General features: G+C 36.6%; 1 protein-coding gene across 1 annotated transcript; it reads right to left on the bottom strand.

Moving 5' to 3' along the window:
• Nucleotides 1-51,511: 51,511 nt before the first annotated feature.
• Nucleotides 51,512-52,458, bottom strand: LOC118546325 (olfactory receptor 14A16-like). The gene is given in 2 exon segments (XM_036109028.2): nucleotides 51,512-51,549; nucleotides 51,552-52,458. Coding segments are annotated over 2 exon segments (945 nt in total).
• Between the last annotated feature and the right edge of the window lie 19,631 nt (nucleotides 52,459-72,089).

Genomic DNA, 72,089 nt, shown 5'->3' with positions numbered 1-72,089 from the left:
ACCAAAACCAGATTAAGACTCCACTAAAAAGGGGTGCCTGGGTGGCTCAGTCATTAAGCGTCTGCCTTCGACTCAGGTCATGATCCCTGGGGTCATGGGTCCTGGGATCGAGCCCCGCATCAGGCTCCCTACTCCATGGGAAGCCTGCTTCTCCCTCTCCCACTCCCCCTGCTTGTATTTCCTCTCTCGCTGTGTCTCTCTGTCAAATAAGTAAATAAAATCTTTTGAAAATGACTCCACTAAAAAGCCAATATCCCCAATGAACGTGGGTGCAAAGATTCTTAATAAAATACTAGCAGGGGCGCCTGGGTGGCTCAGTTGGTTAAGCGACTGCCTTCGGCTCAGGTCATGATCCTGGAGTCCCTGGATCGAGTCCTGCATCGGGCTCCCTGCTCGGCAGGGAGTCTGCTTCTCCCTCTGACCCTCCCCCCTCTCATGTACTCGCTCTCTCTCAAATAAATAAATAAAATCTTTAAAAAAATAAAAAAAAAATAAAATAAAATACTAGCAAAGAGGATTCAATAGTACATTAAAAAATCATCCACCATGATCAAATGGGATTGATTTCTGGGTTGCAAGCATGGTTCAATATTCACGAATCAATGAATGTGATGCACCACATTAATAAAAGGAAGGATAAAAATGATAGATCATTTCAATTGATGCAGAAAAAGCATTTAAAGAAGTACAACACCAATTAATGATAAAAACCTTCAACAAACTAGGGTTGAGAACATATCTCAGTATCATAATAACCATATATGAAAACACCACAGGTAACATTCTCAAAAGGGAAAAACAGAGAGATTTTCCTCTATGGTCAGGAATAACACAGGGATGTCTACTCTCACCACTCTCACTAGTACTGGAAGACCTAGCCACAGCAATCAAACAACAACAACAACAAAAATAAAAGGCATCTAAATCATTAAGGAAGAAGTCAAACTTTCACTATTTGCAAATGAAATAATACTCTATATAGAAAAGCTGAAAGACTCGACCAAAAAATGGCTAGAACTGATACGTGATTTCAGCAAAGTCACAGAATAAATAAATCTGTTCTATTTCTTTTTTGTTTTGTTCCATTTCTATACACCAATAATGAAGCAGCAGAACTAGCAATTAAGGAATCAATTCCATTTACAATTGCAACAAAAAAATAAGATATCTAGGAGTAACCTAACCAGAGAGGTGAAAGAACTGTATTCTGAAAATTTTTAAATTTAATGAAAGTAATTGAAGAAGACACAAAGAAATAGAAAGACAGTCCATGCTCTTTGATTGGAAAAGCAAATATTTGTAAAATGTCTATACTACCCAAAGCAATTGGCACATTTTAAATAATTCCTATCAAAATACCAACAGGATTATTCACAGAGCTAGAAAAAACAATCTTAAAATTTGTATGGAACCACAAAACATCCCGAGTAGCTATGGCAACCTTGAAAAAGAAAAGCAAACCTAGAGGTGTCTCAATCCCAGACATCAACTTATATTACACATCTGTAGTGATCAAAACAGTATGGTACTGGCACAAATACAGACATACATCAATGGAACAGGATAGAAAACCCAGAAATGGACCCTCATCTATATGGTCAAATAATCTTTGACAAAGCAGAAAAGAATATTTAATGGAAAGAAAGTCTCTTCAAAAAATGGTGTTGGAAAAAGTGGACAGCAACATGCAAAAGAATGAAAGTGGGCCATTTTCTTACACCATACACAAAAATAGATTCAAGATGGATGAGACTTAAATATGAGACAGGAAACCATGAAAATCCTAGAGGAGAACACATGTAGGAACCTCTTGATATAGGCCATATCAATTTTTACTAGATACTTCTCCAGAGGCAAGTGAAACAAAAGGAAAAATAAACTATGGGGACTTCATCAAGATAAAATCCTTCTCCACCATGAAGGAAACAATCAACAAAACTAAAAGGCAACCTATGGAATGGGAGAAGATATTCACAAATGAAATATCTGATAATGGGTTAGTATACAAAATGTACAAAGAACTTATAAAACTGAACACTCAGAAATGAATAATTCAATTATAGATGGGCAGAAGATATGAATAGACAATTTTTGCCAATGAAGACATCCTGTTGGCTTACAGACACATGAAAAGATGCTTAACATCATTTATCATCAGAGAAATACAAAACAAAACTACAATGAAATATCACCTCACACCTGTCAGAATGGCTAAAATCAACAACACAAAAAACAAATGCTGGCAAAGATGTGGGTAAATAGAAACCACCCCCTACATTGTTGGTGGGAATGCAAACTAGTGCATCCACAGTGGAAAAGAGTATGGACATTCCTCAAATGTTAAAAGTAGAATTACTCTAGGATTCAGCAATTGCACTACTAGGTATTTACCCAAGGAATACAAGCACATTAATTCAAAGTGATAAATGCACTCTGATGTTCATAGTAGCATTACCTAGAAGTGTCAAACTATAGAAACAGCGCAAGTGTCCATCAACTGATGAATGGATAAAGATGTGATAGACAGATGATAGATAGATGATAGATAGATAGATAGATGATAGATGATGATAGATAGATGATAGATAGATATATGATAGAGAGTTGATAGACGATAGATAGATATAGATATACAGCAGAATATTGCTCAGCCATAAAAAAGAATGAAACCTTGTTTTTGCAACAATGCGGATGGTACTAGAGAATATTATGCTAAATGAAATAAGTCAGAGAAAGACAAATACCATATGATTTCACTCATATGTGAAATTTAAGAAACAAAACAAATGAATATTGCAGAAAAAAGGAGAGAGGCAAACCCTAAAACAGACTCTTAAATACAGAGAACAAACTGAAGGTTGATGGAGGGAGGTGGGCAAGAGAATGGGCTAAATGGGTGATGGATATTAGGGAGGGCACTTGTGATGAGCACTGGGTGTTTTATGTAAGTGACAAAACACTAAATTCCACTACTGAAACTAATATTGCTGTATATGTTAACTAACTTGATTTAAATAAAAACTTGAAATTAATTTGATTAATAATAAATAGACAAACTACAATGTCTTACACAAACAAACAAACAAACAAAAAAACAAATGAAAAAAATGCATAGTGTGACTAAATGGATTTTTGAAAGGTCCCATCTATATGCTGCCTTCAAGAGATTCACTTCAGATATAAAGACATTTACAAACTGAAAATAAAGGTATTGAAAAAAGATATTCCATGAAAATGGACACCAAAATAAAATTGGAATAACAATACTAATATCAAAAACATAGACTTTAAAACAAAGATTGTAACAAGACAAAAAGACATATAATGATAAAGGGAACAATCCAACAAGAAAATGCAACACTTGTAAATATCTATGCATCCAACATAGGGACACATAAATATATACAGCAAATATTAACAGGCTTAAGGGTTGCAAAATTGATGGTAATAAAATAATGGTAGGGGACTTCAACAACCCACTTACATCAATGGATAGGTCATCCAGAGTGAAAATCAACAAGGAAATATTGGCTTTAAATGACACATTAGACCAGATGGACTTAATAGGTACATACAGAGATCCCATAAAAACAAAACAAAACAACAACAACAAAAAAAGAAAAACAACATAAAATATATCTGTTTCAAGGGCACACAGAACATTCACCAGGATATATCCCATGTTAGACCACAAAACAAATCTAAATAAATGTAAGAAGAGTGAAATCATATCAAGCATCTATTCTTACCACAACGGTATAAAACTAGAAATCAAGTAAAAAAGGGAAACTGGAAAGAACACACACACACACACACACACACACACACACACACACAAATGTGCAGGCCTAACAACATGCTACAAAACAACCAAAGGGTAAATGAAGAAATCAAAGAGAAACTAAAATATATATCTTGAGACAAATTAAAACAGAAACATAACACTCTAAAATTTATGGGGGAGCAGCAGAACTGCTATAAGGAAGAAGTTTATAGCAATACAGGCCCATTTCAAGAAACAAACAGACAAAAATCTCAAATAATCTAAACTCAGAAAGGATGAATACCCAACTTTTAAATCAGCATGGATGGGACTGGAGGAGATTATGCTAAGTGAAATAAGTCAAGCAGAGAAAGTCAATTATCATATGGTTTCACTTATTTGTGGAACATAAGGAATAGCATGGAGGACATTAGGAGAAGGAAGGGAAAAATGAAGGGAAGGAAATCAGAGGGGGAGAGGAACCATGAGAGACTCTGGACTCTGGGAAACAAACTGAGGGTTCTAGAAGGGAGGGGGGTGGGGGGAAAGGTTAGCACAGTGATGGGTACTAAGGAGGGCACATATTGCATGGAGCACTGGGTGTTATATGAAAACAATGGATCGTGGATCACCACATCAAAAGCTAATGATGTATTGTATGGTGACTAACATAACATAATATAATAAAATAAAATAAAAAAAAAACCTTACAACAAAAGAACAAAAAAGAAAGGAAAGAAAAACAAACACCCAAGTTTATTAGGAGGAAATAAATAAACATCCAAGTGCGAATAAATGAAATAGCAACTAAAAAATGGAAAGGTCAATGAAACAGAAAGCTAGATCTTTAAAAAGGTAACAAAACTGATAAACATTTAGGTAGAGTTATCAAGAGAAAAAAAAAAAAAAAAAAGAAAGCCCAGATAAAGAAAATGAAGAATGAAAGAGAAGTTACAACTGATACCACAGGAACATATATGATATATATATATCATATATATATCATAACAGATTACTATATTACATACCAAACAAATGGGACAACTGAGAAGAAATAGATAAATTCTTCGAAATACATGCCCTTCTAAGACTGCATCAGGAAGAAGTAGAAAATCTTAACAGACCAATTACTATTAATGAACTTGAATCAGTAATCAAAAAAACTCCAAACAAAGAAAAGCCCAGGACCAGAGAGCTTCACAGGTGAATTCTAACAAATATTCAAAGAAGAGTTAATTCCTAGGCTTCTCAAACTATTGCAAAATTTGGAAAGGTAGGAAGCCTTCAAAACTCATTCTATGAGACCAAAATTACCTTGGCATTAAAACCAGACAGAGATACCACAAGAAAAAAAAAAATACAGGTCAATATCCCTGATTATTATACAAGCAAAATTTCTCAACAAAGTATTAAGGAACCAAATTCAACAATACAACAAAAGGATTATACACCTTTTATTATGGCTTGTACACCTGATAAAGTAGAATTTATTCCAGGATACAAGGTTGGTTCAATTTCCAAAATTCAATTAATGTGATACAGCAAATTAACAAAAAGAAAGATAAAAAATATATGATCATCTCAACAGTTGAAGAAAAAAAAGCACTTGACAAAACTCAAAACCTATTGATAAAAATAGCCAACAAAATGGATATAGAGAAAACATATTTCAAGATAATAAATTTCATATATGAGAAACCTACAGCTAACATCATACTTAATGGTGGAAAGTTGAAAGATTTTCTTCTGATGCAACAATACAACAATTCAACAATGAACACTCTTGCCACCTTTATTCAACATAGTATTGGATTTTATAGCTATAGAAGTTGAACAAGAAAATAAAATCCAAATTAGTAAGAAAGAAGTAAAACTGTCATTGTTTGAAGATGAAATGATATTATACATGGAAAACCCTTAAAACTCCATAAAAAAAAAAAACTATTAGAACTAATAAATGAATTCAGTAAAGTTGCAGGATACAAAATTGATATACAGAAATCTGTGGCATTTCCATATACTTAAACTATCAGAAATTAAGAAAACAGTACCACTCACAAGTGCATCAAAAACAATAAAATTCCTAGAAATAAATTTAACCAAGGATGTGAAAGACTTGTACTCTCAAAACTGTGATGAGGGGTGCCTGGGTGGCTCAGTAGGTTAAGCGTTTGCCTTTGGCTCAGGTCATGATCCCAGGGTCCTGGGGTCAAGTCCCGCATCGGGCTCCCTGCTCAGTGGGAAGCCTGCTTCTCACTCCACTTCTTGTTCCCCCTGCTTCTTCTCTCTCTCTGACAAATAAATACATAAATAAAATCTTAAAAAAAAACTGTAATGAAACTGAAGAAGGCAGAAGTAAATGGAAAGATATAACATGCTCATGAATTGGAAAAATTAATATTGTTAAAATATTCATACTGCGCATAGTAATCTTAAAATTCAGTGATGTCCCTATCAAAATACAAACAGCATTTTTTCACAGAACTAGAGCAAATAATCCTATAATCAAGAAAATTAACATTTTTTACAGTATTGAACCAAAAGCAAAAGAAATATTGAGAAAGAATAACAAAACTGGAGGTATCATGCACCCTGACTTCAAACTATACTACAAAGCTATATTAATCAAAACAGTATGGTACTCAGAGGCAGAGGGAATGCGGCACCCTGATGCATGGAGCCTGAACCTTCCACCGCTGCCGCCTTTGCAGGAGAGAGAGAAAAGATGGCGGGGGAGTAGGGACCCTATTCCAACTGGTCCCCAGAATTGAGCTGGATATCTACCAGACCACTCTGAGCACCCACGAAATCAACCTAAGAGGTAAGAAAATAGATCTGGATCTCTACAAACAGAATATCACGGGCGGTTGGTTTAGAGGTATGAAGCGGGAAGCCGTGATTCCCCGGGGAAGATATCAGAGGAAAAATGGCAGGGGGAGGGAGCGTGGCCATGGTGATCCTACACCGACAGTGAGCGATAGCCTCCCTCCCTGGGGAGGAGGCACAGGGTCACAGACCTACCAGTAGCGGCGGGGAAAGGACTTTAGCCAGCCCCCGGGTCTGGAAACCCGGAGGGGTGGGGTCGTGCATGCAAACTGGGAGAGGCTGGAGGTTTTAGAAGCACAAAGGGCAGAGACATGCCCCCATTCCCCGACCTGGAGGTGAGGACTGGGGACCCTGCTGAGGGGCGCACAACCCAGGACGCTGCAGTTTATAGCAGCACACAAAGAAATGGAGAAACTGTGGCCTGGAGAGCTCACTGAAGAACAGACTGCAATCTCTTTGCTCTGAGGCAGAGGGTGGGAAACGGTTTCTTCTGCTCTGACTCTCTGAGGAGAGGCAGAAAGCCACCAGGGAAAGCCACCAGAGAAAAAAGCCCCTAAAAGCTGGTTCCCACTGAGCCCATCCCCCACCACGGGGGGGGGGGCAGGGCACTCTGCCCAAACAAGGTTGCCTGAATAATAGCGTGGCAGGCCCCTCCCCCAGAACAGGCTGGGAAAACAAGAGGCCAGCAACCCTAATGTCCCTAGAAAACAGGTGCATCTTGCTTGGGTTCTGGTCAATAATTTGGACTCTATAGATTCCCTCAACCACCCATTTACGGAATGACTAGGAGGAGGAACCCAAAAATAGGAAAGACTCAGAGACTATGACTTATGCCACAGATTTACAAATGGATGCAGATATAACCAAGATGTAGGAGATGGAATTCAGGCTAGCAATTATGAAGACAATTAGTAGAATGGAGAAATCAATTAATGGCAACATAGAGTCACTAAAGGCAGAAATGAAAGCTGAATTGGCAGAACTTAAAAATACTATCAATGAGATCCAATCCAATCTAGATAATCTAACAGCTAGGGTAAGTGAGGCAGAAGAACGAATCACTGACCTGGAAGACAATTTAATAAATAAAAAGGGAAAAGAGGAGGCCAGGGAAAAACAACTCAGAATCCATGAAAATAGAATCAGAGAAATAAGTGACACCATGAAGCGTTCCAATGTCAGAATTATTGGAATCCCGGAGGGAGTGGAGAGAGAGAGAGGACTAGAAGATGTATTTGAGCAAATCGTAGCTGAGAACTTCCCTAATCTGGGGAATGAAACAAACATCCGTGTCCTAGAGGCAGAGAGGACCCCTCCCAAGATCAAGGAAAACAGTCCAACACCCCGCATGTAATAGTAAAACTCGCAAATCTTAGAACCAGGGAAACTATCTTAAGGGCAGTTAGGGGAAGAGATTCCTTACGTACAGAGGGAAGAACATCAGAATAACGTCAGACCTATCCACAGGGACCTGGCAAGCCAGAAAGGCCTGGCAAGACATATTCAGGGTACTAAACGAGAAGAACATGCAGCAAAGAATACTTTATCTGGCAAGGCTGACATTTAGAATGGATGGAGAGATGCAGAGCTTCCAAGACTGGCAGAAACTGAAAGATTATGTGATCACTAAGCCGGCCCTGCAAGAAATATTAAGAGGGGTTCTATAAAAGGAGAAAGACCCCAAGAGTAATATAAACAACAGAAATTTCCAGGAACAATGTATAAAAACAACGTCTTCACAAGCAACATGGTGACAATTAATTCATATCTTTCAATAATCACTCTCAATGTGAATGGCCTAAATGCTCCCATAAAATGGCACAGATTTGCAGATTGGATAAAAAGACAGGACCCATCCATATGCTGTCTACAAGAGACTCATTTTGAACCTAAAGATACATCCAGACTGAAAGTGAAGGGATGGAGATCCATATTCCATGCCAGCAGACCTCAAAAGAAAGCTGGGATAGCAATTCTTATATCAGACAAATTAGATTTCAAACTAAAGTCTATAGTTAGAGACACAGAAGGACACTATATTGTTCTTAAAGGCTCTATCCAACAAGAAGATCTAACAATTGTAAATATCTATGCCCCCAACATGGGAGCAGCCATCTACATAAGCCAACTGTTAACCAAAATAAAGAGTCATATTGATAACAATATGTTAATTGTAGGAGACCTCAACACTCCACTCTCAGCAATGGACAGATCATCTAAGCAGAAAATCAACAAGGAAACAAGAGCTTTGAATGATACACTGGACCAGATGGGCCTCATAGATATTTACAGAACATTCCACCCTAAAACAACAGCATACTCATTCTTCTTGAGTACACATGGAACTTGCTCCAGAATACACCACATTCTGGATCACAAATCAGGTCTCAACCGATATCAAAAGACTGAGATTATTCCCTGCATATTCTTAGACCACAATGCTTTAAAATTGGAACTCAATCACAAGAAAAAAATGGCAGAAATTCAAACACTTGGAAGCTAAAGACCACTCTGCTCAAGAATGTTTGGGTCAACCAGGAAATCAAAGAAGAACTTAAACAATTCATGGAAATCAATAAGAACGAAAACACATCGGTCCAAAACCTATGGGATACTGCAAAGGTGGTCCCTAAGGGGGAAGTACATAGCCATCCAAGCCTCACTCAAAAAAACAGAAAAATCCCGAATTCACCAACTAACTCTACAGCTTAACTAACTGGAGAAAAAGCAACAAACGATACCTAAGCCACACATTAGAAAAGAAATAATTAAGATTAGAGCAGCGATCAATGAATTAGAAACCAGAAACACAGTGATCAGGTCAATGAAACTAAAAGTTGGTTCTTTAAAATAATTAATAAGATCAATAAACCACTGGCCAGACTTATCCAAAAGAAAAGAGAAAGGACCCAAATTAATAAAATGATGAATGAAAGGGGAGAGATCATGACTAACACCAAGTAAATAGAAACAATTATTAGAAATTATTATCAACAATATATGCCTATGAACTGAGCAATCTGGATGAAATGGATGCCTTCCTGGAAACCTATAAGCTGCCAAGAATGAAACAGGAAGAAATTGACAACCTGAATAGGCCAATAACCAGTAATGAGATTGAAGCAGTGATCCAACACCTCCCAAAAGACAAGAGTCCAGGGCCTGATGGATTCCCTGGGGAATTCTAACAAACATACAAAGAAGAAATAATACACATTCTACCTGAGCTGTTTCAAAAAATAGACACAGAAGGAAAACGTCCCAACTCATTCTATGAGGACAGCATTACCTTAATCTCCAAACCAGACAAAGACCCCATCAAAAAGGAGAATTTCAGACCAATATCCCTGATGAATATGGATTCCAAAATCCTCAACAAAATCCTAGTTGATAGGATCCAACCATACATTAAAAGGTTCATCCACTACGACCAAGTGGGACTTATCCCCAGGATTCAAGGGTGGTTCAACATTCGCAAATGAACCAATGTGATAGACACATTAATAAGAGGGGGGAGAAGAAAGATATGGTCCTATCAATTGATGCAGAAAAAGCATTTGACAAAATACAACATCCTTTCCTGATTAAAACTCTTCAGACTATAGGGATAGAAGGAACATTCCTCAAGTTCATAAAATCCATCTATGAAAAACCCACAGCAAATATCATCCTCAATGGGGAAAAGCTGAGAGCCTTTCCCTTAAGATCAGGAACATGTCAAGGATGCCCACTCTCACCACTATTGTTCAACATAGTACTAGAAGTCCTAGCAACAGCAATCAGAGAACAAAAAGAAATAAAAGGTTTTCAAATTGGCAAAGAAGAAGTCAAACTCTCTTTTCGCAGATGACATGATACTTTATGTGGAAAACCCAAAAGACTCCACCCCCAAATTACTAGAACTCATCCAGCAATTCAGTAATGTGGCAGGATACAAAATCAATGCACAGAAATCAGTTGTTTTCTTATACACTAACAATGCAACTGTAGAAAGAGAAATTAGAGAAATGATTCCATTTACAATAGCACCAAAAACCATAAGATATCTCAGAATAAACCTAACCAAAGAGGTAAAGATTCTATACTCTAGGAACTACAGAACACTCATGAACCAAATTGAAGAACACACAAAAAGATGGAAAAATATCCCATGCTCATGGATTGGAAGAATACACATTGTTTAAATGTCTATGCTACCCAGAGCAATCTATACCTTCAATGCCATCCCCATCAAAATTCCAATGACATTTTTCAAAGTGCTGGAACAAACAATCCTAAAATTTGTATGGAATCAGAAAAGATCCTGAATAGCCATGGAAATGTTGAAAAAGAAAAACAAAGCTGGGGCATCACGTTGCCTGATTTCAAGCTATATTACAAAGCTATGATCACCAAGACAGCATGGTACTGGCACAAAAACAGACATATAGACCAATGGAACAAAATAGAGAACCCAGATATGGACCCTCAACTCTCTGGTCAAGTAATCTTCGACAAAGCAGGAAAAAAACATGCAATGGAAAAAAGAGTCTCTTCAATAAATGGTGCTGGGAAAATTGGACAGCCACATGCAGAAGAATGAAACTTGACCACTCTCTAACACCATACACAAAGATAAATTCAAAATGGATTAAAGACCTCAATGTGAGACAGGAATCCACCAAAATCCTAGAGGAGAACCTGGGCAGTAACCTCTTTGACATCGGCCACAGCAACTTCTTTCAAGATACATCTCCAAAAGCTAGTGAAAGAAAAGCAAACATGAACTTCTGGGATTTCATCAAGATAAAAAGCTTCTGCACAGCAAAGGAAACAGTCAACAAAACAAAGAGGCAACCCACAGAATGGGAGAAGATATTTGCAAATGACACTACAGATAAAAGGCTGGTATCCAAGATGTATAAAGAACTTCTCAAATTCAACACCGAAAAAACAAATAATCATGTTAAAAAATGGGCAGAAGATATGAAAAGACACTTCTCTGAAAAAGACATACAAATGGTTAACAGACACATGAAAAAATGTTCATCATCATTAGCCATCAGGGAAATTCAAATCAAAACCACATTGAGATACCACCTTATACCAGTTAGAATGGCAAAAATGGACAGGGAAAGAAACAACAAAATTTGGAGAAGTGTGGAGAAAGGGGAACCCTCTTACACTGTTGGTGAGAATGCAAGTTGGTACAGCCACTTTGGAAAACAGTGTGGAGGTGCCTCAAAAAATTAAAAGTAGAGCTACCCCATGACCCAGCAATTGCACTCCTGGGTATTTACCCCAAAGACACAGATGTAGTGAAAAGAAGGGCCATATGCACCCCAATGTTCACAGCAGCAATGTCCGCAATAGCCAAACTGTGGAAAGAGCTGAGATGCCCTTCAACAGATGAATGGATAAAGAAGATGTGGTCCATATATACAATGGAATATTACTCAGGCATCAGAAAGGATGAATTCCCAACTTTTACATCAATATGGATGGGACTGGATGAGATTATGCTAAGTGAAATAAGTCAAGCAGAGAAAATCAATTATCATATGGTTTCACTTATTTGTGGAACATTAGGAATAGCATGGAGGACATTAAGAGAAGGAAGGAAGAAATGAAGTGGGGGGAATTGGAGGGAGAGATGAACCATGAGAGACTATGGACTCTGAGAGACAAACAAGGTTTTAGAGGGGAGGAGAGTGGGGGGATTGGTTAGCCCGGTGATGGGTATTAAGGAGGGCACGTACTGCATGGAGCACTGGGTGTTATAGGAAAACAATGGATCGTGGATCACCACATCAAAAACTAATTATGTAATGTATGGTGATTAACATAAGAGTAAAAAAATTTAAAAAAACCTAATGATTTTTTGTAAGGTGAATAACATAACATAATAAAATTAAAAAAGAAAAACAGTATGGTACTGACACAAAAACAGACACATAGGTCAGTGAAACAGAATAAAGAATCCAGAAATAAACGCACACTTAAAAGTCCAATTAATCTTTAACAAAGGACTAAAAAACATACAATAGGGAAAACATAATCTCTTAAATAAATGGTGTTTTGAAAGCTGGACAACAAAATGCCAAAAATGAAATGAGGCCAATTTCTCATACCATAAAAAAATAAATAAACTCAAAATGTGTGATATACAGGAGCGCCTGGGTGGCTCAGTTGGTTAAGTGACTCTCTTTGGCTCAGGTCATGATTCCAGTGTTCTCGGATTGAGCCCAGCATCAGGCTCCTTACTCAGTGGGGAGCCTGCTTCTCCCTCTCCCTCTGCCTGCTACTCCGCCTGTTTGTGCTTTCTCTCTATCAAATAAATAAAACTTTTTTTTTTAAAGTATGAAATACATCAATTTAAGACTAAGGAAAGAAATTATAGGCAGAAAACCTGTGGGCATAGGTCTGAGCAATATTTTTTGGATCTGTCTCTTCAGGCAAGGACAGCAAAAGCAGAAAACAATCAATAAAATGAAATCACAACCCACTAAGTGGGAGAAGATATTTTCAAATAACATACCAATAACGAGTTAATATTCAAAATCTAGAAAGAACTCCCACAACTCAATATCAAATACAAACAAGCTAATTAAAAAATTGGCAGAGGATTTAAATAGACATTTCTTCAAATAGGACATACAGATGGTCAACAAATACATGAAAAGATGCTCAAAATTACTAATACCATAATGGAAATACAAATCAAAACCACAGGAGACATCATCTCATACTTGTTCAAATAGCTAGTATCAAAAAGACAAGAAATAATAAGGGCTGGTGAAGATGTGGAGAAAAGGGAGCCCTCATACCCTCTTGGATGCGTATGCAAAACTGTGCAGCCACTATGAAAAACTGTAGAAAGTCCTCAAATAATGAAAAATAGAACTAGCATAAAATCCAGCAATTCCATTCCTTGGTATTTGTTTGAAGAATATTAGAACACTAATTCAAAAAGATATATGCACCCCTATGTTCACTACTGCATTATTTACAATAGTCAAAATATGGAAATGTGGAAGCAACGTAAGTGTTCATTGGTAGGTGAATGGATAAGAAAGATGTGATATATATCCAAACATTACTCATCTAGAGTACTATATCTAGAGGATATAAAGATAAATGAAATAAGTCAGACATAAAAAAGAAGAAATAAGTCAGAAAAAGTCAAATACCTTATGATTTCACTTATATGTGGAATCTTAAAAAAAAAAGATAAATAAAACAAAACAGAAGCAGACTTAGATACAGAGATCAATCTGGTGATTGCCAAAGAGGAAGGGGTTGAGGGATGAACAAAATAAGTGAAAGGTATTATAAGGGACAAACTTTCAGCTATAAAATAATTGGGAATACAAAGTACTGCTTTGGGAATATAATTAATAATATGAAACAATGTTGTTTAGTGACATATGGCAATTAGATTTATCCTGGTGATCACTTTGCAATGTATATAAATGTTGAATCACAGTGAGGTACACCTGAACATAATATGATAACATATGTCAACTACACTGCAATAAAAATTAAAATAATAATCATAAGTTTTCTATGAACCATGAAAGAAAACCACAGTGACCACAATATAGTATATATCAATATAATTATATATGCCATATTAATAATACATTATGTATAGAACAATTAAAGACAATGCTAACTTTTCTATAAGAATGGGAGATAATTTACACACACATATATTATAAATATATAATATATATATATTATATGTATATAAATGTATATATATATTATATGTATATAAATGTATATATATATTATATGTATATAAATGTATATATATATAATATATATATAAATGTATATATATATATATACAGTTTGTAACTCCACAACTAAATATTAGAACACAATATTTATTGAAGAATATCCAGGAAATATATGAAAAAGTAAGACTAATAGGAAACAACTGACACAAAAATTACATACTGTAAAGAATATATTTTAAAAGTTTTAATTTTTTTTTTAAATTTATTTATTTGACAGTGAGAGAGGGAACACAAGCAGGGGGAGTGGGAGAGGGAGAAGCAGGCTTCCCGCTGAGCAGGGAGCCCGATGCGAGGGCTCGATCCCAGGACCCTGGGATCATGACCCGAGCCGAAGGCAGACGCTTAACGACTGAGCCACCCAGGCGCCCCCTTAAAAGTTTTAATTTAAATTCTATTTAGTTAATATACAGTGCAATATTAGTTTTAGGTGTACAGTTTAATGATTCAATTCTTATATATAACACCTGGTGCTCATCACAACAGGTGCACTCCTTAATCCCCATCACCTATTTAACCCATCCCCCTACCCACCTCCCCTCTGGTTACCATCAGTTTGTTCTCTATAGCTAAGAGTCTGTATCTTGGTTTACCTCTCCCTCTCTCTTTTTTTCCCCTATGCTCATTTGTTATGTTTCTTAAATTCCACGTGTGAGTAAAATCATATGGTATTTCTCTTTTCTGACCCATTTATTTCTCTTAGCATAATACTCCCTAGGTCCATCCACATTGATGCAAATGGCAAGATTTCATTCCGTTTTATGGCTGAGAAATATTCCATTGCATATATGTATATGTATGTATGTATGTAATGTCTTAGACATATATGCCATGTCCTCTTTATCCATTGATCAGTGGAGAGACATCTGGGCATTTTCCATAGTTTGATTATCGTAGGTAATGCTGCTATAAACATCCAGGTGTATGTATCCCTTTGAATTAGTATTTTTGTACCCTTGGGTAATTAGCACACAATCGCTGAATCATAGGGTAGTTCTATTTAAAAATTTTTGAGGAACCTCCACACTGTTTTCCAGAGCAGATGCACCAGTTTGCATTCCCACCAACAGTGCAAGACTATTCCCCTTTCTCCACATCCTCACCAATACCTGTTGTTTCTTGTGTTTTTTTATTTTAGCCATTCTGACAGGTGTGAGGTGATATCTTATTGTAGTTTTAATTTGTATTTCCCTGATGATGAATGATGTTGACCATCTTTTCATCTGTTGGCCATCTGGATGACTTCTTTGGAAAAATGTCTATTCATGTCTTCTTCCCATTTTTTAACTGGGTTATTTTTTTTTCTATGTTGAGTTTTATAGGTTCTTCATATATTTTGGATACTGAACTTTTATCAGATATGTCATTTGCAAATATCTTCTCCCATTCCATAGGCTGCCTTTTAGTTTTGTTGATTGTTCTCTTTGCTGTGCAAAAGATTTTATTTTGATGACATCTCAGCAGTTTATTTTTGCCTTTCTCTTTCCTCAGGAGACAAATCTAGTAGGAAGTTGCATTGGCCATTGTCAGAGAGGTTACTTCCTGTGTTCTCCTCTAGGATTTTATTAGTTTCCTGTCTCACATTTAAGTTTTTCATTCATTTTGAAATTTTTGTGTATGGTGTAAGAAAGTGGTCCAGTTTCATTCTTTTGCATGTAGCTGTCTAGTTTTCCTAACACCATTTATTGAAGAGATTCTCTTTTTCCCATTGGATATTTTCCCCTGCTTTGTTGAAGATTAATTGACTATAATGTTGTGGGTTCATTGCTGTTTTCTGTCCTGTTCCTCTTATCTACATGTCTATTCTTGTGTCAGTACCATACCGTCTTGATCACTACAGCTTTGTAATAAAAATCGTAGTCCAGAATTGTGATTCCTCCAGCTTTGATTTCTTTTTCAAGGTTACTTTGGCTATTTGGGGGTCTTTTGTCATTCCATATACATTTTAGGATTGTTCTAGCTCTGTGAAAAATGCTGTTGGTGTTTTGATAGGAGTTACATTAAATGTGTGGATTGCTTTGGGGAGTATAGACATTTTAATAATATTTGTTCTTCCAATCCATGAGAATAGGATGCCTTTCCATTTCTTTGTGTCATCTTCAATTTATTTCATCAGTGTTTTATAGTTTTCAGAATGCAGATGTTTTACCTCTTTAGTTTGTTTTTTTTTTCCTAGGTATCATGGCTTTGGGCATAATTATAAATGGGATCGATTCCTTGATTTCTCTTTCTTCTGATACATTATTTATTTATAGAAATGGAACAGATTTCTGTATATTGATTTTGTATTGAGACTTGCTGAATTCATGTTTAAGTTCTAGCAATATTTTGGTGGAGTCTTTTGGTTTTTCTATATAGACCATCATGTATTCTGCAAATAGTGAAAGTTTGACATCATTGCAGATTTGGATGCCTTTATTTATTTTTTATTGTCATCTGAAAATGGTGGCTAGGACTTAACAGTACTATGTTAAGTAACAGCAGTGAAAGTGAACATACCTGTTTTGTTCCTGACTGTAAAGGAAAAGATCTGTTTTTCCCCATTGAAGGTGATATTAGCTGTGGGTTTTTCATATATGGGTATTACTATGTTGAGGTATGTTCACTCAAACTTATTTTGTTGAAGTTTTTTTTTTTTTAATCATGAACGGTTTTTATACTTTGTAAAATGCATTTCTACATCTATTGGAAGGACCTTAAAAGATTATTATACTTCCTTTTATTAATGTGGTTTATCACAATGATTGATTTGTGAATATTGAACCACCCTTGTAGTCCAGGAATAAATTCCACTTGATAATATTGAATGATTCCTTGAATGTTCTATTGGATTCAGTTTTGCTAATATTTTATTGAGAATTTTTGCAGCCATGTTTATTAGGAATATTGTCTTATAGTTCTCTTTTTTAGTGGAGTCCGTATCTGGTTTTGTTATGAAGGTATTCCTGGCCTCATAGAATGAATTTGGAAGTTCTCCTTCCTTTCCAGTATTTGGAATAGTTTGAGACGAATATTATTAATCCTTTTTTAGTATATGTGCTGCCGAAGCGAGCATGGTATTAACCCTTTTTTAAATGTTTGGAAAAAGTTACCTGTGAAGCCATCTGGCCATGGACTTTTGCTTCTTAGGAGATATTTGATTACTGATTCAATTTCCTTGCTGGTTATCAGTCTGTTCAAATTTTCTTTTTTCTTTTTTTTTTTTTAAGATTTTATTTATTTGCGAGAGAGAGAGAATGAGAGACAGAGAGCATGAGAGGGAGGAGGGTCAGAGGGAGAAGCAGACTCCCCGCTGAGCAGGGAGCCCGATGTGGGACTCGATCCCAGGACTCCAGGATCATGACCTGAGCCGAAGGCAGTCGCTCAACCAACTGAGCCACCCAGGCGCCCCCCTGTTCAAATTTTCTATTTCTTCCTATTTCAGTATTGGTAGTTTATTTTTTTCTAGGAATTTATCCATTTCTTCCAGGTTGTCTATTTTGTTGGCATATAGTTTTTCATAACATTCTCTTATAATATTTGTATTACTTTAGTGTCAGTTTTTATTTCTCTACTCTCATGTGTGATTTTATGTATTTGGGTCCTTTCTCATTTCTTTTTGATAAATATGGCTAGGAGTTTATCAATTTTACTATTTTTTCCCCCAAAGAACCAGCTCCTGGTTTAATTGATATATTCTGCTGTGTTTTGTTTGTTTGTTTTTAGTTTCTATCATTTATTTCTGCTCTAATCTTTATTATTTTCTTCCTTCTGTTGGCTTTAGCCTTCATTTGATGTTCTTTTTCTAATTCTCATTTGAGGTATTTCTTCCTCTTAAGTTAGGCCTTTAATGCTATATACATCCCTCTTAGGACCACTTTTGTTGCATTCCAAAGGCCTAGACCTTTGTATTTTCATCTTCATTTGTTTCTGTGATTTTTTAAAATTTGTTCTTTGTTTTCTTCATTTACCCATTCATTGTTTAATAGCATAGAGTTTACCCTTCATGTATTTGTGTTCTTTCCATATTTTTTCTTGTGATTGACTTGGAGTTTCAAAGCATTGTGCTCAGAAAAGATGCATAGTATTAGTTTTATCTCTTTTTACTTGCTAAGGCCTGTTTTGTGACCAAATATGTGATCTATTCTGCTGAATGCTCAATGTGCACTTGAATGTGTATGCTGCTGTTCTAGGATGGAATATTCTGAAAGTATATTTCAAGTCCATCTGGTCCAGGGTGTCATTTAAAGCCATTGTTTCCTTGTTGATTTTCTGTTTGGATGATCTGTCCATTGATGTAAGTGTTGTGCCAAAGTCCCCTACTATTACTGTGTTATTACCAAAGTGTTCTTTTATTATATATATATATATATATAAAATAAAATTTATATATATATATAATTTATATATATATATAAAATAAAATTTATATATATATATATAATTTATATACATATATAAAATAAAATTAATGTGTATATATATATATATATATAAGCTCTTATATTGGGGACAGAAATGTTTATAATTGTTAGATCTTCTTGTTGGATTGTCCCCTTCATTATAATAAAATGTCCTTCTTCATCTCTTGTTATAGTCTTTGTTTTACAGTCTAGCTTTTCCAATATCAGTATTGCTATGCTGGCTTTCTTTTGCTGTCCATTTACATGATAAATATTTCTCAACCCTTTCACTTTCAATCTGCAAGTAACTTTACATCTAAAATGAGTAGCTTGTTTTTTTTTTTTTTTTTTTTTAAAGATTTTATTTATTTATTTGACAGAGAGAGATACAGTGAGAGAGGGAACACAAGCAGTGGGAGTGAGAGAGGGAGAAGCAGGCTTCCTGCGGAGCATGGAGCCCGATGTGGGGCTCGATCCCAGGACCCTGGGACCATGACCTGAGCTGAAGGCAGACGCTTAACGACTGAGCCACCCAGGCGCCCCTAAAATGAGTAGCTTGTTATCAGCATATAGATGGGTCTTTTTTTTAATTTGTTTGTTTTTTGTCCATTTGACATCATACGTCTTTTGTTTGGCGTATTTAGTCCATTTATATTCAGAGTAATTATTGATGGATATTTAGTGCCATTTTATTACTTGTCTTATCATTGTTTCTGGAAATTTTCTCAGATACTTTCTTACCTTTGTCATTTTTGGTCTTTTCTTTTCATTCAAACAGTGCCCTTTAATATTTCTTGCAGGGCTGTTTTAGTGGTCAGGAAATTCTTTAGTTTTTGTTTGTCTGGGAAACTCTATCTCTCCTTCTATTCTGAATGGCAGCTTTGCTGGATAGAGTATTTTTGGCTGTGGATTTTTCCCATTTAGAACATTGAATATATCATGCCACTCCCTCTAGCTTGCCAAGATTCTGTTGGTATCCTTATGGGTTTTCACTTGTAAGTTAAGGACTTCCTTTGTCTTGATGCCTTTAAAATTTTTTTTCTTTATCACTATATTTACAAATTGAACTACCATATGTCTTGATGTTGGCCTACATTTGTTGATTTTGATGGGAGTTCTTTGTGTTCCCTGGATCTGGTTGTGTGTTTCCTTCTTCAGATTAGAGAAGTTTTGAGCTATTATTTTATCAAATACATTTTCTGTCCCCTTTTTTCTCTCCTTCTCCTTCTCCTCCTTCTCCTTCTCCTTCTCCTCCTCCTCCTCCTCCTTCTACTTCTTCTTCTTCTTCTCCTTCTCCTTCTTCTCCTTCTCCTTCTTCTCCTCCTCCTCCTTCTTCTTCTTCTTCTTCTTCTTCTTCTTCTTCTTCTTCTTCTTCTTCTTCTTCTTTCTTCTTCTTCTTCTTCCTCTTCTTCTTCTCCTTCTTCTTCTCCTTCTTCTTCTTCTTCTTCCTCTTCTTCTTCTCCTTCTTCTTCTTCTTCTTCTTCTTCTTCTTCTTCTTCTTCTTCTTCTTCTTCTTTCCTTGGACTCCTAAAATATTAATAGTGTTATGTTTGATGAATTCCTTGAGTTCCCTTAGTCTGTTCTTGTGTTGTGTAATTATATTTTTGTTCTTTTGTTCACCTTTATTATTGTCCAATATTTTATCTTCTGGGTCACTAATTCCTCTCTTTCTTCCAGCCTGCTATTCCTTGCCTCAAGGATGTTTCCAATATTGTTTATTGCACTCTTTTTTTTTTTTAAAGATTTTATTTATTTATTTGACAGAGAGAGACACAGCGAGAGAGGGAACACAAGCAGGGGGAGTGGGAGAGGGAGAAGCAGGCTTCCCGCCGAGCAGGGAGCCCGATGTGGGACTCGATCCCAGGACCCTGGGATCATGACCTGAGCCGAAGGCAGACGCTTAACGACTGAGCCACCCAGGCGCCCCTGTTTATTGCACTCTTAACCTCTGATTGATGATCTTTTAATTCTTTTATCTCTGTGGTAAGGGTTTCTATGATTTCTTCTATTATTTTCTCCAGTCCAGTGAGTATGCTTATGATTGTTGCTTTAAATTCTGAATTAGGGGGCACCTGGGTGGCTCAGTCATTAAGCATCTGCCTTCGGCTCAGGTCATGATCCCAGGATCCTGGGATCAAGTCCCACATCAGGCTTCCTGCTTGGTGGGGGGCCTGCTTCTCCCTCTCCCACTCCCACTGCTTGTGTGTTCCCTCTCTTGCTGTGTCTCTCTCTATCAAATAAATAAATAAAATCTTTAAAAAATTAAATAAATACATTCTGAATTAAGTTTGTTACTGGTATCAGTTTCTTTTTTAAAAGATTTTATTTATTTATTCATGAGAGACAGAGGCAGAGGGACAAGCAGGCTCCCCATGGAGCTGGGAGCCCAATGCAGGACTCAATCCCAGGACCCTGAGATCACAACCTGTGCCGAAGGCAGACACTTAATGAACTGAGCCACCCAGGTGCTCCTGATATCAATTTCACTTAGATCTCTTGCTGTGGCCTAACGTTCTTCTTTCATCTGGGATAAATTTCTCCATCTTGAGATTTTGTCTAATCTCTGCCTTCTCTATGTTAGAATAGCCCATGATGTCTCCTGCTTCTGAAAAGAATGGCCTTATGAAGAAGGCTCTTCAATGAGTGTCTCTGGTGTGTACTGTGTGCACTCTGCTGCTATGTTTTGGCTGCTCTTTCCTTCATGCCATTTGTCTGCAGAGGCTCTCCTTTCCTGCTATGGACAGTGTTTGGTGCCTAGCCTGAATGTGATGAGTTTTAAAGTGGTATACTCTGGACTGCTTGTGAAATGAGAACTGACAGAAAATCCACCAGTTCTTGAAGAAATCTGTTGTTGAAAGATGTGTTGTGGACAGGGGTTTGTGCTGGTGTTCTGGAATAGGGGACTTCCAGGCTAAGACTGAGACAAGCTTGACTGAAGAAGACACTCCAGTTGGAGTGCAAGGTGGTGTGGGTTGGTGTAAGCAAATTAGGCAGGCAGTGTGGGTGCTTGCTGCTTCCCAGAGGTGGTTCTGTGTTTATGCTGAGGGAAAGTGGAGGAATATGGTGACAGCCATCTCTTTGTTTCTGGAGAGGTGTCTCAGTGAAAGTGTCCTCTCCTGGATGTGCTCTGAGAAGGGCAAATAATCTCCGCCTTATGTGCCCTAGACATTCTTCACATTGCTGCTTCTATACTATCTGTCCCTGTGTTGTTTGCCTGCCTTTCCCAGGAGCAGCAGAGTGCCCTTAGGGCTCTATCCAAGCCAAGCCCACTGACCTTTAAAACTCCAGGCTTTAAGCCCACTGGTTGTAAGAATTCATAAAATTTAGCCACTCTCATTTTCAAAGCCAATGGTTTTGGGAAAAGTTCTCCTGAATTCCCCTGTGTGCTTCTCTCTCATCCTTCATCACAACAATGGCTCCCTCCCTCTCCCCAGCACCTATGATCCCTTTCCACTCTAAAAAATAAACCATTAGAGACTCAATCTTAGGAAAAAAACTGAGGGTTTCTGGGGAGGAGGGGGTTGGGGTAATGGGGTAACTGGGTGATGGATATTGGGGAAGGTATGTGTTGTAATGAGCACTGGATATTATATAAGACTGATGGATCACAGTTCTGTAACTCTGAAACAAATAATACATTATATGTTAATTTAAAAAGAAGGAAAAAAGGAAAATAAAACACTAATTCAAAAAGATAAAAATAAAAAAAATAAATATTAAAATAAAATAAAATAATAAAATAAAATAAAATAAAATAAAAATCTCTGCACTTCTTATCTTCTGCAATCAGCCTCTTCCCTCCCTTCTGTTGTGGAATGTGTTCTGTCAGTCTTTAGGTAAATTTCTGGCGTATTATGCACCCCTAGGAAGTAAAACATAACCAAATAACTTTGCTAACTCCACATACAATTTATAGTCTTCTGCTTCTTAGAAAGTATAAAAATCTTTCTATGATATGGAATCATAAATTTCCCCTTGATTCTTCACATTTGTCATATATAATACTTGTACACATATTATAAACCCTGCAAAACAAAGTTATAATTTTAGTTTTTATATAGTTATATGGCTATAAAGAAATTAGGAGGGAATAGTCCAAATAGGAACACAAGTCTGGCATCCATTCATATATTGATCATTTCTTATATTATTTACTATTTTTCTTAGGAATGCAGTATATCTTTTATCACTTCCTTTACACTGAAGGAAGTTAGCATAGTTTGCCATCAACACAATCTCTTAATCTTTTATCTAATATTGCCTTTATATTTCCTTCAAACTTTAATCATATTTTTGGACATAAAAAATTTAGTTGACAATTTTTCCCATCAGTATTTTAAAAATGTTTTTTTACCCTCTTTGGGCTGCCATATTTCTACTGAGAAATAATCCATCATTTCTACATTTCTCTATTTATATAAAATATTTTATTTCTTGCTGCTTTCAATTAGTTCAATATTAGTTTCAATTATAGTTTGCTTTCAATATTTTTTTCAACCATTTATTTTTGTTTGAGTTATATGTGTGTGTGTGTGTCTGTGTGTCTGTGACTGTGTTTTGCTTCAGGTTTAGTACCTATAACCACGGATTTCTGTATTTTATTAAATATGAATCAAGCAGAGAAAGTCAATTATCATATGGTTTCTCTTATTTGTGGAACCTAAGGAATAGCATGGAGGACATTAGGAGAAGGAAGGAAAAAACAAAGGGGGGAATCAGAGGGGGAGATAAAGAATGAGAGACTCTGGACTCTGGGACACAAACTGAGGGTTTTAGAGGGGAGGGAGGTGGGGGGATGTGTTAGCCCCATGATGGGTATTAAGGAGGGCACGCATTGCATGCATGGAACACTACATAAAAATCTAATGATGTAATGTATGGTGACTAAAATAACATAATAAAAAGAAAAAGAATAAGAAAATGCTGGCCATGGGTTAAACAAATTTGGAGGGGAATATTATCTCTTTTCTCTTGTAGGTCATTATATTAGGTAATTTTTTTTCACTTTCTCTTTAATTTACATATTAGTTCAGAAAAACTTTAATTTCAGAAATAGAAATTTCAATTCTATAATTTCCATTTGCTTCTTTCTTATGTTTCTATACATTTTAGAGACTTTTCATTTGTATGTAAAATTTACATGCAATGAAAGTATGTTTTGTTTTCTTTATTGAGATAAATGGCCAATTTTAATATCATTATTTGATTCAAAATTAGGTTCAACTTTTTAATTTTTTTAAGAGTTTATTTATTTATTTGAGAGAGTGCATACAAGAGAAAAAGCAAGAGCAGGCTGAGGGACAGAGAGAGAAGCAGGCTCTCCATTGAGCAGGGATTCCAATGTGGGGCTTGATTCCAGGACTCCGGGACCATGACCCAATTCAAAGGCAGATGCTTAACTGACTGAGACACCAAGTGCCCCTAAAAATTAAGTTCATCTTGAGTTTAATTGCTATTTTTCACATGTCATTTTGTTTAATTTTGTGGTACTTCATATGGTAGGCAATTGTGGATTGTGCCTTGAATGATATTAGCGCTAAATTGTGGGAATTTGAAGTTTATTTCTTTTTTTCAACAAATATTATTTCTATATCTTGCTGAAAATATCTTGACTGGTCCTGAATTACAACTTATATATTATGTTGCAGTAGATTGAGTCTCCTTCAGTTCTTAATTTGACTTACTCCTTTGATTCTTTCTGTGCATGCATGATTCAGGATTATTTCAGAGATTTAGATAGATAGTGTTTGGCTTTTTTGGCCTTCACTTTATTTTTTAAAAAATTTTATTTTATTATGTTATGTTAGTCATCATACAACACATCATTAGTTTTTGATGTGGTGATCCATGATTCATTGTTTTCGTATAACACCCAGTGTTCTGTGCAGTACACACCCTCCTTAATACCCATCACTGGGCTAACCCATCCCCCCACCCCCCCCTCCTCTAAAACCCTCAGTTTGTTTCTCAGAGTCCATAGTCTCTCATGGTTTGTCTCTCCCTCCGATTTCCCCCCTTCATTTTTCCCTTCCTTCTCCTAATGTCCCCCATGCAATTCCTTATGTTCCACAAATAAGTGAAACCATATGATAACTGACTTTCTCTGCTTGACTTATCTCACTTAGTATAATCTCCTCCAGCCCCATCCATGTTGATGCAAAAGTTGGGTATTCATCCTTTCTGATGGCTGATTAATATTCCATTGTATATATGGACCACATCTTCTGTATCCATTCATCTCTTGAAGGGCATCTCGGCTCTTTCCACAGCTTGGCTATTGCGGACATTGTTGCTATGAACATTGGGGTGCATATGGCCCTTCTTTTCACTACATCTGTGTCTTTGGGGTAAATGCCCAGGAGTGCAATTGCTGGGTCATAGAGTAGCTCTATTTTTAATTTTTTGGGGTACCTCCACACTGTTTTCCAAAGTGGCTGTATCAACTTGCATTCCCACCAACAGTGTAAGCCCCCAAAACCGGAAGGGACTTTAAAAGTCCCTTCATTTAGAGGGAGGTAGGAAGACCCTAGGCTTATCTCACCCCCTTGAATACAACTAGATAACTCTCAAACCGTTCTGAACACCTAAGAAATCAACCTGAGTACTGACAGAACAAACTTTACAACTAGAGGGTTAGAAGACCAGCAGAAATCACTTCCCACAGGATGTCTCCTGAACAGAGAGTTCTGCAAGATTTTAATGCTAGTGGAAGTACCATCAGGTCTCAGTTAACAAGCTGCAAAAAGCTCACCTACTTAAAACATAACACTCTGGCCAAGGTCCAAACACTGCCCACTGCAGGCAAGGAAAGCCTCTGCAGACAACTGTCCTGAAGGGTAACACAGGCAAAACACAGCAGGAGAATATATGCACCACACAACAGGGAGAGTCCGTAAAGTGGCAGGCCCTGGACACTATATAACCTCTTCTTCATAAAGCCGTTAGTCCCAGAAGTCAGAAGTGGGAAATATAATGGGCTTTTCTAACACAGAGAAGAACACAGAGACTTAGACAAAATGCCAAGGCTGAGGAATTCATCCTCCCTCCCAAAAAAAGGAGATAGAGTCATGGCCAGAGATCTAATCAAAACAGATATAAGTAATTTGCATGATGGAGAATTTAAAGCAACAATCATAAAGATATTTGATGGACTTGAGAAAATAAAGGAAGACCTCAAGGAGGCCCTGACCACAGACATCAAAGAGTTAAAAAACAGAAATGAAAAATGCAATAACTGAGATTCGAAACAGACTGGGTGCAATGAGCAAAAGGATGGAAGAATCCAAAGAATGTATAAGTGATACAGAAGACAAAATTATGGAAAATAATGAAGCTAAACAAAAGAGAAAAAGAATTATAGAACACAAGAATAGGTGTAAAAAACAGTGACTCTATCAAATATAATAACATTAGTATTACAGGAGTCCCAGAAGAAGAAGAAATAGAATAAGAAAGAGAAAAGGGGGCAGAAAATGTATTTGATGAAATAATAGCTCAAAACTTCCCTAATCTGGGAAGGAAACACATATCCAGATCCAGGGGACACAAAGAACTCCCATCAAAATCAACAAATGTAGGCCAACACCAAGACATGGTAATTCAACTTGCAAATACAGTGATAAAGAACAAATCTTAAAGTCCTCAAGACAAAGGAAGTCCTTAACTTAAAAGTGAAAACCCATAAGGATACCTGGAGATTTCTCAACAGAATCTTGGCAAGCCAGAGGGAGTGGCATGATATATTCAATGTTCTAAATGGGAAAAATCCACAGCCAAGAATACTCTATCTAGCAAAGTTGTCATTCAGAATAGAAGGGGAGATAGAGTTTCCCAGACAAACAAAAACTAAAGGAGTTAGTGACCACTGAACCAGCCCTGCTAGAAATATTAAAGGGCACTCTTTGAGTGAAAAGAAAAACCAAAAATGACAAAGATGAGAAAGTATCTGAGAAAACTTCCAGGAACAACAACACAAGTAATAAAATGGTACTAAATACATATCTATCAATAATTACTCTGAATGTAAATGGACTAAACACTCCAATCAAAATAAATGATGTGTCACAATGGATAAAAAACCAAGACACATCTATATGCTAACTATAAAATACTCATTTTAGACCTAAAGAAACCTGCAGTTTGAAAGTGAAAGGACTGAGAAACACTTATCATGCAAATGGATGTCAGAAGAATGTTGCAATAGCAATACTTCTATCAGAAAACCAAATTTAAACTAAAGACTCTAACAGGAGAGAAAATAGGAAATATATCCTAATAAAGGTGACAATCTGACAAGAAGATCTAACAGTCATAAATATTTATGTACCCAACATAGGAACTTCTAAATATATAAAACTATTAATAACAAACATAAAGGGACACTTTGAAAATAACATAATAGTAGTAGGGGACTTTAACCCCCCACTTACATCAATGGACAGATATTTAAACAGAAAATCAGCAAGGAAGCAATTGCTTTGAATGACACCCTGGACCTAGAGGGTATTTTCAGAACATTCCATCCTAAAGCAGCAGAATACAAATTCTTTTCAAGTGCACATGGGACATTCTCCAGAATAGATCCCATACTAGATCACATAGCAGACCTCAACAAGCACAAAAAAATTGAGATCCTGTCATGCATATTTTCTGACCACAATGCTCTGAAACTTGAAGTCAACCACAAGAAAAAATTTGGAAAGAGCACAAATACATAGAGGTTAATAACTTGCTACGAAAAATGAATGGGTCAACCAGGAAATGAAAGAAGAAATAGAAAAAATAAAAAATAAACACATGGAAATTTAAAAAATACATGGAAACACATGAAAATGAAAATGCCACAGTCTAAAACTTTTGGTTTGCAGCAAAAGTGGTCCTAAGAGGGAAGTATATAGCAATATAGGCATACCACATGAAGCAAGAAGAATCTCAACTAAACAACCTAACCTTACACCTATAGATGTTTAACTGACTGAGCCACCCAGGCGCCCCAACATTTCCTATTTGAAAAGATGGAATAATATATTCCATTGTATATATACACATATATGTGTATTTTTGTATATATGCATGTATACCAAATTTTCTTCACCTATTAATCCGTTGACAAATATTTTGGTTTTTTCAAGTCTTGGCTATTGTGAATAATGTTGTGATAAACATGACAGTGAAGATACCACTCTTCAAAATAGAAATTGTATTTCCTTTGGTATATACTTAGCAATGGCATTGCTGCATCATATAGTAGTTATATTTTTAGTTTTTTGAGAAACCTCCATATTGTTTCTCAGAATGGGTCTACTAATTTACATTCCCAATCAGAGTGTACAGGTTTCCATTTTTTCCCCCATGCCTCCTCCACACATATCTTTCTAACATTTAATAATAACCATCATAAGTGTGATGTGGGATATTCTAGAATTTCCCTGATGATTATGATGATGAATACATTTACATATATCTGTTGACCATGTGTATGTCTTTGTAAATATTTTATCTATTCCATAGTTTGCATTTTTATTATGTTGATTGTTGTGGGGTTTTTTTTTTGTTTTTGTTTGTTTGTATGTTTGTTTGTTTTTGTGTTTTTGCTATGCAGAAATTTTTTTTTTTTTTTTTTTTTTTGCTATGCAGAAATTTTTAAATCTGTCATTGTTTTATGTGGTAATTTTTTTCTTTTGTCTTCTGTGCTTTTGGTGTCAAATTCAAAAAAACATTTCCAAGATCAATGGCGAGGATATTTTCTCATATACTTTGTTCTACCAGGTTTATAGTTTCAGGTCTTATGTTTAAGTCTTAATCTACCTTGAATTAATTTTTGTGTATGGTGTAAGAGAAGGGTGAAATCTTATAATTTTGTATCCAGTTTTACCAGCACCACTTATAAAAGAGACTATTATTTTCCCATTGTGCATTCTTGTGGCCTTTTTCAAAATTAGTTGACCATATGAGTGGGTTTATTTCTGGGTTCTCTATACTATTTCATTGGTCTCTATGCCAGTACTATATTGTTTTGTTTACTTTAGCTTTGTAATGCAATTTCAAATTAGAAAGTGTGATCTCTTCAGCTTTGTTCTTACTCAAAATTTTCATAGCTACTTGGGGTCTTTTAGGCTCCATATAGTGTTTAGGATTGTTTTTATTCTAATTTTGTAAAAATTGTCGTTTGAATTTTTTTAGGGACTGTGTTGATCTGTAGATTGCTCTGGAAAAAATGGGCAATATTATTTCTTCTAATCCATGAAATGAATATCTTTCCAATTATGTGTGTCTTCCTCAAATTCTTTAATTCATATTTTAGAGTTTACATTGAACAGATATTTCACCTCTTTGATTAAATCTATTCCTAAATGCTTTATTTTTTTATCCTATTTTTAATGGGATTGTTTTTTTTTTATTTTCCAGATAGTTGTTTTTCAAGTGTGCAGAAATACAGTGGATTTTGATATATTGATTTTGCATCCTACAAGCTTGCTGAATTTTTAATTGGTTCTTCGCAATTTTTTTTTTTTTTGGTGGGGGCTTTATAATTTTCTTTATGCAAGATCATCTCATCTACAGATTATGACAAGTTTTACTTCATCCCTTTTTGTTTGGATAATGTTTATTTATATTCCATGCCTAATTTCTCTGGATAAGATTTCCAGCGCATGCTAAATAACAGTGAATAGAGTGGGCACCCTTGCCTAAATTCTAATTTTAGAGAAGATGCTTTCAGTCTTTCACAGCTAGTATGATGTTAGCTCAAATTCATATATGGCTTTTATTATGTTGAAGTATGTTCCAAAATTATGACAAATTTTGACAAAATTGTATCTGTCTATCAAGATTATTATATTGTGTTTATTCCTGATTTTCTTTCTTTTTTAAAACTTTTATTTATTTATTTATTTATTTATTTATTTATTTATTTATTTATTTATTGATGTAGTGTTCCATGATCCATTGTTTGTGTATAACACCCAGTGTTCCATTCTATACATGCCCTCTTTAATACCCATCACCAGGCTAACCGATCCCCCCACCCCCATTCCCTCTAGAATCCTCAGTTTGTTTCTCAGAGTCCATAGTCTCTCATGGTTCATCTCCCCCTCCAATTCCCCCTGCTTATTTTTAACTTTTAACTTTAACCTGTGTGAAAATAATTTCTGTCATTTAAATCATAAGTCTGTTGTATTTTCTTACAGAACCACTGGCAAACTAACACACATTTGGATCATAAAATGTAGTATTTAGTGATGAATTTAACAAAATATGTGAATGAATTGTGTCCTGAAACTGTAAAAATTGCTAATAGAATTTTTAAAATACTTTCAAAAATGAAGAAATATACCGACTCCATAGCTCACTGTACTCAATATTGTTAGGATAACAATGTTCTATACATTGACCTAGATTAAACTTCAATCATTATTCTTCCATGTGATTCTGAAATTGCTACAATGACTCAAAAGTTAATATGATGATGATCCATGTGTGGAATGTCTTATTGTTTTACTAAAGGTCATTATGATATCAGAAAATGATGAGGATAAAGATAAATATATAATCTAAATAAGTCCATGATGAATGTGGTGGTGTTAATAAGAGATTTTTAGATGATAGAAACCAGATACAGGAAACTTGGAGATTGTGCCATTCAGGATATCTGGGGAGGCAATAATTTAGATCAAAACATTACACAAATGAGTAAAAAATTCTATATTTTTTATAAGACAAGGAAAACACTACAGGATCAGCCTCCAGAAATAGACCCCACTTTATCCCAACAATAAATAAGACCTGCTAACTTTCATTATGATGCTGGCCCCAAGAGAAGCCACAACTCTTACATGCTTATTAGGATGTCACTGACATTATTTGAGAACTGCTAAAGATGTCAGGGATTATAAATTTGGGGGGAATTTCTACCCTGGCATTTCTGTTCATTAGTGAGAATCTGAAGGAAAGTTATCTCACTGGAATCTGGCTTAAATCCAGGAAGAGAGTAAAGGAAAAATCAAAAAGACAGTTAGTGGCTCAAGGACTTAAATAAAAAAAAAAAAAGTGTTTCTCTTAGTGTTTCTCTCATTGCAGCTGAACTGAAATTATTAGACTCAATTTAAAGATTAGTGAAAGCAGACCTAAATTTAAATTGTTACATGCCTTAGAGAAAATGAATGCCTTAGAATTTAATGGTCACAAACATATAATAAATAATTAAAGGGATGCTACATAGTTTAATGAGACCCAGTGAGATCTCATTCTTTATCTCACTGGGGAAAGGGCAGTAGCATTAGCTCTCAGATCAGAGATGGGAGTTGAGGACAGGGTCTCAAAGGCTTTAGAATCTGAGAAATGAAATTTAGGCATATCTTGGGGTGCCTGGGTGGCTCAGTTGGTTAAGTGTCTGCCTTCAGCTCAGGTCATGATCCCAGGGTCCTGGGATAGAGCCCTATGTCAAGTTTCCTGCTCAGCGGGGAGTCTGCTTCTCCCTCTGCTTCCCCCCCTGGTTTGTGCTCTCTCTCAATTAAATAAATACAATCTTAAAAATAATGGAGGCACATCTTAAAGTCTGACCTCCTGGGAGAATCCCATGTACTCTATAAAGATCCATTTGAAACTGTGTTAAGAGCCTTGCCCCTAACGGAGAAAGGATTGCCAGAGGCATAGGACATCAAGGACAATTTTTCCTCTCAGAACTTGGAGACTGCACAAGGAAAACACATACTGGTGTGTAGAGGTCAAAGAAACTCAATCAAAATTATTGTGAGCAAATTGAGATTGGTGGCACATGAAACAAGAACCTGGCATATGGGAAAATTATATGCAGTTTTCTGGGTCTTAGGACTTGAAAATTAGACTTCATTTTTAACAAACATTGTGAAGAGAACAGAAATCCCAAATTAACTATTTTACTTTTACTTGTTTCTCTACTAAAAGTACTTTGAAATTAAAAAAAAAAAATTGTTAATGTCTTCTCATCAATCCTCTTCTATGAATGTTATTCTTATTTTTTTAGTTTTTATTCAAACCCCAGTTAGTTAACATCCAGTTAGTTTATATATATACAGACTTTATGTTATATATATATACACATATATATATTATACATATGTATGTGCATATATGTTATATTATGTATGTATATATACATATAATGTGTATATATATTACCTACAGTGTAATATTAGTTTCAGGTGTACAACACAGTAATTCAACACTTCCATAAGAAATCAGGTGCTCATCACAAGTACACTCATTAAAAACCATCACCTATTTAATCAAATCTTTAATCCATTCTCCCAACACCAACCTTCTGGTAACCGTGTTATTAGTTCTCTATAGTTAAGAGTCTTTTTCTCTCTCTCTTTTCCTTTGCTCATTTGTTTTGTTTCTTAAATTCCACATGAGTGAAATTGTATGGTACTTATCTTTCTTTCACTTATTTTGTTAACATAATACTCTCTATAACCATCCCTGTTGCACATGGCAAGATTGGATTCTTTTTTTTTTTTTAAGATTTTATTTATTTGACAGAGAGAGCACAAGCAGAGGGAGAGAGAGGGAGAAGCAGGCTCCCTGCTGAGCAAGAAGCCCAACGCGGGATTCGATCCCAGGACTCTGGGATCATGACCTGGGCCGAAGGCAGCCACTTAACCGACTGAGCCACCCAGGCATCCCAAGATTGGATTCTTTTTATAGTTGAATAATATCCCATTGTGTCTGTATATTATAAATATATATACATATGTATTCCCCTCTACTTGTAATCAAAAATAAAATATGTCTAATGCCTTTTTATCCCTATGAGATTTTCTATTCTCTGTCATTTTTTTTTTCAATTTTATGCTATCAATTACTTTTCAAAACAAAATATGAAATAAAAATATTCAAAAAAATCTTATTTTTATAAGTGGTCTTAGTAGAGAGGGAATTCCTTGCCTAAAGTCCATGGGATCAATAAAAACATTTTTGCTGTGTATTAGATATTTTAAATTGTGTGATATTTATATGCACATATTTTAAATTAAAGTATGACGTTATATTCCCATTAATACAGTAATTATTTGGAAATTGGTAGTTTCGAAGCACTGTTTACTGTAAGATGATGAAATACTAACTCGTTTGGTTTATAAATTTAACTTAATAATAGAAATGATATTAAAGTATAGGAAAACATCATACTAAAATACTCATGATTGTTTTTGATTGTGGAAGATACTAATAATTATGTTTAAAACCAGTGGTTTTAAAATAAATATTGGTTTTATTAATAAGAAATTATGACCACATTGTGAGATAAAAACAGCACTAGTCAAATTAAATGTATATGTCTATTTTGCACTTCTTGGAATTACAAATTAATAAGAGATCAACAAAATAGAACTGACAAAAGTTGAGAAATCATCACATTGAAAGTAGCAGAAACTACATAAAGAATCAATAGAAAATCTGAGCATACTTTTCCAGGTGGAAAGAAGAAACGTCAGAGTAAGCACAAAGGCACCTTCAATCTGGCTCACTGTCACATGGAGAATGAATAATTACTGCTCTTGTTCCAGTGTACAAACACTGTGTCAATGCTGGATTACTCAGATAATTAAGACACTGAAATTAAAATGATTGAAAGGCTTTCCATAGGTAGAAAAGCCTAAGTAGGATGATGATGATCAATTCCCACTACCTTTCGCTTTCAAGAAAAACTCCATGTCATGGTGTGTCAATCTGATGATTGGGAAGATGAATGATAATGCAGGAGAGATAAGCTCAGGGAAGGGACTTCTCAAAAGTCTGACTGAGAACAAGGAAAGGCTGATGAGAAAGATTCCAAGGGTGGAGGAAACGTTTCTACAGCTAGTACTCAGTTAGAACCTTGTGTATTGGGGGCGGAGCAAGATGGCAGAGGACTAGGAAACCTGGATTTAGTCTGGTCTCAGGAATTCAGCTGGATAGGGATCAAACCATTCTGAACACCTACAAACTCAACAGGAGATCAAAGAAAAGAATAGCAGCAACTCTCTGAACAGAAAAGTGACCACTTTCTGGAAGGTAAGACGTGAGGAGAAGTGAATCCGAGGCGAGATTTGGGAGATAGACAGTGGGGGAAGGGGCCACCATCAGCCACTTCTGGCAAGTGATAGAGCAGCAGAGCACAAAATCGGAACTTTTAGAAGTCTGCTTCCCTGAGGGACATCGCTCCAGTGGCTAAGCGGGGGGGTGGAACTCTCGCGGGACAGTGTGGTCTCAGGACCCTCGGGGTCACAGAAAGACCGGGGGTGCCTGAGTGCGGCAGAGCTCCCAGGCATTGGAGCAGGGAAGCCAGCTGCAAAGATGGAGCCAAGGCGCGGGCTCTCAGCTCGGGGTTGCCATAAACCGTGATCCGCGGCACAGTCGGGCCACTGCTCCTCCAGCAGGGACCCAACAAGTGGCAGATCCGGGGAGACTCCCCTTCCTCCCCGGGGAGGAGTGCGCAGGAGCGCACTGCAGGGGTCTGCCCGGTTTGGAGACTCCACACCGAGTTGGATGCCAGAGATAGAAACACTCGGTCAGGGGCCGGGTGAGCACAGAGTGCGGCTAGAGACCAGGGAGATGGGAGTGATTGATTGCTTTTCCCTGGGGGCTTACTGAGGAGTGAGGCCCCGAGTTCTCGGCTCCTCTGGGGCAGAGATTGGGAGGCTGCCATTTTCATTCTTGTCCTCCAAAGCTGTACGGAAAGCTTGCAGGGAACAAAAGCTCCCGAGAGCAAACTGGAACAGATTACTTAGCCACACCCAGCAAGGGTGGGGCAATTCTGCCTCTGGCAAAGACATTTGGGAACCATGGCAACAGGCCCCTCCCCCAGAAAAATCAGCAAGAACAGCCAGCCAAGACCAAGTTTACCGATCAATGAGAACGGCAGAACTCCAGCACTAGGGGAATACTGCACATAGAATCCATGGCTTTTTTACCGTGATTCTTTAGTCTTTCAAAGTTAATTTTTTTTAACTGTCTTATTTTTTTGTTTTTTTTTCTAATTTTTCTTTTTTTTTCAACCAACATCTTATCAATCCCTTTTAAAAAATTTTTTTATTTTTTATTTTTAGAGTCATATTCTATCCCTTCATAGTAGTTACCCTTATTTTTGGCATATATATATAAGTTGTTCTCTCTTTAAAATTTTGAGATACAGTTTCTTCTAACAGATCAAAATATACCCTAAATCTCTAGTGTATGGCTTTGTTCTAGTTTCCTGCCTGATCATATTCTCTCCCTTTTTTTTCTTTTTTTCTTTTTAAATCCTCTTCTTTCTTTTTTTGAACAACTTCTTATCTTAACAATTCCTTTTATAAAATTTTTTATAATTTTCATCTTTACAGTCATATTCCATCCCTTCATCGTATCAACCCTTGTTTTTGTACATATATAAGTTTTTCTTTCTTTAAAATTTTGGGAGGCACTTTCTTCTAACAGACCAAAATACACCCAAAATCAGTGTGTGGCATTGATCTATGCACAAGCCTGATCATATTTGATCGTATTCTGTTTTTCTTGTTTTTGTTTGTTTTTATATTTTTCTTTTTTTTTTCTTTTTCTTTTTTCTTTCTTTCCCTTATTTTATTCCCGGTTTCAGGTCTTTTCTGATTTGTTTAGAGTATATTTTTCTGGGGACGTTGTTACCCTGTTAGCAGTTTGTTCTCTCATTCATCTATTCTCCTCTGGACAAACTGAGAAGACAGAAAAAATCACCTCAACAAAAAGAACAAGAGGCAACAGTCAGGGACCTACTCAATACAGACATTAATATGATGTCCCCGACGTACAGTTCAGAATGATAATTTTAAAGATACTAGCTGGGCTTGAAAAAAGCATGGAAGTTATTAGAGAAACCCTTTCTGGAGAAATAAAAGAACTAAAGTCTAACCAAGTTGAAATCAAAAAGGCTATTAATGATGTGCAGTCAAAAATGGGGGTGCTAACTGCTAGGATAAATGAGGCAGAAGAAAGAATCAGTGAGATAGAAGACCAAATGATGGAAAATAAAGAAGCTGAGAAAAAGAGAGATAAACAACTACTGGATCACAAGGGCAGAATTCGAGAGCTAAGTGATACCATAAGACAAAACAACATTAGAATAATTGGGATCCCAGAAGAAGAAGAAAGAGAGAAAGGGGCAGAAGGTATATAGAAGCAAATTATAGCAGAGAACTTCCCTAATTTGGGGAAGGAAAAAGGCATCAAAATCCAGGAGGCACAGAGAACCTTTCTCAAAATCAATAAAAATAGGTCAACACCTGACATCTAATAGTAAAACTTATGAGTCTCAGAGACAAAGAGAAAATCCTGAAAGTAGCTCAGGAGAAGAGATCTGTAACCTACAATGGTAAAAACATTAGATTGGCAACAGACCTATCCACAGAGACCTGGCAGGCCAGAAAGGACTGGCATGATATATTCAGAGCACTAAACAAGAAAAATATACAGCCAAGAATACTATATCCAGCTAGGCTGTCATTGAAAATTGAAGGAGAGATAAAAAGCTTCCAGGACAAACAAAAACTAAAGGAATTTGCAAACACGAAACCAGCCCTACAAGAAATATTGAAAGGGGTCCTCTTAGCAAAGAGATAGCCTAAAAGCAACATAGACCAGAAAGGAACACAGACAATGTACAGTAAGTCACCTTACAGGCAATACAATGGCACTAAATTCATATCTTTCGATAGTTACCCTGAAAGTAAATGGGCTAAATGCCCCAATCAAAAGACACAGGCTATCAGATTGGATTAAAAAACAAGACCCCTCAATATGCTGTCTGCAAGAGACTCATTTTAGACCCAAAGACACCCCCAGATTGAAAGTGAAGGGGTGGAAAACAATTTACCATGTTAATGGACAACAAAAGAAAACTGGGGTGCCAATCCTTCTATCAGACAAATTAGATTTTAAACCAAAGACTGTAACAAGAGATAAGGAAGGACACTATATACTAATTCAAGGGTTTATCCAACAAGAAGATCTAACAATTGTAAATATCTATGCCCCTAATATGGGAGCAGGCAATTATATAAGGCAATTAAGAACAAAAGGAAAGAAACACATCGACAATACAATAATAGTGGGGGACTTTAACACCCCCCTCACTGAAATGGACAGATCATCTAAGCAAAAGCTCAACAAGGAAATAAAGACTTTAAATGACACACTGGACCAAATGGACTTCACAGACATATTCAGAACATTCCATCCCAAAGCAACAGAATACACATTCTTCTCTAGTGCCCATGGAACATTCTCCAGAATCGATCACATCCTAGGTCAAAAATCAGGTCTCAACCGGTACCAAAAGATTGGGATCATTCCCTGCCTATTTTCAGACCACAATGCTTTGAAACTAGAACTCAATCACAAGAGGAAAGTCGGAAAGAACTCAAATACATGGAGGCTAAAGAGCATCCTACTAAAGAATGAATGGGTCAACCAGGAAATTAAAGAAGAATTAAAAAAATTCATGGAAACAAATGAAAATGAAAACACAACTGTTCAAAATCTTTGGGATGCGGTAAAGGCAGTCCTAAGAGGAAAGTATATAGCAATACAAGCCTTTCTCAAGAAACAAGAAAGGTCTCAAGTACACAACCTAACCCTACACCTAAAGGAGCTGGAGAAAGAACAGCAAATAAAGCCTAAACCCAGAGGGAAAAGAGAAATAATAAAGATCAGAGCAGAAATCAATGAAATAGAAACCAAAAGAACAGTAGAACAGATCAACGAAACTAGGAACTGGCTCTTTGAAAGAATTAACAAGATTGATAAACTCCTGGCCAGACTTATCAAAAAGAAATGGAAAATGACCCAAATCACCAAAATCATGAATGAAAGAGGAGAGATCACAACCAACACCAAAGAAATACAAACAATTCGAAGAACATATTATGAGCAACTCTATGCCAGCAAATTAGATAACCTGGAAGAAATGGATGCATTCCTAGAGATGTATCAACTACCAAAACTGAACCAGGAAGAAATAGAAAACCTGAGCAGACCTATAACCACTAAGGAAATTGAAGCAGTCATCAAAAATCTCCCAACAAACAAAAGCCCAGGGCCAGATAGCTTCCCAGGGGTATTCTACCACACATTTAAAGAAGAATTAATACCTATTCTTCTGAAACGGTTCAAAAATAGAAATGGAAGGAAAACTTCCCAACTCGTTTTATGAGGCCACCATTACCATGATCCCAAAACCAGACAAGGACCCCGTCAAAAAGGAGAATTATTGACCAATATAATTGATGAACATGGATGCAAAAATTCTCACCAAAATACTAGCCAATAGGATCCAACAGTACATTCAAAGGATTATTCACCACGACCAAGTGGGATTTATCCCTGGGCTGCAAGGTGGGTTCAACATCCGTAAACCAATCAACGTGATACAATACATTAACAAAAGAAAGAACAAAAATCATATGATCCTCTCAATAGATGCAGAAAAAGCATTTGACAAAGTACAGCATCCTTTCTTGATCAAAACTCTTCAGAGTATAGGCATAGAGGGTACATACCTCAATATCATAAAAGCCATCTATGAAAAACCTACAGCGAATATCATTCTCAATGCGGAAAAACTGAGATCTTTCCCCCTAAGGTCAGGAATGCGGCAGGGATGTCCACTATCACCACTGCTATTCAACATAGTACTAGAAGTCCTAGCCACAGCAATCAGACAACAAAAAGAAATCAAAGGCATCCAAATAGGCAAAGAAGTCAAACTCTCACTCTTTGCAGATGATATGATACTTTATGTGGAAAACCGAAAAGACTCCACCCCAAAACTGCTAGAACTCATACAGGAATTCAGTCAAGTGGCAGGATATAAAATCAATGCACAGAAATCAGTGGCATCCCTACACACCAACAACAAGACAGAAGAAGGAGAAATTAAGGAGTCCATCCCATTTACAATTGCACCCACAACCATAAGATACCTAGGAATAAATCTAACCAAAGAGGCAAAGAATCTGTACTCAGAAAACTATAAAATACTCATGAAAGAAATTGAGGAAGACACAAAGAAATGGAAAAACATTCCATGCTCATGGATTGGAAGAACAAATATTGTGAAGATGTCAATTCTACCTAGAGCAATTTACACATTCAATGCAATCCCCATCAAAATACCATCCACTTTCTTCAAAGAAATGGAACAAGTAATCCTAAAATTTGTATGGAACCAGAAAAGACCCCGAATAGCCAGAGGAATGTTGAAAAAGAAAAACAAAGCTGGTGGCATCACAATTCCGGACTTCCCGCTCTATTACAAAGCTGTCATCATCAAGACAGTATGGTACTGGCACAAAGACAGACACATAGATCAATGGAACAGAATAGAGAGCCCAGAAATGGACCCTCAACTCTACGGTCAACTATCTTTGACAAAGCAGGAAAGAATGTCCAATGGGAAAAAGACAGTCTCTTCAACAAATGGTGTTGGGAAAATTGGACAGCCACAGGCAGAAGAATGAAACTGGACAATTTCCTTACACCACACACAAAAATAGACTCCAAATGGTTGAAAGACCTCAGTGTGAGACAGGAGTCCATCAAAATCCTAAAGGAGAACACAGGCAGCAACCTCTTCAACCTCAGCCACAGGAACTTCTTCCTAGAAACATCGCCAAAGGCAAGGGAAGCAAGGGCAAAAATGAACTCTTGGGACTTCCTAAAGATAAAAAGCTTTTGCACAGCAAAAGAAACAGTCAACAAAACCAAAAGACAACCGACAGAATTGACAAAGATATTTGCAAATGACATATCAGATAAAGGGCTAGTATCCAAAATCTATAAAGAACTTATCAAACTCAACACCCAAAGAACAAAGAATCCAATCAAGAAATGGGCAGAAGACATGAACTGACATTTTTCCAAAGAGGACCTCGAAATGGCCAACAGATACATGAAAAAGTGCTCAACATCACTCGGCATCAGGGAAATCCAAATCAAAACCTCAATTGGATACCACCTCACACCAGTCAGAATGGCTAAAATTAACAAGTCAGGAAACGACAGATGTTGGCGGGGATGTGGAGAAAGGGGAACCCTCCTACACTGTTGGCAGGAATGCAAGCTGGTGCAACCACTCTGGAAAACAGTATGGAGGTTCCTTAAAAAGTTGAAGATAGAGCTACCATATGATCCAGCAATTGCACTACTGGGTATTTACCCCAAAGATACAAATGTAGGGATCTGAAGGGGTACGTGTGCCCCGATGTTTATAGAAGCAATGTCCACAGTAGCCAAACTGTGGAAAGAGCCAAGATGTCCATCGACAAATGAATGGATAAAGAAGAGGTGGTATATATATACAATGGAATATTATGCAGCCATCAAAAAGAATGAGATCTTGCAATTTGCAATGACGTGGATGGAACTGGAGGGTGTTATGCTGAGCGAAATAAGTCAATCAGAGAAAGACATGTATCATATGACCTCACTGATATGAGGAATTCTTAACCTCAGGAAACAAACTGAGGGTTGCTGGAGTGGGGTTCAGGTGGGAGGGATGGGATGGGTGGTTGATAGACACTGGGGAGGGTATGTGCTATGGTGAGCGCTGTGAATTGTGCAAGACTGTTGAATCACAGATCTGTACCTTTGAAACAAATAATACATTATATGTTGAGAAAAAAAAAGAAAAAGAAAGCAGGAGGGGAAGAATGAAGCGGGGGAAATCGGAGGGGAAGACGAACCATTAGAGACAATGGACTCTGAAAAAAAACTGAGGGTTCTAGAGGGAGAATGGGTTAGCCTGGTGATGGGTATTAAAGAGGGCACGTTCTGCATGGAGCACTGGGTGTTATGCACAAACAATGAATCATGGAACACTACATCAAAAACTAATGATGTAATGTATGGTGATTAACATAACAATAAAAAATTAAGAAAAAAACAGGTGCCTATAGACATATGTGATTATTAAGGTGTTGAAAAATGGATAATATAGCTGAGGAACTAATTAAATTAGTTTTGGTTAATTTAAATATAAAAACTGATACTCAATTCAGTTATTGGAACCTTAAAAAGTATGTTTGAAAGAACCGAAATATAAGAATACAAGAAAATATATGCATTGCATTGCTTTGCAATCGTCTTTATTTTCACATAAATAAATAAGTGGAATTATGTAGAATAAGAGATTCAATTTTAATGGTAACTGAATATAAAGCACTATTTCAGATGATTCGTTCTGAAGATAAAGGGAGATAGAGGTGTAGATAGACTAGATGTTCAAGAGGGTCGAAATATTTTTTTAATAACATAAAATATATTAGTAACCTGCAAAACCTATGGTCAAGCCAAGCATTGTGGTTCCCAAATTCATAATTCTAACCAAGAAACTGGACTGTATCTGTGATAGATACATGTCCTTCAGCGAGGGTCATGACTGTAAAATTCACTCCAAATATATAAAAGTATAATACTTACACTTACTAGCTTTTTCCATGTGCTGGCTAAGTGTAAATTAAGATTGAGCAAGTTACTATAATGTGAAGTGATTTCATTTGTTTAATGGGTACTGCAAGGAAATAAAAACCTCTTCCTTTCTTTGTGTATGATTTCAAATATCCATTGGAATACAAAATAATAGAGTAACTCTTTAATTAATTCTTTCCTAACAGAATATTTGCCCAGGTTTTCAGAGCCAAAAATGTATATGTACATGGAGGGTTGGTTTAAACACAGATTACTCCCACTCTGGTGCTGACCACCATTTCTGTCCACCCCACAAGGCTCCCCACTTTCTTTTGTGCAAATGTCAAAAGTGTCCTTTGACAATCAAAACTGAACTTAGTATGGGAAATTCAGATAGATGAAGCAAATTTTATTAACAACTGCGGACCTCACTTTGGCTAAACAGTCTGCTAAAACAATGCATTCAGTTGTGTATGGTGACCATCCATAAGATAGTGATGAGAATAACTCATGTCACTGCTCAGAACAGATGATACTGAAAGCACACCACAGTGACTAAAGACTGAAGGCTGTCTGACTCCTCACATGCTGGTCTCCCCTTCATTTATGATCTTTTGAGGTTCTCTGCTCTCATACCACATGCCCAATTCCTCCATCTAGTTGAAGTTTTTTCAGTTTATACTTTCCAATTTGCCTATTTTTTTCCCAAAAACTTAACTTTGAGTCATAAATGCTTTGTTCATGCTGCTCTTGCTTCTTACATATATTTAAAGTGTTCATTTTGAATAATACAAACTAAAAATGACTATTCCTCTAGGCAACGGAGCTTTGACCATCCTAAATCACTAGATATCTCTGATTGATAAGAAGGTCTTCAGATGCGAATTGACAGAGAAACACACACAAAAAATGCATCAAAAGCTATCCTATCTAAAATGAATAATGAAATACATAGTCTACTGCATGAAATGAGAAAGTGAAAATTTCTGAGTTGAAAATATTTCAGTGTTTTTTCTTCTAAGATTATAATATAGCATATGATTATATATATATATCTAGACTTTTGCATGAATAATGCAACATTTTATACTGTCCCTCTGAATAACATATTATGTGAACATGTTTATTCATGCATATGTATGCATGTATATTTACATATTATATATGTATATTTGTATACATAAAGAAAAAATTGATAGATGATAGATATGGGAAAAGATAGATGGTAGATATATTGATTAACAGATAGATCAATTGGAATTTTACTTGTGCAACTTTTATCATTAAATAAAATCAGAAGAAATGGTCTTGCCATGTGCTTTTTTAGATTCCACATTTAAGTAAGATCATACAGTATTTTTCTTTCCCTGTTTGACTAACATCTGACTTTTCATTCAGCATAATGCCCTCAAGATCCATCCAGGTTGTCACAAATAGCAATATATTATTTTTATGGTTGACTATGATTCCATTGCCTATATATAGCACATTTTATCTATCCATTCATCCATCAATATATACTTAGGTAACAGACACATGTTTCCATGTCTTGGCTAAGTAAAACTATTGAAATGAAAATGGAGATGCATATGTCTTTTTGATTTAGTGTTTTAGGATCCTTTGGATAATACACAGAAGTGGAATTGTTGGATCATTTCATAGTTTTCTTTTTAATTTTTGTTGAACTCCATACTGTTTCCATAGTTGCTGCACCAATTTACATTTCCACCAAAAGTGCACAAGCATTCTTTTTTTTTTTTCCACATTCTTCCCAGCATTGTCTATTTCTTACCTTTTTGAAAACAGCCATTCTAACAGGTCTAATAGGTATAGCATTGGTCTTTCAAGGAATGTAATGACTTGTTTAGGGGTTATACATATCATAAAACTAAACAATTTCAAATTGGTTGCATTAACTTTCACATCAAGTCATCTTCTATAATAGTTCCGTGGCCACAAAGTTTCAGGACCACTTGATGTTTGGAAGTCTTTTAATATTTTTTTAAGATTTTATTTATTTATTTGACAGAGAGAGAGACAGCTAGAGAGGGAACATAAGCAGGGGGAGTGGGAGAGGGGAAAGCAGGCTACTGGTTGAGCAGGAAGCCTGATATGGGGCTCGATCCCAGGACCCCAGGACCATGACCTGAGCCGAAGACAGATGCTTAATGACTGAGCCACCCAGGTACCCCAGTAGTCTTTTAATTTTAATCAATGTAGTGGGTTTACATAGACATTTCATTGTGTTTTTAATTTGCATTTGCCTGATGATTAATGGTATTGAAATTGTTTTTAAATGTTGCAGTTTTCTCTTTTATAAGTTGCCTATTTTTTTCATTATTGATTTGTAGGAATATTTAAATCTGAATAAAATGGTGGTTGGTTATGAGTTTCAAGTATCATTTTTTTTATGACTTATTCTTTAAATGGCCTTAATCCTCTCTATAAAGAACAGATGTCCTTAATTTAGTGTGTTGGACTACTAAAATTTTTCCTTTATGTTTAAACATTATTTTTATGTTCCATGAAAGGATTATTTTCCTAATCTGAAGTCATAAATATATTCTGTTATATTGTCTTTCAAAACATATTTTTCAATTCAAATTTACATCAATTATCTACATGGAATTGAATTTTCATGCATCAAGTAAGGTAGGCACTACATTTTATTTTAACCATAATAATACAAGTATCCAGTGGGCACCATGTGCTCTTTATTCCTGCATTAATTTATCCTTACTCTTGTCACATCTATACATTGTACAGTATTTGTCCTTTCTTCTGCTCTACTTGAAGAAATACCAAAGTTTCTTTTAATGTAATTTTATAAGTCCTCACATCTAGAGAACAAGTTATTCTTTCTTTACCCTAAAATCATTAACTTTTTCCACATAATTTGTATACAAATTTTCAAACTAGTCTACCAAGCTTCTGAAAATATAAAGCAGGATTGATTGATTGATTGATTGATTATTTATTTATTTATTTATTTATTTTAAGTAATCTCTACACCCAACGTGGGGCTCCTACTCACAACCCTGAGATCAAGAGTCACATGCTCTTTTGACTGAGCCAGCCAGGTGCCCCAAAGAGAATTTATTTTTATCTATAATTATATTAAATTTTATAATTGCAGAAACTTGAATATTTACCTTTTTTACTAATTGTATTTTCCTTTTTAAAAAGATTTTATTTACTTATTTTTGCAAAAGGGAGAGAGATAGAGAGTGAGAGCAAGAGTTGGGGGGGAGGGCAGAGGGAGAAGCAGTCTCTCTGCTGAGCAGGGATCTCTTTGTGGGCTTGGATTCAGGACCCTGGGATCATGAACTGAGTGAAAATCAGAAGCTTAACTGACTGAGTAACCCAGGCACCCTCCAATTGTATTTTCTAACTTATGAATATTTTCACTGATCTTCATTACTTAGTAGATCTCTGATTTTTCTTCTTGCATAAATTTCATTCTGTCTGAAGAACAGTTATTTTCTTTTAGGCATACTGGTATGGGTACCCTGAGGTGTTTTTTTGTTTATTTGTTTGTTTGCTTTGTTTTTAGTGGTAGGATGTTAGTGTGTTGATCTGAGTCCTCTGATGAGAAAATGCCAGCAAAAATTAGACAGGAAAGATATTTAGTGTTGGAAGACACTCTCCGTAGATTTTTATTACTCCTACACATATTGCTTGATGTGCTAAGAATGTAAGACACTAAACATACTCACATGTTTTTTGTTTTTTTGTTTTGTTTGTTTTCTCAGTGTTAGGGTGAGCAGCCTTGAAATATGCGTTAATTGACTCGCCCTCCCTGTGGAACAAAGAATCCTCTTAATTTTTGCTTGCTGTAAAATATAGCAGGGCTCCTCAACTCACTGTCTCTCAATTATAATGCAAATCCACTTAAATGGATTAATCTATCCTGAGACATGGCATCACCACCATGGGACTTGGGGGCAAGTGGAAAAATCTTGTATCTTCTGCCAGGATCCACGAAAGGGTAAATTCTAACTTATTAGCTTTCAGGTAAAATAAAGTTACATCCTAGACAATACATCTATTGTGGGAAGGAACCAGAAGAGTCAGGAAGAGTCAGCCCACAAAGTGAGTCTGACTCATGTGAGGCAGAGATGAAAGGAAGTGTAATTAAGCTCTACCAAAGTTCTGGCAAATTTGATGGGGAGTCCTTTAAAATCACTCATCACATGGGGCGTCTGGGTGGTACAGTCAGTTAAGCATCCAACTCTTGGGTTGGCTCAGGTCATGATCTCAGGGTACTAGGATTGAGCCCCACATCCAGCTCCACACTCAGTGGGGAGTCTGCTTGAGATTCTCTGTGTCCCTCTCACTCTGCCCCTCCCAATAGTGCTCTTTTTCTCTCAAATAAATGAATAAAATTTTTTTAAAAATCAGTCATCACAGGAGTTATTTCTCTCAGGCATTAACTTTCCTTACTTTGATCTGCTCAGATTATCTGGGGGCAGCCCGTGGGATGTGTGGCATTGGGGCACTCCTCATGATGGATTTGAAAGCACAGCAGCTGGTGATGTTAGTTTTGCTCCCCTTAGTGATCTGAGAGATACATTCCCATGGCTGCTACATGGGATAATATATTCCAGGACAGTCAGTATTTTCTTTAAGTTATTCAATGTATCATGTCACTTTTTTTGGCTTTCCTTATTGTTAACTAGAAATCCAGCAACTATCTAAGTGATGACTTGAAATAGATATTTTTCAATGTTTTGTTATTTGCTTACTACTCCTAAGATTTCTGTTTCTTTTAAGTTTACTTCTTTTTCTCAATTTGGCTTGTCTGGGTGCAGATTTCTTTTTACTTCTGAAAGAAATATTTCTAGGTTGGACCTGACATTAACTCTCATTATTTCTTTCATCGTAATTTGACACATTGCCCAAACTAGATGCAGAGGGGGCTGAGAGATTTTGCTCAGCTTTTCCAAAAACTATAGAACCATGAAAACTGGAAACTCCTAGCTTTGTTAAAATCTTGTAACCACAATATAGCCTCCCTCCTCCTACTCAAAACCAATCTCTGAAAGAAAGTGGTTGACAATCATTTTCTCTATTTTCTCTCATCATTCAGTCCTGAACCCCTGAAATATGACTTCCATCCCCAGATTTAACTTAGAGAATCATTTCTATCATTTTTGTCAATAAACATTCACTTGTTCAACAAACTAATGACTACCTTTTCTATTTGCAACATCTTTATCTGGCTTCTAGGATCATTCACTGTTATAAACTTATTCATTCACTAGTCTCTAAATTTCTGGTGTTTCTCTTTCCAGTATTTTAGACACTCTGTTCTCTTTATATTACATATAGTGATTGGTTTAATTACCTCTCATATCTGACATATCTATAACCTTAAAGGCCTTCTGAACCCTGAAACTAAATGCCCCAAATTATGCTCACTGTACGGCAACTAATCTTCCCACCACTCAAACTTACCTCCTCTCAACGTGCCCCATGACCTTATTTATATCTCAGGGAATGTGACAAATGTCCATTTGTCTAAACCTGAAATCAAGCCACGAGAGTCCATTGCATCTCTATATCCTTTAAATCCAATAAGTCACCACATATTTTTCATCCCTCACCTCAGCATTCAATTATTTAATAAATACTTGTTTTATAACTAACATATGCCAAGAATATTTATAGAAACTGAGAACCATCAGGGAAAAAGATACATTTCTTCAATCATGGGTTTTACATACTACAGAAAGTAAAATATATTACGCAAGTTAACTAGTAGGGAACATAATAACTTCAGATAGTTATGAAGGCTTGAAGTTTAAAAAAAAGTCGTCGTCATCATCATCATCATCACCACCATCATGGTTCATATTTAGTGGTAAAGGAAAAATCTTTCAGTCATATGAAAATTGAATTGAGACCTGCTAAATAAGTTGAGGAGTTGGTAAACATACTTTACCCATTTTATCTAAAGTGAGCAGCATGTACAAACCTCAAACAAAATTTGTTTTAGTAATAGAAAAAATGTAGTGTTGCTAGTTCAGAATGATAAGAGTAATACTATTAGATGAGGTCAGAGAGTTAGACAATATTACATTCATTATGAACTTTTAAATATACTAAGAAATTTTTACATTATTCTTAGTATTTTTTTTTATTTCTCATTTTAAAGATTTCAGGATGTGAGTGAAATAATTTGACCTTGAGAAGGTCCAAGATGGTGGAGGAGTAAGAGACCTTAGTTTTATCTGGTCCCACAAATTCAGCTAGATAGCACTTAAATCATTCTGAACACCTGTGAAATCAACCATAGCTCTAAGAAAAGAATAGATGCAACTCTACAAATAGAAAAGTAGACCACTTTCTGCAAGGTAGGAGGTGAGGAGAAGTGAATCCAAGGTGATACATGTGAAGATAAACCTCTGGGGGAGGAAACCTACATAAGCCATCACCAGAAGGTGATATTACAGCAGAACATGAAACCAGAACTTTTAGAAGTCTGCTCTGGTAAGGGATGTCCTTGCCTGAAAGGCACACAGTTTATGAAGCCAGGAGAATCCTAGGTGGGGCAGTGTGGTGTCTGGATGCCCTTGGGTTACAGAAAGAATGGGGGTGTCTGAATGTGGCAGAGTTCCCAGGCGTTGGAGCTGGGAAGCAGCTGTAATCAGCAAGCCCAGGAATGGGCTTTCAGATCATGGTTGCCTTAAATTTTGAACTGTGGCAAGGTTGGGTGACTGCTATCTGAGCAAACAGTAGAACCAGCGAGACCACCCTTCCTCCCCCAGGAGGAGAAGCATGAGTGTGCACCACAGGAGTCTGCAGAGTTTTGAGATTCAGAAGAGGGTTGTGTGTCTGAGATACAAACTCTCAGTCACAGGCTGGGTGAGCACAGAGAGTGAACAGAGACCAGGGAGACAGGAGTGATTGACTGTTTTCCCTGCGGGCTCATTGAGGAGTGGGGCCCCAATCTCTCAGCTCTGGGGCTGGAGATTGGGAGGCCACCATTTTCATTCTCATCTTCTAAAGCATCACAGAAAGCCTTCAGGGAACAAAACCCACACAGAGCAATCCAACAGATCACTTAGCCTGGCCCCCTTGAAAAGGTAGTGCAATTCTATCCAGGGCAAGGCCATTTGAGAATAAAAGCAACAGGGCTCTCCCCTAGAAGATCAGCAAGAGTACCCAGCCAAGACCAAGTTTAGTCATCATTGAGAAGTGCCAAACTCTACCTCTAGGGGAATATAGCATATAGGATCCATGTTTGTTTGTTTGTTTGTTTTTCCCACGATTCATTAGTCTTTCAATTTTTAATTTTTTTCTCTTTCCTTTTTCAACCAATGTCTTCTTTTATCAACTCCTTTTTAAATCTTTTCTTTTTTTTAAAAAATTTTATTATGTTATGCTAGTCACCATACAATACATCATTAGTTTTTGATGTGGTGATCCATGATCCATTGTTTTCATATAATACCCAGTGCTCCATGCAGTATGTGTCCTTCTTAATACCCATCACCGGGCTAACCATTCCCCCCACCCCCCTCCCCTCTAAAACCCTGTTTGTTTCTCAGAGTCCATAGTCTCTCATGGTTCATCTCTCCCTCCAATTCCCACCCCCCATTTTTCCCTTCCTTCTCCTAATGTCCTCCTTGCTATTCCTTATGTTCCACAAATAAGTGAAACCATATGATAATTGACTTTCTCTGCTTGTCTTCTTTCACTTAGCATAATCTTCTCCAGATAATCAAAAAGTGGGCAGAAGATATGAAAAGACACTTCTCTGAAGAAGACATACAAATGGCTAACAGACACATGGAAAAATGTTCATCATCATTAGCCATCAGGGAAATCCAAATCAAAACCACATTGAGATACCACCTTACACCAGTTAGAATGGCAAAAATTGACAGGACAAGAAACAACAAATGTTGGAGAGGTTGTGGAGAAAGGGGAACCCTCTTACACTGTTGGTGGGAATGCAAGTTGGTATAGCCACTTTGGAAAACAGTGTGGAGGTGCCTCAAAAATGTAAAAATAGAGCTACCCTATGACCCAGCAAATGCACCCCTGGGTATTTACCCCAAAGACACAGATGTAGTGAAAAGAAGGGCCATATGCACCCCAATGTTCATAGCAGCAATGTATGCAATAGCCAAACTGTGGAAAGAGCCGAGATGCCCTTCAACAGATGAATGGATAAAGAAGATGTGGTCCATATATACAATGGAATATTACTTAGCCATCAGAAAAGATGAAGACCCAACTTTTAAATCTTTTCTTTTTTAATTTTCATTTTTACAGTAACATTCTATCCATTGATTGTATTTAATTTTTTAATAAATATTTAAGTTTTTCCTTCTTTACAATTTTGGGATCCAGTTTTCTAATAAACAGACAAAAATACACACAAGATGCAGTGTACTTCTGTGTTATGTCCACCTGTCTGATTATAGTCTCTCTCTCTCTCTTTTTTCCCTCAGTTTCGAGGCTAATCTGATTTGTTTGGTGTATATTTCTCTGGGATTGTTGTTGCCATTTTAGTATTTTGTTCTCTAATTCATCTGTTCTGGACAGGATGACAAGATGGAAAAACTCACCTCAGAAAAGGGAACAAGAGGCAATAGTGACTGTCAGGGACCTAATCAATATGGACCTAAGTAAGATGTCAGAACTAGAGTTCAGAATAACAATTATAAATATACTAGTTGGGCTTGAAAAAAAGCATAGAAGACACTAGAGAATCCCCTTATGGAGAAATAAAAGAACTAAAATCTAATCAAGTAAAAAAAAAGGCTATTAAAAAGGTGCAATTAAAAATGGAGGCTCTAACTGCTAGGATAAATGAGGCAGAAGAGAGAAATAGTGATATAGGAGACAAAATGATGGAGAAGAAGAAGCTGAGAAAAAGAGAGCTATAAACAACTACTGGATAATGAGAGGAGAATTTGAGAGATAAGTGATACCATAAAGCAAAACAATATTAGAATAATTGGGATCCTCTGGTAAGCGCTGTGAATTGTGCAAGACTGTTGAATCTCAGATCTGTACCTCTGAAACAAATAATGCAATATATGTTAAGAAAGAAAAAAAAAAAGAAGAAGAATGTAGCAGGAGGGGAAGAATGAAGGGGGGGAAATCGGAGGGGGAGAAGAACCATGAGAGACGATGGACTCTGAAAAACAAACTGAGGGTTCTAGAGGGGAGGGGGGTGGGAGGATGGGTTAGCCTGGTGATGGGTATTGAGGAGGGCACGTTCTGCATGGAGCACTGGGTGTTATGCACAAACAATGAATCATGGAACACTATATCTAAAACTAATGATGTAATGTATGGGGATTAACATAACAATAAAAAAATTAAAAAAAAAACCGTCATCGTGTGATTTCCAGTGACTTCTGTTAACATTATACTGTGCCTATAAAATCTTCTAAAGATTGTTATAATTGGAATATTTGCAAGTCCAATATTGTGGGGTTAATTATTTAAGAAATCAATTAAAATGAGCTTCTAAAAAAATTCTTGCCAAAACAAACAAATAAAAGAAAAAAATTGGGTTGCCTGGGTAGCTCAGTTGGTACAGCATCTGACTCTTGGTTTCAGCTCAGGTCTTATTTTCAGGGTCCTGAGATCAAGCCTTGCATCAGGCTTTATACTCAGCAGGGAGTCTGCTTAAGGACTGCTCCCTTGCCCTCTGCCTCTGCACCTCTCCCTACTCACACTCTGTCTCTCTCAAAATAAATAAATAAATCTAAAGAAAGGAAGGAAAGAAAGAAAGGAAAGAAAGAAAGAAAGAAAGAAAGAAAGAAAGAAAGAAAGAAAGAAAGAAAGAAAGAAGAAAGAAAGAAAGAAAGAAAGGTAAACAAGTAGTAAATTTGGAATCAATTACTCATTTTTAATAACTGTTGCAAGAGTAAATTTAAAAAAATAAATCACAATCTGGAATTATAATAAAACATGTAAAATTTGAAAGTATTATAAAACTTTTATAAGTGAGAATTAAACCAATGCTGATTATGATGCATTTGAAATGAAAAACATTACTTTATACCAGTGGCCTATTGATGTGAAGATACTGATTGGAACATTTCCATTGATTTGGAAATGGCTAAGACACTCCACTGACATTCAGGCCCGTCTAGTTCTGTAAGTACAGCATCCTATGTAACAACACCAATGATGCAATAGGTATCTAATAACTTAACAATTTTATAAACTAAATAATTCAAAATTATTTGTATTTGTATTTGAAAGTATTTTTATTTGTGATTATCAACTTAATTGTATAAACCAACAATTTGATACACATTAGTTGGTATCACAGTCATTGATATTTTGAATATTTATATATTTGTTGTCATTTTATCACCAAAAATTTTCCAAGTGCCCCTTTCATGTCCCTATTTCTCAAGCTGTAAATGACAGGATTAAAGCTGGGAGGTAACAGAGAATATAATATAGACATAAAGAGGTTCAATGATGATGAGGATTTTGAGTTTAAACCTAAATATGCAATATATCCAGAAGAGAGGAACAAGGTTACCACAGTGAGATGGGGAATGCAGGTGGAGAAGGTTTTAAACCTGCCTTGTGAAGACGGGATTCTTAGGACAGTGGACACAATATAAGCATAGGAAGCAACCATGAGAGTAAAACATACAAAAACAAAACAACAACTAACAATAATAAACACATATTCTAGAATCTGCTCCCCAGAACAAGCAAGCGTGAGCAATGATGGAATGTCACAGAAGAATTGATGCACTATGTTGGAACCACAGAAATGGACAGAAAATGTGCCTGCTACATGGATGGATCCATAGACACCCCCACTGAACCATGATGCTGTCACCATCTGCACACAGGCACCTCTATTCATGATGGCCTCATAGTGCAGAGGACAGCAGATGGCTGCATAGCGATCATAGGACATCACCAGAAGGAGGGCAAACTCTGTGCCAGCAAAGAAAACAACAAGGAAAACCTGTGAGGCACATCCCATGAAGGAGATGGAATGGCTGTTGGTCAGAGAGTTCATGACGGATTTGGGGACAGTGACAGAGATGTAACAGATATCAATCAAAGACAAATTCTTCAGGAAGAAGTACATGGGGGTTTGGAGATGCTGGTCAATGGTGGTGAGGGTGATAATGAGGAGGTTCCCCATCAGCGCCGCCAGGTAAACCAGGGAGAAGAACGCAGCATAGAGTCTCTGTAGCACCTGATCCTCAGGGAATCCCACGAGCAAGAATGTTGTTATTAGGGTCACATTGGTTAATTTCTCAGGCATGATGATTTTTTTTTTGAAACATAAGAAAAATTTTCTTGAATCTTCAGAATCGGTCTCTTTTCATTGGTTCTGTTATTCACTGATTGTGAAGTTATTCCTGGGGTAAAGCATATCTTGGAAACTATAATTTCTTCAATGCATGTAGAAAAAATATATTAAGATCATCATTAAAGCAGATTAGAATATTTTTTCTTGCGATAACCTAAAATTTATGCTTAAAATAGACAAAAACTACCTCACATTTTCATTTTACTTTGCTGAAATAGGTTAAAAAGTAGCAGGGAAATTTGGAATAAAATAGAGTGATTTGTTTACCTATTCAAAAATTTGATTTAGTTCAATGTGAACTGTGTTCTTGGTATATTTGTTTTTTAATGTTTCAGGTTTTTATTTAAATTCTAGTTAGTTAATACATAGTGTAATATTAGATTCAGGAGTAGAATTTGGTGATTCCTCACTTACATATAATGCCCAGTGCTTACCCACAAGTGCCCTCCTTAATACCCGTGACCCATTTAGCCCATCCCCTCACCCACCTCCCCTCCAGCAACCCTCAGTTTGTTTTCCATAATTAAAAGTCTCTCTTATGGTTTGAAGACTCACTATGAATAACTGGGAGATTATTTCTTCCTCTACTTTTCTCTATCCTATTATAGCACAGGTAAATGGGAGGGAAGAGATGGGTAGTACTAAAAATTGTTTTTGTATTTTTTTCTATGACAATGATATGATAAAATAATGTACAACTTCAATGTAATCAAGGTTACAATACAATCACTAACATTTATATAAAGGCTTTAAGAAGATACTATGTGAGCTTTATTTTAAAAGCCAATAAAATCCTAGATATATTTATGTATTATCTATTATGATTTATGTATTTTTCTTCAATAAGGACATATGTCTCCTATGTAACTAATAAACAAAATTAAAATGCAATGCTATCTTATTTTCCTGAAGGAACGTGAAATGCAAACAGGTGAAATAAACTTACCTATTTAGACATAGCAAGAGAGCTGGAATGACACTGGGAAACTTACAGTAGATGCATAGAAGTTTGGAAGAAATTCACTTACCTATTAAGAATCAAGTTTCCCTGATTATGAGAGTCAATTATTTAAATACCAAGGATAAAAATGAGTTTAATTAAGGACACATTCTCACATAGAAAGAAAAGTTGAAAAGCTGTGTCTGTAGTCCAACAGGTTAAAAATTCCTGTTTAAACATTGCTATTGGTCTGGTTTCCAGTGTGTAGCTGAATGGCAGGCAGTCTTCTCTCCAACTGGCGAGCACCGGTTCAAAGGGTACCTATATGGGTCTTGCATTTTTGTGCATGTTTACAATTGACTAATTAGAATGAGAGCTAATTAACTGCATTAACCATGAGTTTTGATGCTGTCTCATGTTGTCATCACAGATGACATGAAGTCGGAAGTGCAAAGAATTAGGTCCACACCGGGATATTTCTTTTTACCCAGTAGGGTTACCTGGCATGAAGCCTAATTAATAATAAAACTGTCAAAAGACTTTTGTGAAACTTTACATTTTCAGGTAATAGATTGATTTTAATTTATAATCTCATATCTGAACAAAAATAATTAGCTGTATTTTTTATTTTTCTACTTATTTTGATATTTTTTTCTTTTTCTTTTTTAATTTAAATTAAATTAGCCAACATACATTTTCTGATGTAGGGTTCAATGATTCATCAGTTGCATATAAGATCCAGTGCTCATCACATCACATGCCTACTTATTTTGATTTTTAAAAAAAAATATTTATCATAAGCAGGATACCATTCCTTACACCATATAAAATATTTAAGATATAAGATAATGAAGAAACTTCAATTCCGTTCTTCATCTCCACTCTTGTTTTCTATCCTTTGGGGAAAAATATCAGACTTTTCCCGTATTTATTTTTTGCATTTTCCAGTGTTTATACAATATACAAATGCAAAAATCATATACATCAACATAAATGAGATTTTTTTTATTAAAGATTTTTATTTATTTATTTGACAGAGAGAGACAGCAAGAGAGGGAACACAAGCGGGAGGAGTGGGAGAGGGAGAAACAGGCTTCCCGCCAAACAGGGAGCCTGATGCGGGGCTCGATCCCAGGACCCTGGGATCATGACCTGAGCCGAAGGCAGACGCTTAACTGACTGAGCCACCCAAGGCCCCAACATAAATGAGATCTTACTATGTTTTTTACCTACTTATTTTTAACTTATCATATTTTCCAAATGCACATACAATTCTCTCACAATTTAAAAATGAATAATTTTTAAAATTGATCCAAATCCATAAAAAATGATTAATTGCATAACTAAACTCATGATTCTTCATAAAAGTCAAAGTGTTTCTCAATTCAAAATTAACCAATATATATTGCACTGTAGTTAAATAAGTAAAATGTCATTCTTCCCACTTATCTCTTGGCTACTATACACAATTTATTTTTAAGACTTGTGTAATTTGAGTGATGTTAGCAAATCATAAAATAGGAGTTTTATATAATTTTACTGCCAAAGAACACCAAATTTTATAACTATCTGTAGACTGTGGATAAGAATACCTTTGTTGGATCGTAGGAATCCTGTAAAGTTCAAGCACACCATTAGAGCAAAATATACAAAACTGAATGCACTGAAGAGGAAAAAGGAACAGTTTCACTTTATCCATGTCACTGCTTCCTCATGGCAGCACAGATCAGGGTCAAGAGAAACCTCAGAAGCTTTTTATCTTGATGAAGTCCCAAAAGTTCATTTTTGCTTTTGTTTCACTAGCTTTTGGAGATGTATCTTGAAAGAAGTTGCTGTGGCCGATGTCAAAGAGGTTACTGCCCATGTTCTCCTCTAGGATTTTGATGGATTCCTGTCTCACATTGAGGTCTTTCATCCATTTTGAGTTTATCTTTGTGTATGGTGTTAGAGAATGGTCGAGTTTCATTCTTCTGCATGTGGCTGTCCAATTTTCCCAGCACCATTTATTGAAGAGACTGTCTTTTTTCCATTGCATGTTTTCTCCTGCTTTGTCAAAGATTAGTTGACCATAGAGTTGAGGGTCCATTTCTGGGTTCTCTATTCTGTTCCATTGGTCTGTGTGTCTCTTTTTGTGCCAGTACCATACTGTCTTGAAGATCACAGCTTTGTAATAGAGCTGGAAGTCCAGAATTGTGACGCCGCAGCTTTGCTTTTCTTTTTCAACATTCCTGTGGCTATTTGGGGTCTTTTCTGGTTCCATACACATTTTAGGATTATTGGTTCCATTTCTTTGAAAAAAGTAGATGGTATTTTGATAAGGATAGCATTAAATGTGTAGATTGCTCTAGGTAGCATTGACATCGTCACAATATTTGTTCTTCCAATCCATGAGCATGGAACATTTTTCTGTCTCTATGTGTCTTCCTCAATTTTTGATGAGCATTTTAGTTTTCTGAGTACAAAATCTTTGCCTCTTTGGTTAGAGTTATTCCTAGATATTTTAAGGTTTTGGGTGCAATTGTAAAAGGGATCAACTCCTTAATTTCTCTTTCTTTTGTCTTTTTGTTGGTGTATAGAAATGCAACTGATTTCTGTGCATTGATTTCATATCCTGCCACTTTACTGAATTCCTGTATGAGTTCTAGCAGTTTTGGGGTGGAGTCTTTCGGGTTTTCCACATAAAGTAGTATATCATCTGCAAAGAGTGAGAGTTTTACTTCCTCTTTGCTGATTCAGATGCCTTTTATTTCTTTTTCTTGTGTGATTGCTGTGGCTAGGACTTCTACTACTATGTTGAAAAGCAGTGGTGACAGTGGACATCCCTGCCGTGTTCCTGACCTTAGGGGGGAAAGCTCTCAGTTTTTCCTCATGAAGAATGATATTTGCTGTGTGTTTTTCATAGATGGCTTTTATGATATTGAGGTATGTACCCTCTATCCCTACACTCTGAAGAGTTTTAATCAAGAAAGGATGCTGTACTTTGTCAAATGCTTTTTCTGCATATATTGAGAGGACCCTATGGTTCTTGTTCTTTCTTTTATTAATGCATTATATCACATTGTTTAATTTATGGATGTTGAACCAACCTTGCAGCCCAGGAATAAATCCCGCTTGGTTGTGGTGAATAATCCTTTTAATTACTGTTGGATCCTATTGGTTAGTATTTTGGTGAGAATTTTTGCATCCATGTTCATCAGGGATATTGGTCTGTAATTCTCCTTGTTGATGAGGTCTTTGTCTGGTTTTGGGATCAAGGTAATGCTGGCCTCATAAAACGAGTTTGGAAGTTTTCCTTCCATTTCTATTTTTTGGAACAGGTTCAGAAGAATAGGCATTAGTTCTTCTTTAAATGTTTGGTAGAATTCCCCTGGGAAGCCATCTGGCCCTGGGCTCTTGTTTATTGGGAGATTTTTGATGACTGCTTCAATTTCCTTACTGGTTATAGGTCTGTTCAGGTTTTCTATTTCTTCCTGGTTCAGTTTTGGTAGTTGATACATCTCTAGGAATGCATCCATTTCTTCCAGATTATTTAATTTGCTAGCATATAGTTGCTCATAATATGTTCTTAGAATTGTTTGTATTTCTTTGGTGTTGGTTGTGATCTCTCCTCTTTCATTCATGATTTTATTTATTTGGGTCATTTCTCTTTTCTTTATGATAAATCTGGCCATGGGGTTTATAATTCTTATTAATTCTTTCAAAGAAGCAGCTCCTAGTTTCGTTGATCTGTTGTACTGTTCTTTTGGTTTCTGTTTCATTGATTTCTGCTCTGATCTTTATTATTTCTCTTCCCCTGCTGGGTTTAGGCTTTATTTGCTGTTCTTTCTCTAGATCCTTTAGGTGTAGGGTTAGGTTGTGTATTTGAGACCTTTCTTGTTTCTTCAGAAAGGCTTGTATTGTTATACACATTCCTCTTAGGACTGCCTTTGCTGCACCCCAAAGATTTTGAACAGTTGTGTTTTCATTTTCATTGGTTTCCATGAACTGTTTTAATTCTTCTTTAATTTCCTGGTTGACCCATTCATTTTCAGTAGGATGCTCTTTAGCCTCCATATATTTCAGTTCTTTCCGACTTTCCTCTTGTGATTGAGTTCTAGTTTCAAAGCATTGTGGTCTGAAAATAGGCAGGGAATGATCCCAATCTTTTGGTACTGGTTGAGACCTGATTTGTGACCTAGGATGTGATCTATTCTGGAGAATGTTCCATGAGCACTAGAGAAGAATGTGTATTCCATTGCTTTGGGATGGAATGTTCTGAATATGTCTGTGAAGTCCATTTGGTCCAGTGTGTCATTTAAAGCCTTTATTTCCTTGTTGATCTTTGCTTAGATGATCTGTCCATTTCAGTGAGGGAGGAGTTAAAGTCCCCCACTATTATTGTATTGTTGTCAATGTGTTTCTTTGCTTTTGTTATTAATTACCTTATATACTTGACTGCTCCCATGTTAGGGGCATAGATATTTACAATTGTTAGATCTTCTTGTTGGATAGACCCTTTAAGTAGGATATAGTGTCCTTCCTCATCTCTTATTACAGTCTTTGGTTTAAAATCTAATTTGTCCGATATAAGGATTGCCACCCCAGCTTTCTTTTGGTGTCCATTAGCATGGTAAATGGTTTTCCACCCCCTCACTTTCAATCTGGGGGTGTCTTTGGGTCTAAAATGAGTCTCTTACAGACAGCATATCGATGGGTCTTGTTTTTGTATCCAATCTGATAGATTTTAAAGAGAGAACTATATATATATACCAAAACTAAGGTTAACTACAATGAATGGGTAGAATATGACTCTAAAAATGAAAAATAAAAAAAAGATTTTTAAAAAATGGATTGATAAGATTTTGGTTGAAAAAGGGAAAAAGAAAAATTCCAAAAAAATAGAAAAAGAAAATAAATTAAAAAAAATAACTTTGAAAGAATAAAGAATCAAGGGGGAAAAAAGCCATGAATTCTATGTGCTGTATTCCCCTAGTGCTGGAGTTCTGCTGTTCTCATTGACTGGTAAACTTGGTCTTAGCTGGCTGTTCTTGCTGATCTTCTGGAGAAGGGGCCTGTTGCAGTGATTCTCAAATACCTTTGCCAGAGGTGGAATTGTGCCACCCTTGCCAGGGGCCTGGCTAGGTAATCTGCTGAAAGAATATGTGACCACTATGCTGGCCCTGCAAGAATTATTAAAGGAGTTCTATAAAAGTAGAAAGACCCCAAGAGAGGTATAGAAAAAAATTTATAGGGACATTCTATAAAAACAAGGTCTTCACAGGCAGCATGATGACAATAAATTCATATCTTTCAATAATCACTCTCAACATGAATGGCTTATATGCTCCCATAAAATGGCACAAGGTTGCAGATTGGATTAAAAGACAGGACCCATCCAAATGCTGTCTACAAGAGACTAATTTTGAACCTAAACATACATCCAGACTGAAAGTAATGGGATGGAGATCCATATTCCATGCCAGTGGACCTCAAAAGAAAGCTGGGGTAGCAATTCTTATATCAGACAAATTAGATTTTAACCTAAAGACTGTAGTTAGAGACACAGAAGGACACTATATCATTCTTAAAGGGTCTATCCAACAAGAAGGTCTAACAGTTGTAAATATATATGCCCCAACATGGGAGCAGCCAACTACATAAGCCAACTTTTAACCCAAATAAAGAGTTATATTGATAACAATACATTAATTGTAGGAGACCTCAATACTCCACTCTCAACAATAGACAGATCATCTAGGCAGAAAATCAACCAAGAAACAAGAGCTTTGAATGACACACTGACCAAGGGACCTCATAGATATATACAGAACATTCCACCCTAAAACAACAGAGTACACATTCTTCTCATGTGCACATGGAACTTTCTCCAGAATAAACCACATACTGGGTCAAATATCAGGTCTCAACTTATACCAAAAAATTGAGATTATTCCCTGCATTTTCTCAGACCATAATGCTTTAAAACTGGAACTCAATCACAAGAAAAAATTTAGAAGAAATTCAAACACTTGGAAGCTAAAGACCACTCTGCTCAAGAATGTTTGGGTCAACCAGGAAATCAAAGAAGAACTTAAACAGTTCATGGAAATCAATGAGAAGGAAAACACATCAGTCAAAATCTATAGGATACTGCAAAGGCAGTCCTAAGGGGGAAATACATGGGCATCCAAGCCTCACTCATAGAAATAGAAAAATCCCGAATTCACCAACTAACTCTACACCTTAAAGAACTAGAGAAAAAGCAACAAACGACGCCTAAGCCACGCATTAGAAGAGAAATAATTAAGATTAAAGCAGAGATCAATGAATTAGAAACCAGAAACACAGTAGATCAGATCAACAAAACTACAAGCTGGTTCTTTGAAAGAATTAATAAGATCGATAAACCACTGACCAGACTTATCTAAAGGAAAAGAGAAAGGACCCAAATTAATAAAATTATGAATGAAAGGGGAGAGATCACAACTAACACCAAGGAAATATAAACAATTATTAGAAGTTATTATCAAAAACTATATGCCAATAAGCTGAGCAACTTGGATGAAACGGATGCCTTCCTGGAAACCTATAAACTGCCAAGACTGAAACAGGAAGAAATGGACAACCCGAATAGGCCAATAACCAGTAATGAGATTGAAGCAGTGATCAAAAACCTCCCAAAAAACAAGAGTCCAGGGCCTGATGGATTCCCTGGGGAATACTACCAAACATTCAAAGAAGAAATAATACCTATTCTCCTGAAGCTGTTTCAAAAAAATAGAAACAGAAGGAAAGCTTCCAGACTCATTCTATGAGGCCAGCATTACCTTAATCCCCAAACCAGGCAAACACCCCATCCAAAAGAAGAATTTCAGACTGATATCCCTGATGAATATGGATTCCAAAATTCTCAACAAAATCCTAGCTAATAGGATCAAAAAATACATTAAAAGGATCATCTACCACGACCAAGTGGGAATTATGCCCAGGATGCAAGGCTGCTTCAACATTCGCAAATCAATCAATGTGATAGAACACATTAATAAGAGGAGGGAGAAGAACCATATGGTCCTCTCAATTGATGCAGAAAAAGCATTTGACAAATACAGCATCCTTTCCTGATTAAAACTCTTCAGAATATAGGGATAGAGGGAAAATTCCTCAAGTTCATAAAATTCATCTATGAAAAACATGCAGTGAACATCATCCTCAATGGGGAAAAGCTGAGATCCTTTCCCTTAAGATCAGGAACAGGTCAAGGATGCCCACTCCTGCCACTATTGTTCAACATAGTACTAGAAGTCCTAGCAACAGCAATCAGATAACAAAGGAAATAAAATGTATTCAAATTGGCAAAGAAGAAGTCAAACTCTCTCTCTTTGCAGATGACATGATACTTTATGTGAAAAACCCAAAAGACTCCACCCCCAAATTACTAGAACTCATCCAGCAATTCAGTAATGTAGCAGGATACAAAAGCAATGCACAGAAATCAGTTACTTTCTTATACACTAACAATGCAACTGTAGAAAGAGAAATTAGAGAAACGATTCCATTTACAATAGCACCAAAACCTATACGATACCTCGGAATAAACCTAACCAAAGAGGTAAAGGATCTATACTCCAGGAACTACAGAACACTCATGAAAGAAATTGAAGACGGCACAAAAAGATAGAAAAACATGCCATGCATTGGAAGAATAAACATTGTTAAATGTCTATGAAACCCAGAGCAATCTATACCTTCAATGCCATCCCGATCAAAATTCCAATGATATTTTTCAAAGTGCTGGAACAATCAATCCTAAAATTTGTATGGAATCAGAAAAGACCCCGAATCACCAAGGAAATGTTGAAAAAGAAAAACAAAGCTGGGGGCATCACGTTGCCCGATTTCAAGCTATATTACAAAGCTGTGATCACCAAGACAGCATGGTACTGGCACAAAAACAGACATATAGACCAAAGTAACAGAACTGAGAGCCCAGATGTGGACCCTCAACCCTATGGTCAAATAATCTTCGACAAGCAGGAAAAAATATGCAATGGAAAAAAGACAGTCTCTTCAATAAATGGTGCTGGGAAAATTGGACAGCCACTTTTAGAAGAATGAAACTCGACCATTCTCTAACACCGTACACAAAGATAAACTCAAAATGGGTGAAAGACCTCAATGTGAGTCAGGAATCCATCAAAATCCTAGAGGAGATTCATTCTTCTGCATGTGGCTCTCCAATTTCCCCAGCACCATTTAGTGAAGAGACTGTCGTTTTTCCATTGCATATTTTTTCCTGCTTTGTCAAAGATTATTTGACGATAGAGTTGAGGGTCCATATCTGGGTTCTCTCTTCTGTTCCATTGGTCTATATGTCTGCTTTTGTGCCAGGACCATGCTGTCTTGGTGATCACAGCTTTGTAATATAGCTTGAAATCAGGCAATGTGATGCCCCCAGCTTTGTTTTTCTTTTTCAACATTTCCTTGGCGATTTGTGGTCTTTTCTGATTCCATACAAATTTTAGGATTGATTGTTCCAGCACTTTGAAAAATGTCATTGGAATTTTGATCAGGATGGCATTGAAGGTATAGATTGCTCTGGGTAGCATAGACATTTTAACAATGTTTATTCTTCCGATCCATGAGCATGGAATATTTGTCCATCTTTTTGTGTCTTCTTCAATTTCTTTCATGACTATTTTGTAGTTCCTAGAGTATAGATCCTTTACCTCTTTGGTTAGGTTTATTCCGAGGTATTTTATGGTTTTTGGTGCTATGGTAAATGGAAGTGTTTCTCTAATTTCTCTTTCTACAGTTGCGTTGTTAGTGTATAAGAAAGCAACTGATTTCTGTGCATTGATTTTGTATCCTGCCACATTACTGAATTGCTGTATGAGTTCTAGTAATTTGAAGGTGGAGTCTTTTGGGTTTTCCACATAAAGTATCATGTCGTCTGCAAAAAGAGAGAGTTTGACTTCTTCTTTACCAATTTGAATACCTTTTATTTCTTTTTGTTGTCTGATTGCTGTTGCTAGGACTTCTAGTACTGTGTTGAACAACAATGGTGAGAGTGGGCACCCTTGACGTGTTCCTGATCTTAAGGGAAGGCTCTCAGCTTTTCCCCATTGAGGATGATTTTCGCTGTGGGTTTTTCATAGATGGATTTTATGAACTTGAGGAATGTTCCCTCTATCCCTATACTCTGGACAGTTTTAATCAGGAAAGGATGCTGTATTTTGTCAAATGCTTTTTCTGCATCAATTGAGAGGACCATATGGTTCTTCTCCCTCCTCTTACTAATGTGTTGTATCACATTGATTGATTTGTGAATGTTGAACCATGCTTGCATCCCGGGGATAAATCCCAGCTGGTCGTAGTGGATGATCCTTGTAATGTATTGTTGGATCCTGCTGAAGAATGAAACTCGACCATTCTCTAACACCATTCACAAAGATAAACTCAAAGTGGATGAAAGACCTCAAGGTGAGACAGGAATCCATCAAAATCCTAGAGAAGAACATAGGCAGTAACCTCTTTGACATCGGCCACAGCAACTTCTTTCAAGATACATCTCCAAAAGCTAGTGAAACAAAAGCAAAAATGAACTTTTGGGACTTCATCAAGTTAAAAACCTTCTGCACAGCAAAGGAAACAGTCAACAAAACAAAGAGGCAACCCACAGAATGGGAGAAGATATGTGCAAATGACACTACAGATAAAGGGCCGGTATCCAAAATCTATAAAGAACTTCTCAAACTCAACACCGAAAAAACAAATAATCAAGTCAAAAAGTGGGCAGAAGATATGAAAAGACACTTCTCTGAAGAAGACATACAAATGGCTAACAGACACATGAAAAAATGTTCATCATCATTAGCCATCAGGGAAATTCAAATCAAAACCACACTGAGATACCACCTTACACCAGTTAGAATGGCAAAAATGGCCAGGGAAAGAAACAACAAATTTTGGAGAGGTTGTGGAGAAAGGGGAACCCTCTTACACTGTTGGTGGGAATGCAAGTTGGAACAGCCACTTTGGAAAACAGTGTGCAGGTTCCTCAGAAATTTAAAAATAGAGCTACCCTATGACCCAGCAAATGCACCCCTGGGTATTTACCCCAAAGACACAAATGTAGTGAAAAGAAGGGCCATATGCACCCCAGTGTTCACAACAGCAATGTCCGCAATAGCCAAGCTGTGGAAAGAGCCGAGATGCCCTTCAACAGATGAATGGATAAAGAAGATGTGGTCCATATATACAATGGAATATTACTTAGCCATCAGAAAAGATGAATACCCAACTTTTACATCAACATGGATGGGACTGGAGGAGACTATGCTAAGTGAAATAAGTCAAGCAGGGAAAGTCAATTATCATATGGTTTCACTTATCTGTGGAACATAAGGAATAACATGGAGGAAATTAGGAAAAGGAAGGAAAAAATGTGTGTGTGGGGGGGAATTGGAGGGAGAGATGAACCATGAGAGACTATGGACCTGAGAAACAAACAGGATTTTAGAGGGGAGGGGGGGGAGAGGGGATTGGTTAGCCTGGTGATGGGTATTAAGGAGGGCATGTACTGCATGGAGCACTGGGTGTTATACGAAAACAATGGATCGTGGATCACTACATCAAAAACTAATGATGTATTGTATGGTGACCAACATAATAAAATTTAAAAAAATAATAAAATAAAATATTGATAAGAAAAAAAATCCTAGAGGAGAACATGGGCAGTAACTTATTTGACATCAGCCACAGCAACTTCTTTCAAGATGCATCTCCAAAAGCTAGTGAAACAAAAGCAAAAATGAACTTTTGGGACTTCATCAAGAGAAAATCTTCTGCACAGCAAAGGAAACAGTCAACAAAACAAAGAAGCAGCCCACAGAATAGGAGAAGATATTTGCAAATTACATTACAGATAAAGGACTGGTATCCAAGATCTATAAAGAACTTCTCAAAGTCAACACCCAAAAAACAAATAATCAAGTCAAAAAATGGTCAGAAGACATGAACAGACACTTCTCCAAAGAAGACATACAAATGGCTAACAGACACATGAAGAAATGTTCATCATCATTAGCCATCAGGGAAATTCAAATCAAAACCAAATTGAGATACCACGTTACAGCAGTTAGAATGGCAAAAATTGATAGGACAAGAAACAACAAATGTTGGAGAGGTTGTCTAGAGAGGGGAACCCTCTTACACTGTTGGGGGGAATGCAAGTTGTTACAGCCACATGGAAAACAGTGTGAAGGTGCCTCAAAAAATTAAATATAAAGCTACCCTATGTCCCAGCAATTGCACTCTTGGGTATTTACCACAAAGACACAGATGTAGTGAAAAGAAGGGCCATATGCACCCCAACGTTCATAGCAGCAATGTCCACAATAGACAAACTGTGGAAAGAGCCGAGAGGTCCTTCAACAGATGAATGGATAAAGAAGATATGGTCCATATATACAATGGAATATTACTCAGCCATCAGAAAGAATGAATATCCAACTTTTACATCAACATGGATGGGACTGGAGGAGATTGTGCTAAGTGAAATTAGTCAAGCAGAGAAAGTCAATTATCATATGATTTCACTTATTTGTGGAACATAAGGAATAGCATGGAGGACATTAGGAGAAGGAAGGGAAAAATGAACGGGGGGAAATCGGAGCGAGAGAGGAACCATGAGCGACTATGGACTCTGAGAAACAATCTGAGGATTTTAGAGGGGAGGGGGTTGGTGGGATGGGTTAGCCCAGTGATGGGTAGTAAGGAGGGCACGTACTGCATGGAGCACTGTGTATTATATGAAAACAATGAATCATGGATCACTACATCAAAAGGAAATGATGTATTTTATGGTGACTAACATAACATAATAAAATTTAAAAAAAATAAAAAATGACTTATAATGCTCCCATTCCATTGTTTGGGATTTATGGCAAAATTGGGAATAAAAGAAAACTACCCACAGAGTGGACCAAGTGGTCTTAGCATAATATATCGATATGAGTTTTTGATGACAAATCTAATTTTCTGAAAGATTTCCCCTCTTAATGATGGTTTGGGAGATAGAGGTGACATCATCTTTCCAAGTCATTGTCAGCCTAAATGAATGAAAGAGAAGAAATAAGGCTGTCATAGTTTTTATGAAGTCTTGATTGGCATCTTCTTTGGAAACAATCTGCATGAAAGTCAGCTGGTTTTCTTCCTCATCAATTTGATCAGAAATCTCTACCACTGGACAGGACCATATGTCAGGTGGATTTGTGTGTGTGTGTGTGTACTGTGAAATGTTTAATGAAATCTCAATACCTTCTAGTTTTGCAGCAGTGTCATGGGTCAGGGACCTTTGGAAAGATCCTTTCCAACAGGATATCAAGGACAGTCTTCCTCTGATGACATTTCCAGAATACCTAGTAACCACACTCTAGGCAGTGACTACAGGATCTTTTGAACTGGGATATGAGAAAGCATATTTAACCTGTGATTATAGGTTTTAACATAAGACATTAAGGACAAACTGTAGCTGGTTTATTAGCATAAGTTAAATCGGGAACAGCAGATACTTTTATACAAATAGACACTGGTCTACTGGTGATGATCACATGTGGACTGAGTTTGTGTTTTCCAAAAGGGATACTGTGAACATTCAGCAAGACCAAAGACAATGCCTTAGGCCAAGCGAGTCCAGTAGTTTCAGCAAGTTTAGATATCTTAAGTTTGAAGACATCCTTTGTCTCTTGAAATTGCCTGATGATTGAGGGTGATAAAAACAGGGAAAATTCCAAGATGTTTACAAAACTTTTATTAAGCCTAGTATGATTTGTTCAGTCAAGTGTGTGTCCTGATCAATGGAGATCTTGGAGAGTATACCCCAAGAGGGAAACACATTTATTTTTTTTAAGATGATATTCATTTATTTTAAAAAGAGATATAGAAAGAGAACACAGATGGGTGGAGGGGCAGAGAGAGGGGGAGAAGCTTAAGGAGACTCACCATTGAGCAAAGAGCCCAATGTGGGGCTTGATCTCAAGACTCTGAGACACATTCAGACACACAACCACCCTGGAAAACACATTTTCTAACAAGAGCTTTATTACTGTGAGAGCATCAGCTGGATGTAGAAGAGATCTTCAAACTACATGAGGAGCATAAATACAATAATAAGAACATATGGATAACACATAGTAAGTGGCAGTTGAATTAAATCCAACTACAGGTTGCATAGTTCTCAGTGGAAGGAGGTGTGAGGCTCTGGGAATGAAAGTATATTTTTTCCCAAAGATTATGGTCCTAACAAAATAGACATTAGTTGTAAACTGTTTTCACAATTTTATAGAGGTCTCCCCATCAGTGTTTATTTAGAATTTGAATCATCTATGGTGAGTGAAGGAGTGCAAAAAGTAAAAGATGGGGTTTGCCAGAAACCAAGTGGCCATATTGCATTTCCACAGCCCTGTCTATTTAAAACCACTGTTTGTACATCATGACTCTGAATCCAGAGAATACTATTGCCGTGTTGCAAGGACATCTTGATGGCAAAAGTTGGTGCCAAGGGGTCATTTTGGTAAAAGCAAAATCCACACGTGGCCCAATCTTTGTAGATTCTGTATAAATAATTTGCATAAAAGTCAGCCAGGGCATCTCCCTGATACTCAGGTTCAGTCTTCTTGGTGAAAATCTGTTTTGTTAACAATAATTTTGCAAAGTAAAAGAGTAACAGTTAGGAGATCATTTACTTGTTTTCATTTCTAACTTGGGTCCTAGTGGACATAAGAAAACCCATTTGTTTCTACAACATCCCCATACTGTGGACAACCCAAATGCATACCAGGTGTCAGTGTAGGTGACAACAGTCTGTCCTTCTGATAAATGGCATGTTCTGGTAAGAGCATGGAGTTCTTTTGTTGGATTGATTTAGCTCAGTATTGTGGGATAATTCCCCTCCCAAGTAGTGAATATTGGGTAGTTACAGCATAGTCAGCTTAGAAGTTGCTTTTTTCCCCCCATCTTTACTTAATGACACTTCAAACCGATCTAGATCAGATCAAAGGGGGTCTTATCAGGGCATGGTGCCGTGAAAGGAAATACTATTATCTCACCCTTATGGGGCTGACTTTCATAGATAAGAGTAATAAGGTAGCAGGATTAAGAATAGTGAAATATGTAAATTTTTTTGTGAAAGCAGAAGAATCTCAGAAGAGTTTATTCTGCTATCAGAAATGTTGAGTCAGTTCAGCTTTCAGAAGACTTAGGACATTATGTCAAGTTTGTAATAAAACTCATTTCCTTGGGTTAAATCTGTGAAAGCTGCTACTAATTTTGTCACTAAAGCTATAGCCTTAAAGCAATGGGGTCAGTCAACTGAATTAAATTGTGTGCTATAATAAGCAGTAGACCTATATTTATTTCCTTTTTCTTGTGTAAGCACATTCAGTGCTTGATTATCTCTTTCTTGCTCAAATAAGTTGATAGGTAGAATAGTTAGCTAGCCCTAGAGCAGGCAGTTCTTGCAGTGCTTGTTTTAGTCTTATAAGGTCTGCTTGTGTTTATTTTCCCAAGGAAGGTATCCAGGGACTGAAATATTAATAAGTACATTGAATGGGGATGGCAATAGAGAAAAACTAGGAAATAGTCGAATACTCCATAGTCTGCAACATCCAGCCAGGCCTAAGAATCCACAAAACTGTCATTTAGTTGGGGGCCTAGTGAATTCTTGGATCCCCATAATTCTTTCTGGAGGTAAGTGGATTCCTTCAGTGCTTAGATTATAACCTAAGTGATAACAGTATCTAGACATAGTTGGAATAGTTCTTTAGGGACTTTATGTCCTTTTTAACTTAACTGCTGCAGCAAATGAATGGAATCTTTTTATGAATGCCTTTTTTAGTAACTGATTACAGCAGGATGTTACCCACATATTGTAAAAGTGTTGATTTTCCAGGATACTGGAGGGTGGCTAAATCTTGGTGGAATACTTGGAAGAAATAAGAAGGGACTTCAGTGAACTTTGCGACATGACTGTCCAGGTATATTGTTGATTTTCTCAAGTGAATATATGTACATATTGGCTCTTGGGATGTACAGAGGTGCTGAAGAAAGCTGAACTTAAGTTTACAGCAGTGATCCATTTTGTGTCTGGTTGAACGTTTGACAAAAGCATGTTTGGATTTGGAACAACTTGGAAACAGGAAATCATTATCTGTTAATAACTCTACAAGTCCAGGAAAAATCACCATTTCTGCCATTAAGTTTTTGAACCAGTGAAATCAGTATGTTACTGGATTTGGTAAAGGGAATGATTAGTCCCTGGATAATTAGGTCTTTTACTTTCGGTGTAAGGTCTTCTGTGGCTTTAGGCTTTAATGGTTACTTAAGCAATTGATGAAGAGGTTTAGTTGTGTCTCTCTGAATTGTTATAGGCTCTACAATTTTTTTTCATCCTCCCAATGCCAATATTAGCAGTAGAGCATAGATTTTGGGGTTCTTAATTATATTAGGGGACTCTGGTCATTATCATCCCTCTTCTATATCAAGAGTAGATCATAAGGAGTATAAAAGATCAGGTTCAAGTTAATCAGGTAATTTTAAGGTGAGGTCTCCACTGGAGGCAAAATATATTAACCCTTTAAATTTAGAGAACTGGGGCGCCTGGGTGGCTCAGTTGGTTAAGCGACTGCCTTCGGCTCAGGTCATGATCCTGGAGTCCCTGGATCGAGTCCCGCATCGGGCTCCCTGCTCGGCAGGGAGTCTGCTTCTCCCTCTGACCCTCCCCACTCTCGTGCTCTCTCTCTCTCATTCTCTCTCTCTCAAATAAATAAATGAAATCTTTAAAAAAAAAAATAAATTTAGAGAACTGATTTCTACCTAAAACATTGACTGGGCCTATGGTATGTAGCAAAAATGATTTTTTTTTTTCTGTGAAATGTCCCAGAATTATTGGTACTGGTAAGATAGATTTTGTTTTTAACTGCAAGGGCACTTTCGTCTTACAATGTGGATTCAAGTAGAGAGAAAACCTCTGGTACCTGTAAGACTTTAGCGGGATTTCCCATTTTTTATTTTTTTTAATTTAAATTAAATGAGTGAACATATAGTACATCACACCCCATTCATTTTAATTGTAGTTTCTACTTGGCTGTAGGAGCAAATAACTGGAGAATGCTTTGGAGTCCTGTTAATTCTGGGAACAGCCCAAAGGAATAGATATGGGGACACTTGAGTTGATGGTGCAGGACTTACATAAAACCTTGGAGGATAATCTTTTCCAGTGGCCTGGTTGATTACAAATGGCATGTTCATCCCTTGGACAGCATTTTGTTGATGAACTCATAGGAGACTGTGATGTGGGTGGCCCTGGTCTTGATGTAGGTGCCTGCCATGGAACTACTATAGCTCTAATGGCAATAGCTTTTGGATTTGTTTGTGGTCTTGTTTGAAAGTTCTTTCCAAGTACTCAGCTATGGTTATGTGTTCCATCAGACTAGTTGCTTCCCATCCTATTTTCTGCATTTTTACTGATCCACTAATCTCAGGAGATAATACATTTACAAACAGGGCAGCTGAAGCAGGTTGGGCAATCTCATTTATTGTGTGTAACACAGAATGCCATAGGAAGCGAGCTTCCAGTTGGATTTCAAAGTCCACTAAAGATTCATCCTTCTCGTTTCACAATTTTGAATAATCAGATCAGCCAGGAAAGATTCTAGAGTTGCCTTTTGCAAGATCAGATACTATTTGCATTTTTTTTCCATTTTGTGAATGGACCATATAGGATTTTAAGTATTATTCTCACAATTTTGGCATTCTGCCTTCTGTATCCATGTTTGGGGCTTAATCAGGCCCTACCAGCATGTGCACCAGATGATAATGATCTAGCAGCCCAGGGTCATAGGCCCTGATAATGATCTCAACAAATAAAGACTCAATACATTAATCCCTGAGAGGGAACAAGTCAAGAATGCCAATTTTCATCATTCTTATTCAACAAAATACTGAATGTTCTAGCAATAAGATAACTAAAATAAATAAACGGATACAGTGTATACAAGAAAAAAATAAAATTTTTCTTCTTGCATTATTTTTTTAAAGATTTTTTTTTATTTATTTGACAGAGAGAGACACAACGAGAGAGGGAACACAAGCAGGGGGAGTGGGAGAGGGAGAAGCAGGCTTCTCGCAGAGCAGGGAGCCCAATGTAGGGCTCGATCCCAGGTCCCCGGGATCACGACCTGAGCCAAAAGCAGATGCCTAATGACTGAGCCACCCAGGCGCACCAATTCTTGCATTATTGTCCATATAAAAAACCCCAGGTTATATAATATATATATATATATATATATATATATTTTTTTTATATAGAAAGATATATAGAGAAAGATATATATATATAGAGAGAAAGATAGATAGATGATAGATAGATAGATAGATAGATAGAAAGATAGATGATAGATAGATAGATATATCACCACATGAATATCAAAAGACAACATTTTGTGTATGTAGTTTTTAAAGATTTATTTATTTATTTATTTTGAGAAAGATAGAGAATGGTTGGGGGAGGGTCAGAGGGAGATGGAGAGGGAGAAAGACTCCCCAAGCAGATGTCCCAATGAGCTCAGATATTGACATGAGGCTCGATCTCAGGACCCCTGATATGACCTGAGCAAAAATCAAGAGTCAGATACTTAACTGACTGAGCCACCTAGGTGTCCCAATTATGTATGTATTAACAATGAACCCAAATATGTTAAAACTGAAAAGACTATACCATTTTAAATCATGCTGAAAGACATGAAAGAATCAGACATATAATCAATTACACATGTGAAGAGTCTGTAGGCTGATAATGTCAATACAGTGGTTAAAGTGATTAAAGAAAGTGTAAATAAATAGTGTCAAAGATAACCACCGCTGGACTTTAGTTAACATTTGAAAACATTTTATTCAATAACTAGAGTCTGTAGGGATAATGCTGAGCTCTCTTCTGATTTCTCTGGAAGGGATGTGGAGTTTTAAAAAGAGAACAAGGGAGTGGAGAGTGTTTGGGTTCAGTAGTGTCAGAGAATCGAAAAGGTATAAAAGGTTGGTCATTTGAATTCTGTTACATGGTGTTAACCGTAAGCCGATTGTGTATGTTTGTTGGCAATTATCAGAGTCAATATTCTGTGCTCCCACAGAGAATGGGAGACAGAGACACTTTTCTTATTTTCCTTTTTAAGATTTTATTTATTTATTGGAAGGAGAGATAGAGCCAGAGAGCACAAGTAAGGGGAATATCAGAGGAAGAAGGAAAAGTAGGCTCCCCCTGAGCAGGGAGCCTGATGTGGGACTCAATCCCATGACCCTGGATCATGACCTGAGTCAAAGGCAGACAACCAACTGAGCCACCCAACTGCTCCCTTTCTTTACTTTTTTTTTTTTAATACTTAGCACACAATGTTGCATTAGTTTAAGGTGATTCCACAAGTCTATATGTTATGATATACTCACCACAAGTGTAGCAACCATTTGTCATTATACAATATAACAATACTATTGACTATATACCCTATGCTGTAGTTTTTATCCCCATGATTTCTTCATGCCATACCTGGGGCCTATATCTCCCACTACTCAGCACCCATTTTGCTCATCTGCACCTCCTCTCTGAAAACCA

The sequence above is a fragment of the Halichoerus grypus genome, chromosome 2, assembly GCF_964656455.1.
Source record: "Halichoerus grypus chromosome 2, mHalGry1.hap1.1, whole genome shotgun sequence".
Classification (NCBI taxonomy): Eukaryota; Metazoa; Chordata; class Mammalia; order Carnivora; family Phocidae; genus Halichoerus; species Halichoerus grypus.
The sequence above is the reverse complement of the archived record's forward strand: the minus strand, read 5'-3'. Positions and strand labels throughout refer to the sequence as shown.